Source organism: Oncorhynchus clarkii, chromosome 24, assembly GCF_045791955.1.
Source record: "Oncorhynchus clarkii lewisi isolate Uvic-CL-2024 chromosome 24, UVic_Ocla_1.0, whole genome shotgun sequence".
Taxonomy (NCBI): domain Eukaryota; kingdom Metazoa; phylum Chordata; class Actinopteri; order Salmoniformes; family Salmonidae; genus Oncorhynchus; species Oncorhynchus clarkii.
Window position 1 is genome coordinate 4,166,393 of NC_092170.1, and position 66,583 is coordinate 4,232,975.

Genomic DNA, 66,583 nt, shown 5'->3' on the forward strand with positions numbered 1-66,583 from the left:
ACACCCAAGCTAATTGGCTAAAGTTAGCTAGCTAGTTCCAGACAAACGAGATAACCATTGTACTTGGCCTAGCAGAGCTGGTTATGCTGTTTTCATGTTATCCAGAGAGTTGGTGACTGTAACTGTGCCCCTGGCAACAATTTGAAGTTTTTTTGCAGATGTTTACTGACGCCAGCCATATTCGATGGGTGTTGAGCGTTTGTAAATGCATCAGTTATTCTGCACTCTGGCACACTCAGAAGAGAGCGATCTGAAATCGGCGTAGAAAGCCAGGGTGAATTTACGAACGCGCCCTTAGATTTATGTAAACTATATTAAGTCTCCAAATATACAGTTGAACAATGAGCACTTGTCTCAAATACATCATTACAGTTGTTGGTTAGCCAGCTAGCAAATTTTTTAAACATATCAGTCAAAACACCTCAAAACAAGACATGGTATCAAGAACAAGATAAAACTAGCTGAAATGAGCCATCTACGATACCCCAAATGGCCATCCAGAATGAATCACAACACACAAACTTCTGCCCCAGTGAAGCGTGTGCATCGTTTGTGACTGCCAACTAACCCTTTTTATACATGACCCTAAAGGCGCCAGCGTACTAGGTTCAGTTTGCTCCTAGCAGAACTCTGAATCGCATACTCCCTTTGCTAGAAAAAAATAGAACTGTGATATTGCTCTTTGTCCCACTTGAGATGCCGTAGCAACAACAGCCAGTATAGTATGAATGAATTTAAGATAAATCAATACATTTTTGCCAGGGAGGTCTTAGTTGTGCAATTTTACATCTAAGATGTTTGGTGCAGTATTTCTCAAGTAAAAAATTGTGCATGTAAACTAGTTGTCTCTCGTTGAATGACAACCAACACTTCTAAGGAATCCCCACTTCTTTGAGTAAGTTTTATAAAAATATTTATATTTAGTTTTTATATTACTTATTTTTGTGATGGACAGAAAGTCGTCTGTGGGAGGCTAGGAGATGGAGGCTAGGAGATGTTGTATAGTTAGTTTTTTGGGATGCCACCTCTTGCCACTGTTTTGGTCCCGTAGCTACCACGTAGCGGTGTGAAGCGCTCCCGTGCACATGAACAGATACTCTGTTTGATTGTATAAGAGCCAAGCCTTGCATCACGCTCATCTCAATATCTGCGGTGCTGCTAAAAGAAAATCTACCTTTAAATTATAAAATCAATGTCAATGTGACCCACCAGATTCAGAAGCTTAAAAACTCCATTAGATTTTAGCCAAATGTTTTTTTTTTACTAAATCTGAATATAATTAATGATGGTTTTATATTTTATTTTGGAATCAAAGATAATAGTTTCAGTATAGTTTTTGTTAATTATTTTATTTCATTTGAATAAATAGTTTTTTTTTCATGATTAGTTTCAGTTTTAGTGAGTGACACTCTGAATTTACAAACGCCCAAAGGGCACTCCAGATTGAATGTACGAACACGCTCAAAGTCGTAATTTGTTATGCTAACAAGCTAGCAAGAGGTTGCATAGCAACAGCATCAACTTCCGGTAGACAGGCGAAGCGTTAGTACACTCAACTGAAAGGATACCATTTGTTTACAGTATACTAAAATGAACTAATAGTATATAGTATGTACTCATTAAGTATGTAGTATACAGTATGTTAGTATGGGTATTTGAACACAGCTCAGGTGTAATTGAGTTGTTACTATAGAAACCCAATGACATGATTTCCCTGAACCTCCTTTTGCCATTGGGGCGGCAGGGTAGCCTAGTGGTTAGAGTGTTGGACTAGGTAAGGTTGCAAGTTCAAATCCCCGAGCTGACAAGGTACAAATCTGTCGTTCTGCACCTGAACAGGCAGTTAACCCACTGTTCCTAGGCTGTCATTGAAAATAAGAATTTGTTCTTAACTGACTTGCCTAGTTAAATAAAGGTAAAAAAAATAAATAAATCTCAGTCTATTCAAGTGGGCTTGTTGACACAAATGTAAATATATTTACATACACACCTGATTGGCAGATAGGATTGTCTCTAGACTCTGGAGCAGAGGTGTCAAACTCATTCCATGGAAGGCCAAAGCTGTGTTCGAATACCCATAACATACTGTATACTACATACTTAATGAGTATATACATACTATATACTATTAGTTCATTTTACTATATTGTAAACGAACAGTATGCTTTCAGTTGAGCGTACTAGCTCTTCGCATGTCTACTGGAAGTTGATGCTGTTGCTATGCAAACTCTTGCTAGCTAGTTAGCATAACAAATTACTAGTTAGACATTTTATGACTTCGGGTGTGTTCTTAAATTGGAAGCTCGGGCTGAGGAGTAGGGTTGTTTTGAGCGTTCTGCCCTTATAACGGCAGTCAATCACCCAAGCTAATGTTGGCTAGCTTGCTAGCTACTTCCAGACACCAATGTCACCGTTCCAGTGCAATGAATGTATTGTTTAGTGTTGTGTTGTGTAGTGGCTTTGCTGGCATGCATTCCACTTGTTTATTTTTTTTTGCCCCATCAAGATTTACATGCTTAAGTTGCCACTGCTCACATCACAACTGTAATCGCTGCCAAAGGGAATTCTAACATGTCCTGACTCAAGGGTGTGAATACTTATGTAGGGTAAATTATATATTTCTGTATTTAATCTTCAATACATTTGCAACAAATTCTAAAGGCATGCTTTCACTTCGTCATTATGGGGTGTTGTGTGTAGATGGGTGAGAACATTTACATTTTTCAATTTTGAATTCAGGCTGCAACAAGAAAATGTGGAATAAATCAAGGGGTATGAATACTTTCTGAAGGCACTGTATGCTGGCCTATGCTGGGGTGGGGGTTTCAGCAGGGATCTTTCTCCTTCTGACACCTTCTCATGGTGTGCATGAATGCATGGACATGCAACACCCATCACCATACTGTAACTCCCTCGATCTTTTAACTTCAAAATCCCCTGTTTATATATTATATCTCAACAGGCAGTTCTCAGAAAAGTGGAAGTGGATTAAAAAAATATATATATGAGAAATTTATGTTAATGAAATTTTTTTCCATCAATAAATTGTAAGCTCTCACATTGAATATTCCCTCACACACATTAAACAAAGGCCTGTCTTGGGGAGATTTTAAATTGTGCAAAGTCCGTCCTTTCCCCGACTCGTAACCCAGAAACCATAAGTGGTTGCCATATATAGGAGAGTGTCAATTTGGTAATAGGCAAACAGAGGAGTTTGCTCCTCTCCTCGATTGCCTGCAAATACAAGCACATTCGTTTCAATATTAATCTCTTCGCAGATCCGCAATATACATTTGAGATTCTGCCAAGGAAGTCAGGACCCAAATGAGGTTGCAGATGAGTAACCAAAAGGCTGTTACCAGCTCACTGCAGATATTCATCACACCTGACCCCTTACACCAGAGTTGTGTTTGAATACTCATACTAACCGCACTAACTGTACTATTTGTGATGTAAATTCAGTATGTAGTATTCTTATTGGTCATAGTATGGATATAGTTAGTATGACAAAAGTTCCAGGATGTCGTACTAAATTCACCAAAATATGAAGTATACAATTTTTTCGTGTTTTTAGGGCCCATAATGCAATTCATCAGAAAATGGCCATGGATTCACAACTTTTTCAGATTTCAAGAAAATGGCAGAAAAAATGCAGCCGCATTTCAAATAAATTACACGTTATGTTGGCTGTCAATTTGTTAGCTACGCTATCCTTACGAACCGCAGCACATCATTACAGCTGTATGTATTGGTATGTTAGCTAGCTAGCTAACGTTTGTTGGCTACTAATACATCGCACTTGCCAGTATATTAACTATGTGTCATTCTTAGCTTAGCTAAATGGTATAGTCGTTGTGCGTTCTCAATGGTCATTGTTAATTCACTCTGGATATCTACTCCGATTAATTTACGAACGCTCAACACTCAGAGTTGAATATGGCCGGTGTCAGTAAACATTGGAAAACAAATTATAAATTGTTGCCAGCAGCACAGTTACAGTCACCAATGCTCTAGATAACATGAAAACAACCATCTCTGCTAGGGCGAGTAAAATGGTCAGAGTGAGGGGTTCTCTCATTTGTGTCTGGAAGTAGCTAGCAAGCTAGCCAACATTAGCCAGTTAGCTTGACTGCCGTTGTGAGGTCAGAACGCTCGGATTAACCCTACTCCTTGGCCAGAGCGTCCAGCATGAGCTCTGAATTTACGAACGGACAAAGTGACAACACTCTGAATTTACAAACGCCCAAAGGGCACTCCAGATTGAATGTACGAACACGCTCAAAGTCGTCAAATGTCTAGCTAGTAATTTGTTATGCTAACAAGAGGTTGCATAGCAACAGTATCAACTTCCGGTAGACAGGCGAAGCACTAGTACACTCAACTGAAAGGATACCATTTGTTTACAGTATACTAAAATTAACTAATAGTATATAGTATGTACTCATTAAGTATGTAGTATACAGTATGTTAGTATGGGTATTTGAACACAGCTCAGGTGTAATTAAGTTGTTACTATAGAAACCCAATGACATGATTTCCCTGAACCTCCTTTTGCCATTGAAATTCTCAGTCTAATCAAGTGGGCTTGTTGACACAAATGTAAATATATTTACATACACACCTGATTGGCAGATAGGATTGTCTCTATACTCATTAATAAGTATGTAGTATACAGTATGTTAGCATGGGTATTCGAACACAGCTTTGGCCTTCCATGGAATGAGTTTGACACCCCTGCTCTAGAGTCTACATGCAAACTGAAAGCATATACTAAAATGAACTAATAGTTTAAAGTATGTAGTATATACTCATTAAGTATGTAGTATACAGTATGTTAGTATGGGTATTCAAACACAGCTTTGGCCTTCCATGGAATGAGTTTGACACCCCTGCTCTAGAGTCTAAATGCATTTTTCTGCGCTCTGGTTCACTCAGATGAGAGTTCTCTGAAATCGTAGTAGATAGCCAGAGCGAATTTGCGAAAGCACCCGAATGTTCATCGACAACGCACAACGACTATACTATTTAACTAAGCTAAGAATGACGGGAATAATCAAGTCAATAAACATTGGGTAGTTAGTTAGATAGCCTATAGTTAATATACTGGGAAGTTTGATGTATAAGTAGCCAACTAACGTTAGGTAGCTAGCTAACAACATACCGGTATATACTGCTGCAATGATACGCTATGTGGTTCGTAAAGACAGCGTAGCTAACAAATTGTCAGCCATAATAACGTGTAAGGTAACTTATTTGAAAAGTCATTACTTAATTGCATTGCTCGACATTTTCTTAACATTTGTCAAAATTAATTATGGCAATGAATCTGTACTCCCTCTCGTTGTACTTCGACTGCATATTTTCCGCGATTTTCTTCAAATCTGGAAACGATGTGAAGCCACGCCCCTAAAGTACTGAAATAGTGTCCTCTGCTTGTACATTTAATATTTTGGCGAATTTAGTACAACATCCGGAAACTTTTGGCATACTAACTATATCATACTATGACCAATACGCATACTATATACTCAATTCACATCACAAATAGTACAGTTAGTATGAGTATTCGAACACAGCTCTAGTGTCTGCAGGTTTCTGTTTTTTTTTTTTCATTTCAATTAAGCCCTAGACAAACAGGCGTGGGGAGTTCCTTACTAATTAGTGACCTTGATTCATCAATCAAGTACAAAAGAGGCGCGAAAACCCGCAGATCCTCAGCCCATCGTGGAATGAGTTAGACGCGTGCTATAGAGCCTACCCAGCTAACCCCTTCAATATTGGATGATACATACATATGCAAATAAAAGATGAGAGGTCATTTGTTAGAATAATCCAATCAGATTGTCATGCTGTAGCTCAAAAACCATCCCACCTGAACAGACTGAAATTCCATGGGCCTCATTTATCAATCATATGTAGGCACAAATCTGCATAAACCATGCATGGGATCATTCCCACGCAAAGTGTGAGATTTATGCCACGTGTTCAGGTGATAGTTGGAACTAGGAAACTCTAATATGTCCGACTTGCTAACTGATTACATGTGTAAAACTACTACCAGTTAGCACGTCGGAAATTTCAGAGTTTCCTAAATTCCGACTAAAACGTGAACGTGGCATTATCAACATGGAACGTTTGCTTGAGAGTGTGTGTAAATTTACGCACAGCCACGACCATGCGTATGCATAGTGACAAGGAATAAGGGAACTGCTTGTTAAGCGTAGAATGGGGAACATATATGTTGAACATTTGTGAAATTGTGAGAGTAATCATTTTTCGATTTCATCCTTTACAAAAAAAGATTGCAGTTTTGAAACTAGTAAAAGTGCAGTAACTGCAGTCACTGTGGTATTTTGGACGGCAGTAATTGCAGAATAGTTTAACTGCACTCTAACAGTTACACTGTAAAATACAGCATTAAAAAAAAGTGTTATTTTGGACGCAATATTTGCAGCATACGGCAGTTATACTGCATTTTGACTGCAATTATTTGTCTGAAGGGATTGTATTTCCATTGTGAATTCATGCAACACATTTTGACATGCTCTATAATTTGACGACATCAGTGCGTTTGTTACGATAATCCATGTAAATTACAGGATTTTTTAAAATTAGAGTTAGATGTGAAAGTTAAACGATTGTTGATATAATATAAAAGACTGAGATAATGGGAAATCGAATGAGAGATGGCTGATATTGTTGTAGGGAGATATGGTGGCTGGCACAAGCTGCAATTCGCAGAGAGTGCGTTTTTAGAGACGGGTGGGACTTTTTCTGCAGGAAGTACAGATTGCCCCATCAGATATCGTTTCCCAAAACGTATCTTATTTTATTTTAGTGAGGATTTAAGACCTACTTTAAAAAGGCAAACGCGTGCCATTCCGGTGCACATCCTCGGGTGTTTGGCAACCGGAGCTTTCTGATTGACATCACACAGTCCTTGATGAGCCAATGTTTACCGATGTAAAGACAGCATCAAATTTGATATTCAACGGATATTCGCGCTTTCAAACCACTTGAGCCACAGACTCCAAATAAGTGTCGTGATGTTAGAAAAATTGGGCAAAATATTGCACAGGTCTTATTTTCACCATTTGGACATTAATTCACTTTCCAAAGCTAATAAACACGTGGAAATTTGAGCAGAATTCCTTGTTGAATTAGTTAGGGAGCACACCCTTTAGTTTGTTAATTTTCATCTCACTAGATGTTACATGATTTTTTCCAAATCAAAATTGCTCCTTGGTTATGTGACCTACTGACTTCAAACAAGGTTCAGAATGTACACTCAGTGGGCCTTCAAATTGCACACCCTTTAGTTTGTCCATTATCATCTCACATGTTTTTACATAAATTTTTCTAACTTTCTCATTTCAATAGCTCCTTGGCCATGTGACCTACTGGACTCAAACAAGGTTCGGAAAGTCCACTGGCTACCCTTCTATATTGAACACCATTTAGTTTGTCCATTTTCATCTCATTCGATCGATTTTACAAATTTTAAATGTCAATAACTCCTTGGTCATGTGACCTACAACCCTCAAACTACTTTAAGAATATCCACTGACTAGCATTATAAACTCAGCAAAAAAAGAAACGTCTGTCTTTCAAAGATAATTTGTAAAAATCCAAATAACTTCACAGATCTTCATTGTAAAGGGTTTAATCACAGTTTCCCATGCTTGTTCAATGAACCATAGACAATTAATGAACAACCACCTGTGGAACGGTCGTTAAGACATTAACAGAGTACAGACGGTAGGCAATTAAGGTCACAGTTATGAAAACTTAGGACATTAAAGAGGCCTGACTACTGACTGAAAAACACCAAAAGAAAGATGCCCAGGGTCCCTGCTCATCTGCGTGAACGTGCCTTAGGCATGCTGCTAGGAGGCATGAGGACTGCAGATGTGACCAGGGCAATAAATTGCAATGTTTATGTTTATGTGAGACGCCTAAGACAGCACTACAGGGAGACAGGACGGACGGCTGACCGTCCTCGCAGTGGCAGACCACGTGTAACAACACCTGCACAGGATCGGAACATCCGAACATCACACCTCTGGGACAGGTACAGGATGGCAACAACAACTGCCCAAGTTACACCAGGAACGCACAATCCCTCCATCAGTGCTCAGACTGTCCGCAATAGGCTGAGAGAGGCTGGACTGAGAGCTTGTAGGCCTGTTGTAAGGCAGGTCCTCACCTGACATCACTGGCAACAACGTCGCCTATGGGCACAAACCCACCGTTGCTGGACCAGACAGGACTGGCAAAAGGGCTCTTCACTGATGAGTCGCAGTTTTGTCTCACCAGGGGTGATGGTCAGATTCGCGTTTATCATCGAAGGAATGAGCGTTACACCGAGGCCTGTACTCTGGAGTGGGATCGGAGGTGGAGGGTCCGTCATGGATTTGGAGGTGGAGGGTCTGTCATGGTCTGGGGCGGTGTGTCACAGCATCATCGGACTGAGCTTGTTGTCATTGCAGGCAATCTCAACGCTATGCGTTACAGGGAAGACATCCTCCTCCCTCATGTGGTACCCTTCCTGCAGGCTCATCCTGACATGACCCTTCAGCATGACAATGCCACCAGCCATACTGCTCATTCCATTCCCCCCAGAAATGTCTGGGAACTTGCATGTGCCTTGGTGGAAGAGTGGGGTAACATCTCACAGCATGAACTGGAAAATCTGGTGCAGTCCATGAGGAGGAGATGCACTGCAGTACTTAATGCAGCTGGGGGCCACACCAGATACTGACTGTTACTTTTGATTTTGAGTTTATGTCTCAGTTGTTGAATCTTGTTATGTTCATACCACTATTTACACATGTTAAGTTTGCTGAAAATAAACGCAGTTGACAGTGAGAGGACGTTTATTTTTTTGTTTACATGGCACACCCGTTTGTTTGTTCATTTTCATCTCACATGTTTTTACATTTTTTAAACTTTATAATTTCCATAGCTCTTTGGTGATGTGACCTACTGGACTCAAACAGGGTTCAGAATATCCACTGACTACCCTCTATATTGAACACCCTTTGGTCTGTCCATTTTCATCTCACATGTTTTTACCAAAATGTTTCAAACTTTCTAATTTCAATAGTTCCTTGGTCATGTTGGAATGGGGACTTTTAATACTGGACTCATACCAGCTTCAGAATGTATACTCAGTGGGGCTACACATTCCCCATCCTTTAGTTTGTCCATTTTCATCTCACACGGTTTTACATGAATTTTGTAAACTTTAGAATGTCAGTAGCTCCTTGGTCACGTGACCTACTGACCTCAAACAAGGTTCAGAATGTACACTCGGTGGGCAAGTCAGATCCGTAACTTCGGGATAAGGATTGGCTCTAAGGGCTGGGTCGGCCGGGCTGGGGTACAAAGAGGGGCTCGAGCCACGGCTGGGGGAGCAGTCACTCTGTCGCCCTCCTCTCGCCACCGTAGGATGTTCGTTGTGCTGCCCATCTCGCGGTCTTTCGTGCGTGGTCTCACAAGTGGCTGCTTGCGGGGGTACGTTGGGGTGGCGTCTGTCGGCGGGCCGAAGGCAGACCGGTGGGGGGGTTGGGTCCGGTGGTTGGTGACGGCGACTCTGGATGCGCCGGGGCCTTCTCATGGATCTCCCCAGCTACGGCGCTAGCAGCTGACTTAGAACTGGTGCAGACCAAGGGAATCCGACTGTTTAATTAAAACAAAGCATCGCCGAGGTGGGTGTTGACGTGATTTCTGCCCAGTGCTCTGAATGTCAAAGTGAAGAAATTCAATGAAATGTAAACAAATCCTGACCTTGACAGGACAACAACACTCATAGATTTGAGGCGGAGAGTAAACCCATTGGCCCCGCAGTGATAGGGCATTGCATGAATCTAGAGGTATCTCCAGCTTGTCTGGGGAGGGAGGTTGACATCTGATGTGGGTGGTACCATCCAAGCCCATTGATTTGCTGCGGACCCATAAAACGGACGGATGAAGCCTAGGTTCCCACTGGGCACGGATCACTGAATGTCAACTTGATGAAATTCAAAGGAGCATACCCACCTGTCACGGTCTCACTCAAATAACCCAAGCACATTTGGTATATTTGCGAAGCTACTATCTGTGGGATTTTGACTGAACGCCTCTAAGTCAGAATCCCCCCTAAACGTAACGATACCGTAGCACCACGGATCTTCGGTTGGCCCGGGATAGCCTGCCTCAGGTGAGAAGAGCCATTCGTGACGGAGTTGGGGTGCGGCCGGGTGAGTTGCCGCCCCTCTCCTGATGCGCACCGCATGTTTGTGGGGAACCTGGTGCTAAATCATTCATAGAGAACCTGATTTTGGGTCAGGGTTTCGTACGTAGCAGAGCAGCTCACTCGCTGCGATTTATTGAAAGTCAGCCCTCGATCCAAGCTTTTGTTGGGGATGGAAGGCTTCTTCCTCCACCATCCTCCTTCTTTACTTAAGGGTTAACAGGTGCACGCAGAAGGGCCGGGGGCCAGAGGCCAGACACAGAGTTTGAGAGAGCCCAGGCAGGCGGGTAGAAGGCGTAAGACATTGACATGGGGCTCTGGATAGGTAGGGGGCTAGGTGGTTGCCCATCCGCCCGGCCCGTAGGGGACTTGCTGTGGAAGTCGAAGGGTCACCAGCTACACAAGGAGACCTCCATCAAGGCGGGGATTACCCAGAGTCCGAGCCGGGGCCGACCGGACACGGGGGCCATGGAGGTTGGAATGGGGACTTTTAATTTAACCTTTATTTAACTAGGCAAGTCAGTTAAGAACAAATTCTTATTTACAATGACGGCCTACCCCGGCCAAATCCGGACGTCACTGGGCCAATTGTGCGCTGCCCTATGGGACTCCCAATCACAGCTGGATGTGATGCAGACTGGATTCGAACCAGGTACTCCAGTGACACCTCTTGCATTGAGATGCGGTATCTTATACAGCTGTGCCACTCGGGAGCCCGACTTAGTCTCTGGTGCTTAAGTGTGGGTGCCCCGGTTCGCCTGGTGGGCAAGGTTGTGGAAATGGCTGATTCCCGGCAGGGACGGGTGATGGGTGATGCCCAGTGAGAGGGGTGTTGAGAGCAGGTGTGGAGGCCTGGAGGTCTGTAGTTCCAGGGAGTAAGCTATACACTCTCAGGCCCAGGGAGAGGGCAGGCAGGTGGGCAGGAAGTGTAGGCCTAGAAGCCTGGAGTCAGAGGTCACCAGGTCAATGGGGCCCTGCTTGGAGGTCAGGAAGGCCCCAGGGAGAAGGCCCAAGTGAATAGGTGTGTTTGACACTGTCCTTCAGGGGAACAGAACAGGAAATGAATGTAAAATCGTGTGAGATGAAAATGGACAAACAAAAGGGTGTGCCATGTATAAGGCTAGTCAGTGGATATTCTGAACCTTGTTTGAGGTCAGTAGATCACATGACCAGGGAACTATTGAAATTAAAAACATTTAAAAATGAATGTAAACCCGTGTGAGATGAAAATGGACAAACTAAAGAGTGTGCAATATAGAAGGGTAGTCAGTGGACATTCTGAACCTTGTTTGAGGTCAGTAGATCACATGCCCAAGAGCTATTGAAATTCTAAAGTTAACAAAATTAACCTAAAAATGTGTGAAATGAAAATGGACAAACTACAGGGTGTGCAATGCGTAGGCCCACTGAATGTACATTCTGAACCTGGTTTGAGTCCAGTAGGTCACATGACCAAGGAGCTATTGACATTTCAAAGTTTGAACAATTAATGTAAAATCGTGTGAGATGAAAATGGACAAACAAAAGTTTGTGCTACATATAAGGCTAGTTTGAGGGTTGTAGGTCATAAGACTAAGGAGCTATTGAAATGTTAAAGATCTGATGAGATGCAAATGGCCAAACAATAGTGTGTCCAATGTGTAGGCCCACTGAGTGTACATTATGAACCTTGTTTGAGGTGTGTGGGTCACATTACCAAGGCGCTATTGAATTTCCAAAATGTAAATAAATTATTTCAAATAGTGTGGGATGTAAACCAACCAAAATAAAAGTGTGTGCAATGTGTGTCGATGCCATCGGATTAACTCAAACCAGTTTTGAAAGTTTTAGGAGTAATGGTTAAAGAGCTATTGAAATTTGAAAAATGTGATTTGTCACTATGTTGACGGTCCCTAACTGCTGTTGGTGGACGTAAGGAAATCTACAGGCGAATATCCAACTTGAATCTGTTTTTACCTTGGTCCAATGTTTTGGATGCAATCATCAGCCAAACGAACAGTAACACATACAATATCGCACCACAGGTTGAAGTCAAGAGGGGTTTCTTTGCCATCATGCCATCAATGGGTTCCCAAATACGAACGGAGCAATAGAAGGCACCCACAAACCCATACAATCACCATCTTAAAACGATTTATAAGTAAACAGAAAAGGCTTCCACTCTTTATGTGCATGTGACGCCCAAAAGACGCTGCTGAATAAGGTGGCTAGGTGGAACGCACAACAGTATTGTTGGCCTATACGCCTACAGGTGGGAGCGGTTGAGGATGGATGGCTTATTGGTGAGTGTTGCCTACTCAAGTATATTTGCCATTGCTAAAGCAACTTGAGTTGTCCTAATGGTCCTCTCTTTGTAGATGTTTTCTTTTTTTACTGGTCAAGCCATAACTGAGCGAGCCAAATAAAACCTTTTGGTTGTACTCAATCTCTGACACTAGCCCATTCTATTTCAGTCTGAAATAAAAATACATCTATTAGCTTTTATAGGTTTCGCCTTTGTGTTTCATGGTATGGCGTTGTGTATTCCCCACAGGCTTTAAATGGATGGTTTTGACCATATATGGTTCATTAGGGGCGTTACTAAATGCAAACAGCCAAGGTCGTGCACTAGCACTGAGGCTGAGAACAATTGGTGTTTATCAATGGTTACCTCCTACTGGTGTGCTTATGACGCTTGTAGGGTTGTTTGATAAGTCACACATTTTCTATGGGTATGACCATTCTAAATTCCGTTTAAGTAGTATTTTAGAATAGTTTCTACTCAATGTTGATATGAAGCCCCAGGAGTTCTCTTACAAAAAGCTCTTACTTTAAAATAGCATTATTTTCACAACATCAGTGTGGAAATATCTTTAAACTGGAATATCACAGTTCTTACTGAACTGCACCTTTACAGAAATAACTTATCCGGAGGACAGCTCTACTCGGTGTTAAATGTGTAGGCCTATATGAGACTCAGAATTGCAAAAGAGCAGTTTGTTTTGATAAAGACCAAGTAAACAGAACAGGCATTTGAGTCTGGACAGTCTGTTTCCTCTCACTTCATATCCTTCCTCTTACATAACCCTGAACTGGGATCAGTTTGCATTCCTTAGGAGGACTCCTCAATCCTCTCTGGCATTAGTTTTCAGATCTTACAGTGTGGAGTATGGACTGGACGCTACTTATCCTTCTGGTTGTTCCGACCGTGGTCCATGGGAACCCGACAGTGACTGTCAGAACTGGGTCAGGACCACCAGTGGGGTCTGATCAACACCCAAACAGTGTTCCTCTGAGCGAGGACACACAGACAACTACAGAGGTGAGTGAGCTACAAACCCCTAGAATCCACTACTCAGAGAAGGCACATCAGCATAGGCCTACATAACATGCAGAATGAGTCTCCAGTTTGTTTTGCATGAAAATACTGCTTTGACTTAACCTTGTCCAGCTTCTTGTTGTGATACATATTAGATAGTATTTCACAACCAAGTTGTGCTTTCCTGTCTTCCAGATTATATCAAATTCAGGCAACAAAATTCTAACGTCAACCACACAACCATCTGCTAAGTAAATGAAGGAACAATGACACCCTGGTGAAACGGTTATTAAAAAAATATATATAAAAAAAAAAAAACAGCCCATTTTTTTTCAACGGGTGAGTTCCCCCCCCCTCCCCCTCCCTCGATGAAACCTTCACTCTTGCGCAGACATTTAGAAACAAAACATGCCAATTTGAAAAATAAATCAAAGGAGTTTTTTGAGCGAGAATTTCGGGTATTAAGACATGTATAAAAGCAACAGATACCATTAATAAGAAGGGGCTAGAAGCATCTTATATGGTGAGCTACCGAGTGGCTAGGACAGGCAAGCCCCGTACTATTGTGGAGGTCTTCATTCTTCCTGCTGCTGCGGATATGGCTGGGACAATACTGGGGGAAAGGCCAAGAAAAACTATAAAGACAATGCCTTCATCAAACAACACTGTTTCATGACGCATCAGTGACATGGCAGAAGATGTTTTGAAACAATTACCGCTTCGCATAAAAGCCAGTGAATTTTATGCGTTACAGCTGGATGAGTCAACCGACGTGGCGGGCCTGGCACAGCTCCTGGTATATGTCCATTACATTTATGGGGGTTCAATTAAGGAAGACATCCTCTTCTGGAAACCAGGACAACAGGATAGGATATGTTTTAAGTACTGGACAGCTTTGTGACATCAAATGGACTTTGGTGGTCAAGATGTGTTGGTATCTGTACTGATGGCGCAAAAGCCACAACAGGGAGACATAGTGGAGTGGTAACGTGCGTGCAAGCAGTTGCTCTCAATGCCACTTGGGTACACTGCAGCATCCACCGAGGGGGTCTGGCTGTCAAAGGAATGCCTGACAGCTTGAAAAACGTTCTGGACACTACAGTGAAAACTGTTAACTTTTAAAGCATGGCCCCTGAACTCGTGTATTTTCTGCACTATGCAATGATATGGGCAGCGACCATGTAACGCTTTTACAACATACCGAAGTGCGCTGCTTATCAAGGGGCAAAGAATTGACACTTTTTTTAAATTGAGAGATGAGCTTATAATTTTCTTTACTGACCATAATTTTCACTTGTCTGACCGCTTGCATGATGGCGAGTTTCTCACAGGACTGGCCTATCTGGCTGATGTTTTTCTCACCTGAATGATCTGAATCTAGGATTACAGGGAATCTCCACAACTATATTCAATGTGGGGGACAAAATTGAGGCTATGATTATGAAATTGGAGCCCCTCTCTGTCTGCATTAACAAGGACAACACGTCTTTCCATCATTTTTTTGTGTGCAAATGAACTCAAGCTTACAGACAATGTCAAATGTGATACAGCGAAGCACCTGAGTGAGTTGGGTGCGCAATTACACAGATACTTTCCCCGAAACGGATGACACAAACAACTGGATTCGTTATCCCTTTCATGCCCTGCCTCCAGTCCAGTTACCAATATCTGAACAAGAGATCCTCATCAAAATTGCAACAAGCGGTTCTGGTTCTGTTAAAATGTCATTTAAATCAGAAGCCACTGCCAGATTTCTGGATTGGGCTGCGCTCAAGAGTATCCTGCCTTGACAAATTGACGCACTGTTAAGACACTGATGCCCTTTGCAACCACGTACCTATGTGAGAGTGGATTCTCGGCCCTCACGAGCATGAGAACTAAATACAGGCACAGACTGTGTGGAAAATGATTTAAGATTGAGACTCTCTCCAATACAACCCAACATTGCAGAGTTTTGTGCATCCTTTCAAGCACACCCTTCTCATTAACCTGTGAGTTATTCACAATTTTCAATGAACAAATAAAGTTTTATTTAAGACAGCAGAATTATTGATTATTTGTGCCCTGGTCCTATAAGCGCACTTTCTCACTTCCCACGTGCCGGGTTGTGACACACTCATTCTCATGTTTAATACATGTATCGTATAGTGTGTGCGTGTGGCAGGCTTGCAATGATGGCAAAAAACAAAATTTGAGAGTACCCTGACCCTGGTGCTAGAGGGGGTACGCAGCTGGAGGTTGAATGTTTGAAGGTGTACGGGACTTTAAAAACTTTGGGAACCACTGAATTAGATAAATCTTATTTAATATTCTTCATTATAACAACAACATGCTGTACATAGTACAAAACCAGTTAATATACATGCCCAAGTTGAAGTCCAAACTATGAGCTCGCCTCAAGTCTTCATAATAACTGCTAGGCTGTGGGGACAAGGCTGTTTGCTGGAGAGCCGAGGCCAAATGAAAATAGATACTTTAGGACGAGAGTATGACGGAAAACGAGGGCGAATCAAGGAAATCACTTGGTCATCTGTCTGACCATTTGTAGCATTTTGAATGCACATACGATATAATACACCCACCTTGGTAAGGCAGGGCCCAGTATGTTAACAGCAGGTTGAGCGCGGTTTGTGTTTGTCGAGCATTCCATTGCAGTACTGCAATGTGTTTACAATTCAGTGATTGTGTGTGTGTGTGTGTGTGGGTGGTCCACGCTCAGTTCTTCCACTTCCCCTTCTTGGCAGGCAGCTGTCCTGTTGACTCCAGGTATTTGTTGATGAGCTCCTCCTGAGTGCCAGGCAGACAGGGCTGGTATCTGCTGTACTCCATGGTGTATTCTCCTTTCCCCTGGACACAACACACACCCCCACATCAGTTCTCCAGAAAGGATCATAGACTACTTACTTTAGTCCCAAAAAATTAACTAACAAAAACATTGGAAATACAAACTCAATATCATTGAAAATATATGGCTTCGTATCCTTTATTTTTATGACTAATTGACGTCTTGACATCCGACTAGAGCAGCCAGTGCCTTACCTCTGTACAGGACCGGAGCTCTGTGGCGTAACCAAACATGTCATTCAGTGGAATCTGGGGAGAGGAAATGGAGATTAACCATCAAATACACAGTGACTGGACAGACGTTTAACCTATCCTGTCTTTGCAGAAATAAAAAGGCATAGGAAGTATGAGTAGGGCAGAGCTGCACTCACATCAGCATACAAAGTAAAGTAGCCCTCCGCCCCATCCTGCCCACTGATGACGCCATGGCGACGGTTGACCCCGGCGATGACAGTCCCTTGGAACTCATCGGGCGCCACAATTTCTACTGACATGATTGGCTCCAGCACGGCAACGTTGGCCTTCTCCATGGCTACCGAGAGAGAAGACATTCAGTAGGTTTGTCAAAAAGCTGAGAAGCATGGAAAAAGTATAGAGGGAGAACAACAAGGGTGTATTCTGGTTGGTTGACACCCACCTTGTTTAAGAGCACCCTCCCCTGCACGGATGAAGGAGATCTCATTCGAGTCCACCATGTGATGCGCTCCGTCTTCCAATAGGAACTTGATACCTGAGATCTTGTGACCAGTCAGAGGGCCTTTCTCACAGGCCTCTCTGAATCCCTGCAGGACAGAGTGATGAGTGAGGAGATGGAGAATGACTGACAGCGGTGGGCAAACGATGGCCTGCAGGCCCGTTCAAGCCGACCCACGGGAGGTTTGAGTAAAATAAAGTAAAGTGGACCGACATATTTTCAACTGTGTGCAATTTTTGTAGGCCACATTGATTTTGACAAACTAATATGTGCAGCCCTCAATTTTCGAAATACCAATGTGGCCCTCGAGCCAAAAGGTTTGCCCACCCTTGGGGTATCATAAGAGTTCTACTATAATTTCTACCTGAATAAAGCAACAGGATTTAAAATATATATATGTTTTTTAAATGGGAATTACACTTACTCAAGGGCCTAGGTGATTTTCAGAATACAGCCAGACATGCTTACCTTCTCAACAGCCGGCACAAACTGTTTGGGGATGTTAGTTCCGACAGTCTGGTCTTCAAACTCCACTTTTGTGTAGTTCTCTTGGTCCAGAGGTTCCAGAACTCCTATCACTTTACCGTACTGCCCAGAACCACCAGACTGCTTCTTATGGGTGAAGTCAAACCTGCAGAGACAAGCATATCATCAAAATCAGTCATTCATTCAGAGGATTTTCATTAAAGCATTGCTAGGTAAATAACTGCTATAGTTGCCCAAACAATCAATACTTATAAACAAAGTAGCTGTATGGTCATTTGCCATGCTTTTATGTTACAGTAGAGGGGGGAAATGTGTGGCCTGTCTCTTTAAAAAGGGGCGGTCCTAACTAAATTCCTGGCTTGGGAGGAAGCAGGAAGTTTCTACCCCTGCGTGTGGCTGCTCTTCCAACGGTCTGAGTGTCTGCCAGCAACAGCCTCTCAACAGGCAGGGAGTCTCGGACTTTCCAGGCACAGGCAAGAACAGTTTCCTCCCTCTTCCTCCGACACTTTCTACCCTCCCCTTACTCACTGTGTTTCTCTATATTCTCCCCCTCGGTCGTCTCCTTATCTAGAACTAGGGCAGGACCAGACTTCCTGCACCCACAGAGGTCAAAGTCCCATCAGAGCAGACACTCTCCCAACCCTCCTTGCTCTCTCTTATTCCTCCTGTTCGCTCTCATTCCCCTCTCTTCTCTCCGGTGTGGATTAGGTGAGGGAGGTGGTGGTGGAGGAAGTGATGATGACTGGCGTGCTGAACCCAAGTCACTACCCTGCCCGCCGGGCAGCCACGGTGGTCCAACACTACCTGAACACCCGCTACGGCTCACCCTACAGGTGGATATTTCTCAGCAAAGTACACAGCGGCAGCGCAGAGGTAAGAGTGGAGATGGGAAGATCAGTATGCCATGGGGATTGTGTGTGTGTGTGTGTGTAGGAAGGATTCTTGAAGAGGATGGATATGGGAGGTCAGTGTGGATAAAAAGCCAGTTATCAACAGCCGGCACAAACGGCACATTAACAGACTTGGGTATATCATATTTATGTGCCTTAAGGTTTCCTATTGATTATACGGCTTATTTTGACGACTGTTTTAATTAAGTGGTTCACCTCTCTCTCTCTCAGGATGTGGCAGAGATGAGGAAGTATCAACTGGAGCTTACCATGCAGGAAATTATCAGTAACGTAAGATCCGACACACATTCTCTGAGTGACTCACTATTGCACAGACAACAGCAGTCTGAATAAATACATGGTGTGCTCTGTGACCATGGCTACACTGCCACGGTGATAAATACGCCTGTGTTAGACAACCTATATTCCCCTCTCCTGCATCTTCCCCTAAAATACTGCAACACCATTCCTTTCCCAAACACTCCTTTCTTATTCTCCATTTCTCCTCCCCACCTCAACCCCTCACCCTTTCCTCTCCCTATAAAAGGTTTCGGGGCAGTGCTCTGCAGAGCTCTTCTTTCCAGGAGGAGAGGGGCAGAGTGCTCCCCAGGTCCAGGCCTCCTGTGAGGGACTGCTTCAAAGCAACACCACGGCTCAGGAAGAGGCCTTCTACCAGCAACACAGAGCCAGCAATAACATGGTGTCAGGAAACGATATACCAGGTAGATAGAGACACAAATACACACAACTCCGTCAGCCTTAGCATAATGTCCAAACATGACAACCACTCAAATTACCATTTTTGTTCAGACTGTGGTCCATTTGTGGTCTTTCTGACCGTTATGTGTTTGTGGTCTCTTTGACAGACAGCTACGGTCACATGGAGCCCAACATGAAGCCCTTCTGGCACCTTGGGGGTGTGGCCTCCAGTTTCATCATGCTGAGGGAGTCCAATGAGAGCACGCTTTACAACATGGCCCAGGTGGCCAACTTCACACAGCTGGTGAGCAGCCAAGAGAGAGGTCGAGTTCCCGTCCGACTAGATACGCAGGCATTGCATCAACCAATGGTTACGTGCCACGCCATCGACTGTGCAGTCGGCATCAGATTGCTATACCATGTGGTTAGCTGATATGTTAAATACCTATCCAGGCCTGGTATGCGTCTGCAATGTAGTCGGACAGTAACTCGACTAGTACCTCAGTGTAACCATGGAGACATCTGCCCAATTCCAAATTGACCCATAACTCCCGACCCACACACTTTCTGTCCATCCTTCTCACACTTGGTTCTGTCTGTCCCTTAACAGGAGACCGAGAAGGACCAGCTGAGGTTTAACTACAATGTCCTGCTGCATGAAATGATTTCCCAGGTAACTAAAACATTCTGCCACCCGTCTTAACAGAACATCATGACGTCATGTTTATTATTATATAGGAACATTCTTGCGTGTGTGCAGGAGATCATCCACTGGAAGCTGCTAGTCACCTGGTCCCCAGAACAGGGAGTTCAAGTCCTGCAGACTGAGCTGCAGCCAAAGTGCCACAACTGCGAGGCTCCTCCAAACACCACCAACTGAGATACACAGCAAAAATACTCCTCAGCCTTACTCAAAGTGCTGCAAAGAAAAGTATAGCACATCTTTCTTAGGACTTGAACAAAGGGTAAAAAGCCACTTTCTACCTGCTTTGAAAAGCTGAGCTTTATACACATCACACTCGTCTTAGCTTTAGTAATAATGTTTCCCTTCGCCACTACTGCGTCAGAGGAGAGGATAGGGCACACGCCAATGGCCTTACTGCAGCTATGCGAATGCACTGCTTTTACGGTGTCGGCTTGTAAGACGCTTGGTAAGATATAACACATTTGTAAAAGCGTTTTCTGTTAACATACTCTATTGATGAAGTAAAGGGGTCTAATAAATCCAGGGTCGGCCCTCCGGCGCCCCTGATTGGCTACTACACCACCCGCGGCACCCCGGCCATCAGTTCATAGCGTTGACGCAGTTCTCACCCCCACTCCATTCCCGCTTCTCCCGAAGTTCACTCCCACTATCCTTGGTAGCTATGGTGATGTGTGTGTTTATATGGGATTATCAAATTGTGAAACATTAATAAAAAATAATCTGCCAAATAAATGATTGTATTTTTTTTAAGTTTGTGTGTGACGAAGACGATTAGTGATTAATTAAGGCAGTAGCCTAACCTAGCCTGTTAATGTTAGCTAGCTACTACTAGTGGATATCATTTTAGCGAAACAATTTGCTACCATGTCTAAAAGACAAACTATCAGGAAGCAAATATATATATATATATATAAAAAAATTTTTTAAAGTGGCACTAAACCAAAGAAATTCGCTAGTGAAATTTATCAGTGTGGAGAATGACAAACATACGAGGACAGGCCATTCATTCGCCGAGAACAACGAGCCCCCGTTCGCTGATTCTAGCAGGGAAGAGGGCAAACCGGAGGAGTCCGAGCCATGCACTTCCACCGATGATGACAGCTCTCTGGCTGGACAAGAACAGGTGGTCACACCTCCAAACAATGCCGGCAAAGACCCTACTATCTTGGACCCAGATTCGTCGCTCCCTGTCCCCGACGACAGTGGTGGTGCTGCTGCTAAATCTGACTCCTAGGCAAAAAACATAAAAGATCCCGGTGAGAGGCCAAAATATATGAATGGATCTTTATACGGGATATGTTAGTGCAGGCTGGGCCACATCAGGATAAGGAGGGGAATTTCCCAAGAGACAAGGAGCAACGAAAGTTATCGGTGGCCCACTACAAGGATGGCGAACGGGGAGAGACCAAGGCTTGTCTATTCCAAGCAAAACGATGCAGCCTTCTGTTTTTGATGCAAACTTTTTTCACACGAGTGCAAATCTGCTCTAGTCAGGGAAGGAACCGGGGACTGGAAGAATCAGTGCCACCTTCTCAGCTCGCATGAGAAGTCACATGACCATCTAGATAGTTTCCAGAGGTGGAAGGAGCTGGAGATCAGGCTTGTGTTCAAGCAAACTCAGAAGATTTGATTTCAGGACCATGGACAGCTACCGAGAGAGAACATCGCTGACTGCAATGCAGCACCACAGAGGCCACTATAGGTGGAGACTAAATAAATACATTCTGATGTTGGACAATCAAATTCGATATGTAAATAAACTAAATTCGTTGAGGCTGGGTCATTGACATAAAGCTTATTTTACACTGCCCCAGCGAAACGAGGCCCGCCATGCACTTATGAAAGCACTTGATTCCAAAGCTCAAATGATCTTACTGTTTTTTACAGTTCTACAGGAATATTAAAATACATGTTAAATATGTTCTATAAAAGTGTTATTTTAATTGTAACAATTCTGGGGTCGTGCCATGTGTGATAACAGGTGAGATATTATTAATCAGAAACTTGTTTTCCTACTATAGGTAGTAGGTTGCATAGTGATAGCGACAATGGAACTCTCCGATGCTGGGGTTAAAGTAAAATTCCCTTCTGCCTGGTAAGGGACCTCCTATATGTGCACACGGCCACCAAAAATGTTTATGGGCTTATTTCTTCATCTTCCAAAAAATAAGTGGTAAGCCTAACTGTTTGACAGACACATTTATCCTATCCATAGATGTTGGCCAAATACTCCAATACTGTCGCATGCACTGATTAAATACCTCCGTGTCTGGGAAGGGCTTGGTGTGTTTGACTAAAACCAGGGCTCGAATTGACTGAGGTTATCACATACCCTTTGTTAAAGAAAAGGGCCAAAGGATATCTATCGTTTGCTTTATATTTTGAAATAAATACATAAAACGTATCCAGATTATATCAAGCGTTCTATAACAATGCTTAACTCAGTGATATATTGTTATTTTTATTTTATTTAACCTTTATTTCACTAGTTAAGTCAGTTAATAACAAATTCTTATTTACAATGACGGCCTACCGGGGAACAGTTAACTGCCTTGTTCATGGGCCGAACGACAGATTAATTTTTTTACCTTGTCAGCTCGGGGATTCGATCCAGCAACCTTTCAGTTACTGGCCCAACGCTCTAACCACTAGGCTACCTATGGGGATATATTGATTCTTCTCTATGACAATCTGAAGCTAAACTGCAGGCTATAATATTCGAGGAGATTTTTTAAAAATAATTGATTTAGCTATTCTGTCCCTATTAATTGAGCCTTTCTTTTTCTGAAAAGAGTAGATGTTTGTTTAAACACAGTCAGCTTTTAGGGAAGCACTTCTATTGTTGGGTTACACAACGGACGAGTCGCAAGCAGTTGAAGTTGACAGTTTTCTGAGTCAGTAGAGCCTCTGTCTGGGTAACTTTTGAAAGTGCCATGCTTAGATTCATAAGGATGTCTAAGATGTAATTATGTGTCTCACCTAGGGCGGCAGAACGTGCAGGGCATTGGCGATTTTGTCAATGTAATCAGATTGAAAATATTAGGCTGTTATTGACATTAAACTGTTTATATAGCCTACTAACCAGATGTGTTACATTGTTTAATTTGTAGCATAGGCCTATTAATTGGGATGCTATTATGTTATGTGCCTCCGACTTTTAGCTGAGAAAAGAATTGGCCCAATACCAAACATATTGGGGGCGGGTCAGATTTTTGTCTTGGCGGCAGAACGTCCAGGACCGGCCCTGAATGAAGCCATCACTGTAAACAATTGAATGCTTCTGAGAGTGGTTCAATTGGACATCGTTGGCGCTTGTGTGTCTGTTAGGAGTGGTACTTACGGTACCGCACTGGTCACGCTCTCCCTGAAGGATACCTTTGGTTTTCCCATCGCACAGGGGCAGTTATACTCCCTCTCCATCCTCTACAGAAAGACAGCGAGAAAGTAAAAGGTCAGCTTGATTTACTGCACTGAAATGCCATTAAAGATTCTAGATGTTTGGAAGTCTAATACATTCAAGACAACTTAAGCCACTGTAAAAACAGGATGAAACAAAAACACTGCTGACAGAAGGATCTTCAGATCTCCGGAGAGCTGAGCCCTAGACTTGTACCTGTGAGTAGATCTCCAGGTGCAGTTCTCCCATGCCAGAGATGATAGTCTCCTTGCTTTCTGTGTCAAAGTGGACCCTGAACGTGGGGTCTTCTCTGGTGAAGCGGTTGATGCCTTTAGAGAACTTATCCATGTCATTCTGATCCACAGGAAGAGAGTTTATTACTGATAATACATACTATTTCAGTGGAGTATATGAGCATCGAGCCTTAGTATGGTCATTTAGACTCCTCATACTACATCGAATACAAGAGGGGCCCACCTTGTTGGACGGCTTCATAGACATGGAGATGACAGCCTCTGGAATGTGGATGGACTCCTGTGGGAGAAACACATGTTGAATGATGCCCAAGGTCATAACATTATAACAGATCGATCGCGACTTTAAATACATGTTAGTGAGTGCTGAATGGTTGTTTATCTAGTCTGGACAATGGCCATAGGGATGTACCATGGAGAGGTTGGCGCTGGTCCGGGAGGTGAAGGTGTCTCCGCTGGCACAATCGATCCCAAAAAGGGCACAGATGTCCCCTGCATACACCTCCTCCACATCCTGACCAAACAGTTTGACGACACCAAATTAAGATTGTTTCAGTTATAAAAATGTATAGATAAAGTTGCTTGTAAATCGTGAGATGTTATCACTAGGATAAGTCAGGTAGGGGGATCTGGGTCATTGGTTCTGGGTGGTAGAAACAAACTAAAAAACAAATACGGAACATTACCGTTCTAACCAATCACAGTGCTGTGCCTTTCATAGCACTGAATCTGTTGGTCTACTCTATTTACATTCACTTCCTGGTTCTCACCTCCATCTGGTCAGCATGGAGACGCACTAGCCTCTGCACACGGACCTTCTTGCCAGTGCGTGTATTGATGATATACTCTGTCTTCTTCAGACAGCCCTGGTACACACGCACGTACGTCAGCTGACCAAACCGACCCGCCTAGAACAGAGTAAGGGGAAGAGAGGAGAGAAAGGCCACAATCCCCATATACGGTTTATCACACAAATAAAGTGTATACAGTAAATGTGCCAGATTACTTGCTGAAGATGGTTTGCCACACAGCGTTTGAGCGCTGTGATGTGTTCACCTCCAGTTTGAAGGCCAGGCCAACGAAGGGCTGCGAGGCGTCTCTGGTGGGATCCATCAGGATCTTAGTACTGTCACTGGACTCCCTGCCACAGGGGAAACAGCACAAGGACAGTGGTGAAATCTTCCATTGACATCAATAGATTAATGGCACAAAATGTCAAGTTACGCATGCATTGTTCAAGTTTGTCCCCGAGCCCATACTCTGACCGGATTTTGGCATATCAATTAATCATTCAAAGACGGCCATGTCATATTGAATGGTGCCACTGTCTAGGCACAGAGGTCATACTCACTCATCGTTGAAGAGGGCGTAGTTGTTGACCTCTGTGGGGTTGGGCAGATAATCCAGCACTGCGTTCAATAGAGGCTGGACCCCCTTGTTCTTCAGGGCAGTTCCCACCAGCACGGGGCTGAAGAGCCGCTGCACTGTGGCCCTGCGTATGGCTGTCTGTGGTAGGAGAGACGGGAGAGGTCAGGGCCCAGGGGGCAGAGTTCACAGGTCATAGCAGAAAACATGACAGATCCGGAAGATCAAATTACATCATTTATTGCGATGTCCCAAAACATAATGAACAGACACACACACACACACACCTTGAGTTCTGGCACGGTGGGGATCCTCTCCTCCAGGAACATCTCGCCCAGGGTCTCGTCAGCGTTAGCCACACACTCCACCAGCTCCTGTCTCCTGTCTGCAGCCTCCACACGGAACTCCGCCGGGATCTCATCTAACCGAATATTCTGTCTGCAGGAACCACAGAGGACAGGAGGATTTGTCTTTTTTTCGTACATTTTTTCTTCTTCCAGTTAAGAGGGTTGCCAGCTATGGAAATGTTTCAGGCCTGAGATGTAAGTAATCTCTAAATGCCTGCCGTTGTCACACATCCTCCATTCTCTTACCCGAATGGGCCCTCAAAGTACATGCTGCGCTCCTCTATGAGATCTATGATGCCCTTCATGTTCCCCTCCAGACCGATGGGGATGTTCACAAAGGCTGCGTTGTGGCTCAGCTTGGTCCTGACAGAGGGAACACAGTCGGACTCAGAACAGAGCTTATGGAAAACCAGATTAGTCGATCCGTCTACTCCACCGTATCTGTATATCTGCTGACCTCATGGCCTGCAGGGCGCGGCTGGGGTTGGCTCCCATGCGGTCCAGCTTGTTGATGAAGGTGAGGAAGGGAACATTGTAGCGTTTCATCTGTCTGTTCACGGTCAGGGTCTGGCACTGGACCCCGCCAACTGCACATAGGACCAGGATCGCCCCGTCCAAAACACGCAGGGCTCGCTCCACCTCGATGGTGAAGTCCACATGGCCTGGACAAGGACAGAGAGGAGGAAACTGGGGTTAAAGTCAAAAGCAAAAATACATCCTAAGTTCAACAGCTGTTGGCTACACTAGCATCGATCTGTGACCTATGGTATATCCGTAAAAAAAAAAAAAAGAAAGAACCTGGTCATAAGATCTGTGTTGCCACTAATGCAAATCTTTCTGCCAGGTACAACCATACCTGGGGTGTCGATGATGTTGATGTTGTAATCCTTATAGACGGTGTATGTGGCAGCTGACTGGATGGTGATGCCTCTCTGCCTCTCCAGCTCCATCGAGTCCATGGTGGCCCCGACTCCATCCTTTCCCTTTACCTATAGAGTTAGAGGGAACCACAGTATTAGTCTGTCTGTGTCTCCCTCTAAAACACACACTTCAATTAGCTACTGCAATAAATCAGAGCCGGATTATGATCATGATTAACTCACCTCATGGATCTCTGCTATCCTGCCCGTGTAGAAAAGGACGCGCTCCGTGAGTGTGGTCTTCCCCGAGTCGATGTGCGCCGAGATTCCGATGTTGCGGATTCTTTCATTGGGGACGATACCAGAGGAGCACGACCGACAACTGTTCATCAACACCTATAAAATGAAGAAAAAAATTGACATCTTTCAGAATAGTTTCTATATTATTAGCTAACGTTATACAACGCGAGACAGGACATCCAGTGGTTAGATAGCTAACCTAGCGTGTCCATTTCCATCCCTTCTCACCTGTCCTATTCTCAACGGCTTGGGGTATTTTCTTACCTTTTTTAATGTTAGTGTTCCCGGTTTCCTTAAATGTGTCTGACCTAAGGTTAGTCCTGCTTTTAGAAGTCGCATTTTGATGGTAGACAGGACGGGTTTAGCTCCGTTTACACAACCCCCACTGGATGTCAGTCAACCCGTGAAAGTCACCGTACCGCACGCCGGTTCGTTGTGAAACATTACTTCCTGGACTACGGCATGTCTGAGGAGTCAAACTTGGGGGGGATCGACAAATCCACTTTGCCAAATTTAACAGTGACTCACATTGGCAAGGCGGACAAACGTGTGCTAGTTCACTCCCAAAAATCCAAACGTAGCACCAGACAAAGCCATCTACACTGAACAAAAATATGAATGCAACATGTAAAGTGTTGGTCCCATGTTTCATAATCTGAAATAAAAGATCCCAGACATTTTCCATACACACAAAAAGCATATGTCTCTCAAATTCTGTGCACAAATTTGTTTACATCCCTGTCAGTGAGCATTTCTCCTTTGCCAAGATAATCTGTCCACCTGACAGGTGTGGCATGTCAAGAAGCGGATTAAACAGCATGATCACTACACAGGTGTACCTTGTAATGAAGATAATAAAATGCCACTAAAATGTGCAGTTTTGTCACATAACACAATGCCACAGATGTCTCAAGAGAACGTGCAATTGGCATGCTGACTCCAGGAATGTCCACCAGAGCTGTTGCCAGATAATTCAATGTTAATTTCTCTACCATAAGTCGCCTCCAACATCATTTTAGAGAATTTGGCAGTATGTCTAACCGGCCTTACAACCGACATGTGTAACCTGCCCAGGACCTCCACATCCGGCTTCCTCTCCTGCGGCATTGTCTGAGGGGGTACTGAGGAGTATTTCTGTCTGTAATAAAGCCCTTTTGTGGGGGAAGACAAATTCTGATTAACTGGGCCCTTGGTACCCCAGTGGGTGGGCATAGATTCCAAGTGGGTAGGCCTATGCCCTCCCATGCCCACCCATGGTTGCACCTCTGCCCAGTCATGTGAAATCCATAGATTAGGGCCTAATGAATTTATTTATATTGACTAAATTCCTTATATGAACTGTAACTCAGTAAAATCTTTGAAATTGATGAATGTTCCATTCATATTTTTGATCAGTATAAATCATGTTATGTGCTCCTAACTTTTTAAAGTGGAGAGCACCAGTGCTACCAATTTAAAAAAAAAAGCTTATTTCGAGCCCTGGATGAAATACAGTACTCCAGTACTCCAGTACTCCAGTACTCCAGCCTACACGGGAAAACATGTATGCTTCTGCTTTTAGAAACTTATTCCGTGAGCTGTTGCAGTGTTCAGTTTATAACATGTCATGAATATCACTCACTATAATATGTATTTGGTTGAACTGAATCACACACCGGGCCTATCGTTGGCTATTGTTTGGCTATGACTTGGGCAGAGTTTATTATGAGAGTGGGCTTTATCCGTTGAGGGTGTGTCTTTCTTTCTATGTCATAAAATGTGTGGCGTGGAGTGAGCAACTTAAACGGAAGGACTCGAGCCTTGGGGACCGGAAGAAAGATGGATCCAGCATGGCCGGACAGAATGGAGATGCTCACTAGATACAACTAGAGGACGAGAAGGATGACTGTTTCTGGAGTGGAGGAATATTGAATATGATGGAAGACTGTGATGAAGGAAATGGAACAGAAGGGGGCTAAAGTTGTAAATGAGCATAGGTTTTTGGTTGGAGTACGATTCACTAGCAATAATGCTTTTTTGGGGGGAGATCCATTTTGAAGTATCAAGGATGGTAAAAGATGCATTAGGAAAGGTGGAGTTGGTCAGAGAGACCAGAAGTGGTTTTGTTTTAACTTCTTCTGTGCCCGAAAGACCAGAAGGAAAAGGCATTAAGGCTCTATAAACTATCGACAAATGAAGTGGAGAGTCTCGATTTTTGGAGCAGAGCATCGTTAAAAGGTGTAATCTCTCATGTCGCATTGGATTTTGAGGCCTTGTGGTTTAGGGAGGAACATATCAGGAGTAGTTGGAGCACGCTGTCTGAACCGTGCATTGGATTGAAAAAGATGGGAAAGCCTGTTGGTATTATTGATGTTTGACGAAGAGTATCTCCCTTCACATGTGAAGCGGGGATATGTGAGATATGCAGTGAGTGCTTTCATGTCCAAGCCGTGTTTTGCCGAAATTGCAAAAGGTATGGCCACGTATCAAGTGTGTGTTGAAGGAATGAAGAATCTGAGGATGTACGGCGTTGCAATTGTGCTGGAAATCACATTCCCAATTCCCCGGAGTGCCCGGTTAAGGGTAAAGGAGTTTGAACTGGCAAGGGTCATGGCTGTACCGCACGTCTCCTACAAGGAGGTACGCAAAATAGGAGCTAGTGAAACTGAAGATATGGCAGTGGATGCCCCGCAGCCTGTGGAGATTCAGTGTCGTTCGACAGTTGAGGTAAACTGACATGCTGATCGTGAAGATGGATTTTGTGACATTTATTGCACGTGATTAATTGTACTGCCTAAAACAACAAGAAGTCCACGAAGTTGGCCATAATTGTATTTACGGCTGAAAAGTTATTAGGTCTCCAGGACTTCACAGCCGAAACATCGCAAGGAATACTGTCCAAAGACGCTCTTCCTTTTCAGGCCCCAGAGCCTATAGGGCTCGGAGTTGACCTTTGAATTTGACTGAAGAAGTACATTGATTTTTGCTTTTGTTTCTTTGTCTTTTGTTAGTTATTTGGGAACAATATTAGTATACATTTTTTTTAAATCTCGTATACTACCCTGTACAGTGGGTGACAGCATGCACCTCTAACATATGTTTGCGGACAGCCATAATACCATAGAAGAAGAAGAAGAAGAGCAACTTAAACACTCCATGTTCAGTGAGCAAGTATTTTGACATGTGCTTCCTCTATCACTTTAACCACATGCTCTTACCTCACCATATTGCACATTCACAGCAAACAGATAAGCCGCATTGACATCCCTTCCACACCCAGATACAGATACAGTAGATATCACACTAAGACTCTACGTTCCCAGCCTAACAAGCAAGGAGAAGCATCATTGGTTTGGCATCACACAACCAGGCTAGGCACTTTTATACAACCAACAGGTTATTGGCAGACACTTGACTGATGGTGAGTTTTCGTTTCAGTTTATGGAGAAAGTCTGATGCTTTTTGGAGAAGTAGTTGTTTTTTCATGGTGCTTTGTAGCCTATTCTATCTCTTATTGATCTTTGGCTCTCTGCTCATCAGTATACCAGTTGACCATGGATTTCATGTGTTTCAATTACTGTAACCTATATGTATCTTATAACATTTATTGTGATCATCATAGTGTGTATATCTTAGAGTGACATGCGTCACTTAATTGTAATTTGTTCCAGGTGCTTCCTGTGAGTGTGGGGTGGGGTTTTGAGTATAAATGTCCAGTGATCGAGCTTTTTGTGTTGACGTGACATGGCCGCAATAACTATTTGAACAGTTTGCTACAACAGTGGCTGAAGGATCAGAAGGAGCGTGGAGATTTGGACATTTTTGGAAAGAGAGGAAGAAGGAAAAGGAGTAGAGGGAAGCGGTGTGGTGTGGAAGATTGGCGGTAAGCACCCCCAAAAAAGGGGGTAGCTCAGAAGTTTAACCTGACGAGAGTGAGGATGAATATATACAAATACATTTGTCGATGCGGTGGCAGGTGCGGTGAAGACCGGAGTTCGAGCCTCATCCCGATGATGATAGATGCTTTTTGGCCCAGTGGGAGGGAGATTTTTTGGAGAGAATGGATCCTTTCCTTCTGACTGATCCATATGTGGTGTTAGGTTGGGTGATGAAGAGGGTGGGGACTGTTGACTCGGTGAAAGTAACTCGAAGTGGACTCGTGATGATTCTTTGTTTCTTCCCTCCAGAGGGAGCAGGCGCTCCGCATCACGTGCCAAAATAAACGGACTTGCTTTGCTCTCCCGAGCAGGGCTCAGTTGAAAGGAGTGATAACTGGGGTGGCGTTAAGGAGGATCAACTAATAATGGAGGATTCCCGGTGTCTGTGACACCCGCCTTTTCGTGTGAAGCAGACCTGGTGGAGAGGGTAGTAAAACAGAGAAGACACTGTCTGTCCTGAGTTTTGATGCCGAATCAAGCTGACAAGGTCAAGTTAGGATGTGTCAGCTATCCCATGAGAGCTTTTGTCACAAATCCATTACGTTGTTTTAGGTGTCATGTTGCAGCAGTGTGTAAGAGGGATATTTCTAGATGTGAGAAGTGTGTAAGAGGGCACGAGACAAAGGAAGGTGTAGTATAAATGGAATAAGTGTGTTTTAACCCATGGTGCTGGACATCAGAAATGTCCGGTGAGAGAAAGGCAGTTTGAGGTTTGCCAAGATCAGAGTAGTACAGAAGGTGTCATATGCTGAGGCAGTGAAGAGAGTACTACTGCCCTTCTCCCTCCAGATCCTCTCTCAGTCTTCCTGAGTATTCCTTCCTCAACTATGTACTTTTCAAATCTTTATTGAATCTAACTATTGGAGAGCTTGATGTTCGAGCGATAGCGCTGAAGATCATGTTTGACATGTGCAATATGTCTTATCATTTCCATGCTCCATCCCTGATGTGAAGAACCTGTGTTTTGTTCATGTTTAGTAGTATATACATTTATCTGAGGACCTCACCTTGTTAAACAAGGTGTCGTAGTGGCTACAACCTTCAACCTGTTACATTAGGCTAACTGGTTGTGTTCATCATTAATCTTTATGACCATACTGGGTTATTTTGTGGTGGCTGTTTGGTTGCTAAATTTATCTCACCATCGGTGATGTGTGTTAATCTCTGGAGTTTCCTCCACATGCAGCAATATGGAATGAACAGTTTCCCTAAAAGGACATTGCAACATCCCTATCCGTGAGGGGTGTGTCAACGCAGCGCAGTGTTGTTGTCATCCTTGTGTGATTCACTGCCACTTATTCATTATGCCCAGATCAGTTTGTGTGTGTGTGTGTGTGTGTGGTTTGTGAGTGTGTGTGTGGAGGTTGCATGAGCAAATCTTTCCATTATTTTCCTTCCCATCTCATTTCCTGTGCCTAAGCACTCCTTCCTGACTTGACAGGGTTTCTACTGTCATGCTGCTCTCATTCGGTCTGGACAATCTAGTCAGACCGCATGATTATGAGTCAGTGTATTGTCTTGGCATGATGCATAGGACTATTCAAATCCACATGTGGAAAAACGCAGGTCTCTTTTCTATTGTGGAACCTGGGTCAGCAGGTCACATTGCAACAAACAGTTGATCCATTAATCAAACACCAGCCCGAGAGGCTTGTAGGAAGTCAACAAAAAGGCAGTGACTTTGTCAACTGCTACAGAATCAGCGTTCACAAAATGTTATCAATACAACAGTGAATAATCCGTGTGTTCTTGTACCTCCAGTCTGGCGTCTATCGCTATCAACAGATATGAGTATAATCCATAACTTTTAGCATCAAGTCTAGTGACCATCAATCCGCATCTTGAGTGTCACAAATAGAACACTGGAAATGGTGATTAACAGAAACTCCAAATATGCTAAACATTGTGTTGATCACTACAAACCAAATATGAACTTTAGTCATATTACATTTCCCTATTACAATGTGTGGTAAAAGACACATCAGTGTTACAACGAGTCCCAAACTAGAAACTGAACTGACCTCCTTCCAATGTCCTAGATTCTGTCTATTATGTAGGGCAGGGATGGGCAACGGATGAGTTTGGTTTCTTTGTGGTCCCCCCCCCCCCCCCCCCCATCAAGATTGCCCATCCCTACTGTAGGGGATTCGGTGTGACGCAAACTTAGATTCGGTGTGACGCAAACTACTACTTCACTCTCTCTGCTGATTTGATGCTAGGGGAAATTGACATGTCGTCTTTGCCTGTCGGCATTGTTGTTTCATCTCATTAACTTCCACTTAGAAGCTTTTCATGTTAAAGAAAATACATGGAACAGTGAAAACCCCCTCAGATCTTCCTTATAGACTAATGGTTTACAGCTTTATTATGCTATGTATTGTGACATTGCAACACCGAAGGGCCACAAAAACCGGATGCGTCCGGTTTTCATGTGAAATCGAAAGAGAGCCTGTGACCTGACTTCCACTTTTGGACATCAACAAGGCGACAATCCAACTTAACTCCTGCTCCAAATCTACTGGATTGGTTGAACAGTGCAGAAGAGAACCTGCCTAAAATGTTTAAGTCAGGACCAGAAAGAGAGAAACACCATTTTTTACGCCTGCTCCGTTAGGTTTACTGGAGGGGCAGCAGAAATGTGGGCAGCATTGTAGAAGCAACGATGGTGGATAATTTAAGATAGTTCACTCAGGCCATTTACCACTGTACAAAATGGTAAGTTCTGGTCTACTTAACAGGGTGGCTCTCCCATTAAAAACGAATGCGATTAGTTCTGCTTAGTTCATTGACTTCCATTGAAAAACAGTGGGATGTCTTGCTTCCTTTTCCATCTTTGGTAGAAGGTGATATTAGCTACAGCTGCCTAATTAGGTTCCTGATGCTGCTTACGAAAGTCGTCAGATAGATCAATCTAGATGAAGTGAAGTCACATCAACGTGAGCCTGGGTCCTGTGGCCTTGCTGACGCCAATTAAGCTTGTATTCCAGGAGATCCTCTAGGCAGAGATACTATACTGAACAAAATGTAAACACAACATCAAATCAAATGTATTTATATAGCCCTTCGTACATCAGCTAATATCTCAAAGTGCTGTACAGAAACCCAGCCTAAAACCCCAAACAGCAAGCAATGCAGGTGGAGAAGCACGGTGGCTAGGAAAAACTCCCTAGAAAGGCCAAAACCTAGGAAGAAACCTAGAGAGGAACCAGGCTATGTGGGGTGGCCAGTCCTCTTCTGGCTGTGCCGGGTGGAGATTATAACAGAATATGGCCAAGATGTTCAAATGTTCATAAATGACCAGCATGGTCAAATAATAATAATCACAGGCAGAACAGTTGAAACTGGAGCACCAGCACGGCCAGGTGGACTGGGGACAGCAAGGAGTCATCATGTCAGGTAGTCCTGAAGCATGGTCCTAGGGCTCAGGTCCTCAGAGAGAGAGAAAGAAAGAGAGAATTAGAGAGAGCATACTTAAATTCACACAGGACACCGGATAGGACAGGAGAAGTACTCCAGATATAACAAACTGACCCTAGCCCCCCGACACTAACTACTGCAGCATAAATACTGGAGGCTGAGACAGGAGGGGTCAGGAGACACTGTGGCCCCAACCCGAGGACACCCCCGGACAGGGCCAAACAGGAAGGATATAACCCCACCCACTTTGCCAAAGCACAGCCCCCACACCACTAGAGGGATATCTTCAACCACCAACTTACCATCCTGAGACAAGGCCGAGTATAGCCTCAAAGATCTCCGCCACGGCACAACCCAAGGGGGGGCGCCAACCCAGACAGGAAGATCACATCAGTGACTCAACCCACTCAAGTGGCGCACCCCTCCTAGGGACGGTATCAAGGAGCCCTAGTAAGCCAGTGACTCAGCCCCTTGTAACAGGGTTAGAGGCAGAGAATCCCAGTGGAGAGAGGGGAACCGGCCAGGCAGAGACAGCAAGGGCGGTTCGTTGCTCCAGAGCCTTTCCGTTCACCTTCGCTCCTGGGCCAGACTACACTCAATCATATGACCCGCTGAAGAGATGAGTCTTCAGTAAAGACTTAAAGGTTGAGACCGAGTTTGCGTCTCTCACATGGGTAGGCAGAATATTCCATAAAAATGGAGCTCTATGTGAGAAAGCCCTACCTCCAGCTGTTTGCTTAGAAATTCTTGGTGCTTAGAAACATGCAAAGTGTTGGGTTCATGAGCTGAAATAAAAGATCCCACAAATGTTCTATATGCACAAAAAGCTTATTTCTCAATGTTGTGCACAAATGTGTTTACATCCCACACCTGACAGGCGTGGCATATCAAGAAGCTGATTAAACAGCATGATCATTACACAGGTGCACCTTGTGCTGGGGACAATACATTAACACTCTCTTAAAGTAATGATGTACTTTGAGACATGAAGCTCAATCAATCCAGAACATTTCAAGAACTTTGAAAGTTTCTTCAAGAGCAGTTGCAAAAACCATCAAGCGCTATGATGAAACTGGTTCTCATGAGGACCGCCACAGGAAAGGAAGAACCAGAGTTACCTCTGCTGCAAAGGATAAGTTCATTATAGTTACCAGCCTCAGACTGCAGCCCAAATAAATGCTTCACGGAGTTCAAGTAACAGACACATCTCAACATCAACTGTTCAGAGGAGACTGCATGAATCAGGCCTTCATGGCCACAAACCACTACTAAAGGACACCAATAAGAAGAAGAGACTTGCTTGGGCCAAGAAACACAAACAATGGACATTGAACTGGTGGAAATCTGTCCTTTGGTCTGATGAGTCCAAATTTGAGATTTTCGGTTCCAACCATTGTGTCTTCTTTGAGACGCAGAGTAGGTTGATCTCTGCATGTATGGTTCCCACCATGAAGCATGGAGGAGGAGGTGTGGGAGTGCTTTGTTGGGGACACTGTCAGTGATTTATTTAGAATACAAGGCACACTTAACTAGCATGGCTACCACAGCATTCTGCAGAGATATGCCAGTCCTACTAAGTGCAAACCAGATGGGATATATTTTTTTCCTCCAACAGAACAATGACCCAAAACACCTCCAGACTGTGTAAGGGCTATTTGACCAAGGAGAGTGATGGAGTGCTGCATTGTGTAACTGCCTTAATTTTGCTGGACCCCAGGAAGAGTAGCTAATGCCTTAGCAGCAGCTAATGGGGTAGGTCAGTTAAGAACAAATTCTTATTTACAATGAGGGCCTACCGGGGTACAGTGGGTTAACTGCCTAGTTCAGGAGAAGAACTACAGATTTTCTTTACCTTCTCCCATCTTGGGGATTCGATCCAGCAACCTTAACGGTTACTGGCCCAACGCTCCAACCACTAGGCTACCTGCCGCCCCCATCCATAATAAATACTAAATACAAAAACATGAGCAAAGCAATATAGCTCAAGTTATTGGCCTCAAATGGCACAAAAAAATAAAGTTTTCCTGTTTTTGTACCAACAGGCAGTTAACCCACTGTTCCTAGGCCGTCATTGAAAATAAGAATTTGTTCTTAACTGACTTGCCTGGTTAAATAAAGATAAAAATAAAATATTGACATGTTCACCCTTCACACCGAACATCAATTTCACATCTCTTTTAATGAAAGCAAAAATGTGCACCGTGTACCTTTTTTTTATGAGCTTGTTTTAAAGTTGTTTATTGCAATATGACATAGATAAGACCAAATGGAAAGCAGTACAGTAGCTTATGTGAAGTGTTTTGGCAAAATATTCTAAAACTGTTTGTTTTTTCTTGCAGATATGGAATATTCAAACACTTTCATCAACATTTTCCTATAATTGTCATTTACCATTGGCAACAATGAGTGGAGCACGTGACTCATGTGTTACTTTGTAGCACAGTGAGAATTGTTTCAAATTGAAAACATCTCGGGAAGGTGTGACTTGTGCGCTACTACTACCGTGTACAGAATGGGTCAAACGCGTTCTGGTCTCTCGTACTGGAAACCAACTGAGACAGCCAAACGACTCCCTATCTGCAGATTTACCAGCGTGGAGCGAAGGGGTGACCGGTTTTACAGGAATCTGATGAAAACGAAGCAGTTGCCTTCGCCAGGCACAGGTCAACCGGAGGTAGGGCTTGTAATAGGATCTGGAGATTCGGAAACCCTTCGTGGTCACGGGCGAGGAAAGTTGATTAGAGGCCAGACAGAGTCGGAGGTAGTGGACTACACCACCCCGGTCGCCGAATACCCATCTCGAATTCATTATGAAAATATTCAGGCTCTCGACAGTGACGCTGTGAGCAAGGGAGCGGCCGACTCTTCCTTCGATGCGAAAGGCTTGGATACGCTGGCCAGAGGATTCGAAAGAACCCGCTGCGTGGTTACGCAGCGCAGCAGCCCAAAAACAACTGGGGAGGATCATGTCTGGAGTGCCCCGTCTTGTGCCATGGAAAACAAGCCATTCGGATTTGATAAACAGGATGGGGTTGCCTCCGAGGTCAGGGCGATATCGGGGGCTGTACCACCGGGTGGTTCAGTCCATTGGCGCATATCTGGAGAGGATAATTTAAAACTGACCCTGGCATCACTGAGCTTGCGTTTGGACGAACCTCTGACAAGTGGCGTGTCAGAACCGATCGGGTATGATATACCACACACAGAGTTAGAAATGACCAAATCGAACTTTCTCGCTGCTTCTTGTGAGCCCGAAGCTGTCAGGAAAAATGAACAAGGCGGTTGTCCGGTTGAGTCGGCGATCCAGGAGGACCCCTCGACTAACTCTCCAAAACAGCCACACGGACAGGTCCAAAGTCCACTAGGTAGCCAACGTTTCCCTGGTACTATCCCAAAGCTTATTATAACCAGAGATCCAAGCCCCAGTCGGACTCAGGAAACACTAGACCCAAGGACCATGGAACTCGGAGTCGGTGGATCATCCCTGGATCCAAACGCCGATGATGAGTCCCCCTGCTCGGACAGTGGCTGTGGAGGCTCCCCGGCGCTGATGCGCTTTCGCCGAAAGCTCTCCAACTCGTCCTCCGCCGGCTGCGTATCCTCCGCCTCGTCGTTTGAGGAGTCCGAGGATGACTTCACCGGCAGCGACATCGAGTCCAGCCTGTCCCCAGTCATTTGCAACATGCTGGGCAGTCCAGACGAAGGAATGGGGGTGAGTGTGTCATCCTTAATTTGTTTGTGCATAAAATCTGGTGGTGTGCTGACTAGAGGTTTATCTTCTGTATGAAGTTACATACAAAAACACCCATTAGTATTATGTTAAACTCTTTGGCTATAGTCGGTCCTAAATGTTGGCCAGAAGTGCCATGGATGGGCACATACTTAAACACAGCCCTATTGTTTACTTTCTGCACACGAATAAATCAAGAGCATAGCGCCGATATAAACTCCCAGTAATTGATTGGGTAAACCACCAACATTTCAGCATTGCTGTTCCTCCTTCAGGGTAAAATGTTGTTGGTTTACCCAATCAGTTTTTGGGAGTTTTTATATATAAACTATTTTTTATAGCTTGCAGTTTATACGGTGTTAGTCAGCACCTCTACACAAAATAATTTATCCGGGTGTACTCTGGGTGTTAGACTACTTTCTGTACACACACTTCCATGGTACATTTGTAGCCTACTGTATGCACTCATGCTATTGATATAAGGCAGTCTTTTTCCATTTATGCAGAAGAGATGCACTATGATTTGAAATGATGCCCTAATGAGCAGACATTCACTGATAATGGATGTTCCAGAACCACAACTCCATTGTTGACTTACAGACTGCATGTCAATCACACACACACACACACAATTCTCTATGTCAGATCAACTCCTAGATAACATATCTGAAACTCAAACGTCTCACACACACAAAGCCACCAAGCCCCTGTGCTCCTACCACAGGGTGTGTGGTGAATATTTAGCCTGAAGGAGTTCAGTTGTATTTACACATAGATCAGTTGGTTGTAAACAATATGGTGGAAATCAGCTGAGCTAGGTGAACCTGTGGTGTCGCTTACATAATACACCTAAGCCAATAAATAGGTGGGAAATGATGTAAAATATATCACTAGTCACTTTAAACAATGCTACCTAATATAATGTTTACATACCCTACATTATTCATCTCATATGTATATGTATATACTGTACTCTATATCATCTACTGCATCTTTATGTAATACATGTATCACTAGCCACTTTAACTATGCCACTTTGTTTACATACTCATCTCATATGTATATACTGCACTCAATACCATCTACTGTATCTTGCCTATGCCGCTCTGTACCATCACTCATTCATATATCTTTATGTACATATTCTTTATCCCCTTACACTTGTGTCTATAAGGTAGTAGTTTTGGAATTGTTAGCTAGATTACTTGTTGGTTATTACTACATTGTCGGAACTAGAAGCACAAGCATTTCGCTACACTCGCATTAACATCTGCTAACCATGTGTATGTGACAAATAAATGTTGATTTGAGGTTCACCAATGAAGTCCCTTTCACTCCTAAGTGACCCCTTTACTCATGACTCCCACCACTATGACCCTTAGCTGAGATTGTCACTAATGAGCTCGTCTTGATAAACACGGGGTCATTTGCTGAACCCCAAGATGTTCTTGTTTTGACCCGTGTACGAACCAGCTCTAACCTTTTTACAGTGGTATGTTTCCCTCCCCAGTCAGAGGCCTTTGATGCGCCCTGACCAGAAATGCTTGGAATGACATGAGCTCAAAAACAGGATGTCTTTCCTAGAAATGGACCAATTGAAACGCGGGCAAGCTCTCTCCCTGAACAAGAATGGTGTGAATCCTGGAAGTCACCACTGTGTGGAAATACTAGAATGTATACATGTTACATTTCACCAGCACACATACTTTCTCTCTCCCTGTTACTTTCTCTCTCTCGGAGTGCATAGTTGTTGTAATCAACGTGTTTTATGAGAGAAACTACTTCAGGAGAACATATGTTCAGTCTTCATTTCTTCATGTCTCAGAAAAGGGAGATGGTCTTCCAAATAACACATAATGACTGACCTATTTAGATGACATTGCTGTGAGTGACTCACTCTCACATTGTGTGTGCTCCAGTGGGTTTCTATACTGTGTGTGTGTGAGTCAATGTGTGGAGAGAGTGAGCCTTAAAAATAATGTACCCAAACATCCTGAATTCCGATACTTAGCCATAGCTCTCTTTCTACCTACTTTGTCGCTCTCTTTTCCTCCCTCATTTGCTTTCTCTAATTTGCTTTATCTTCTGTGAGTCCAGATATTTCCATATCTGTGTGTGTGTGTGCCATGTTAATGTTTGAATTTAGTCTGGATGAGAGGGCATGTCAGCAGTTCCCATGTTATAAGTCCCTCCCACACTACTGTTATGACTGAATATCTGGAACATAGTGAGTGTACTGGATGTCCATTTTGGATCTAGCTGGTGTGATACGGCAGCACTGAGGCGAGTGTTGGTTGTGATAGTATTAGGGCTTTGGTTGTTATTGGCTAATTGTACACTTTCAAAGTGTGGCCAAACCAGTTGTTACACTTTGCTCAATGACGTACATTGTAGATACTTGCCTGCTCACACTGCATATTTAGAGTTGAAGGCACACACTCAGACACTACACACTCTGATGCCATCTCAGAGTGTCATGGAAAATTGGGCTGCAGGCAGTTGTTGCTAGGCGACATCATTGCCATATATGGTGCTGTTTCTCTTTTTTTTTTCTTTTTTTTTCTCTCTGGTCTGTATTTTGAATGTATCTTCTTAAATATAACACATTACTTTTGACATCTTTTCATAGTCTCTTTCTGCCTACATCATCCCTTCATTTCTCTGACAATAGCCCCCCCCCCCGTTTAGCCTTGTAGCACAGCACTGGGTTTCCCCCTGATACACAGGCAGTGGAACAGAAGGCAGAGGAAAATATAAATAAGTGGAGGAGGATAAAGTACCCTCCCTACACACACTCTACAATATATCCCACAACACACGTACAGCACATACTGCACATACGCGCACACACACAAGAACAACTCGTTGATAATCTCACATTATGCAAGTCACGATGGCAAAGTTGCCACACTCGAACATGCATACACACACACACAAACACTCTTACACATACTTGTAAGTGTCCACACAAGCATTAAAACACACATTTGTGTCAGACTTTGTTTTGTTGTGTGTGTTAACTGGGCTGTGGTTGAGCTGTGCTGCTCATGCCACCCAGAGCAGAATGAAGGGGATGTGGTTTACATGTAAACGAGGCCTGGAAAAAGAGCAGCATCACACCTAAGAGTAAGATGTCCGTTTACTCAACTTTTTACTGTGGATAAACGATATCCCAAGATTTACTTAACAAAAAGCACATCTCAATAGGTGGTCCAAGTCAGTTATGCCATGGCACAAGTGGAGAGAGAGGCTTTTCTCTTTTGTTCTCTAATGCTTCTCTGTTGTTCCTCAAGCAAGGGGGAAGGCCGCGACATCACAGATTCCCATCAGACCAACTCCTTCAATGCCCTACTCCTTGAAGTTTGCAGCGGTCTACAAAACATATGCTGAAGATATATTATTTGACCCTTTTAGTGTGGGATATTGCTTTTCAACAGTTAAAAAAAATATATATATAAAAAAAAATCGCTGGAGGATATATTTTAAAGACTACAGCAGTGACACGCTGATGTTGTGAGCAGTAAAACAGGGCGTACCCCTTTTTATAAATCAAAAGCTATTTACAATAGCCACCTGCCTGTGTTTTTCTCTCTCTCTTTCTCTCTGGGCTTATGTGTCTGAGGAGTTTCTCTGAGGGACAAAGAGGAACAGGACTGCAGGGAAAGGTTTTAGAGGGAGCTATATAGTACTCTAGTGGATTTAAATAGTCTTTATTTAGTCAGGATAGCCCACTCTGTAACAAATGCTACTGTTTTCCAAGGAGTCCTGGGTTCCATAGAATCCATTTTTTTTTAAAGAAAGCGAGCAAAAGTGAGGTTAGTGCTTAGGGGTATTTAGAAATGTTTTCCTCTGAATATCCAATCTAGTAATTCACTTTGGCTCCAGCATGATGACTCCCATAAAACAGAATTGGCTACGTTAGGTCGATGTCTTTTGCATCATACTCACACTTGAAAGCTGTCTTTGCCCCACAATTTTTTTATTTTTTTCTGCCTGCCTGCCTGTCTGCCTGCCTGCCTGCCTGTCTGTCTAAAATGTTTTGATATATTGAAATCCTTACATTTTCAGTTTAGTTAACAGAGGGGGAAAAAATGCTGTCTGCTGGTTAAGGTATTTATTTTAGGGACATGTGGTGTGGGAGAGCCATTGTCTATACGCTATACTACTGGGGGGGGTCTCTAACAGAGAGATCTTGAATCGCTCTGTCTCTCTCTACACTACAGAAGTACATTTCCTGGGACTAGTGTGTGTCATCAAAGTAGTGCAGAGTGAAGAGGCCCTTTCTCTCTGGGTATTAGAGACGTGCCTGTCACTGGGGACTCTGTCTTTCTGAGGACACAGGCCCAGGATGGGCTGATTGCGGGGATTAGAGAGAGACTGCTACAGCAGATTGTGAGAGGACTCTGATATCAGAAAGACAGTTGGTGTGGTGTGGAAAAAAACATGGAGAGGGTGTGGAAAAAAACATGGAGAGGGGAAAATTGATAAAAGGGGAGACAGAGGTCACCAAACTTGGGGAGAGGGGAAAATGTAGCGCCGAGTGACGGATTAGTGTGAGGGAGAGTGACGAGTTGACGAGCGAGCACGAGACCTGGGAGGGAGAAGTAACACCAGGTAGGGAGACGGTGATACTATAAGAGAGGAGTGACAAAATGCTGCAGAGAGGACAGAGATCAGTTGGTGTTAAAGAGAAGGCAGGGGGGGGAGGACTCAGTAGGAGAGGGATTATAATGTAACCTCACACGAGAGGGGATGTTTACCAGACAACACAAGTTAACAAAGCCAGGCAATTGCATTGGCTGACTGCGAATGCTGCAGGGCTAACTGAGGGACAGATGGCCTCTGTAGCATTGAGCTACAGCCCTTCTAACAGTCATAGGTAGGGCTAAATGCTCACGCTAGGCTAACAGGGACAGACAGAGGGGCAAGGCTAAATGCTAACCCCTCTAGGCTAACTGAGGGACAGTCCGATGGAGCGCCGGATGCTCGTGGCGGTCTCGTTTGGAGAACCTGTACTGATGGCGCGGAGTGTGTGGGACTGGCTACACTCTCACCTCCCCTCTGTGTCTGTGTGTGCCTGTGTCAGCGCCGGTCTGCTGCTCCACTACTGCTCCGTCTGCCAGGTAAGAGATGAGACAAACGGATTAGACATACTAGATTAGATATGCTGTTGGGAAGAGTTGAGATTGGAGCTGGATGCCAACAGGTGAGGACAGGTTTACATACAATATAAACTGTGTGGTGTGAGCCCTGAATGATTGGCTGAAAGCCGTGGTATATCAGCTCGTATACCTCTGGTATGACACAATTGTATTTTTACTCTTCTAATTACATTGGTAACCAGTCTATAATATCAATAAGGCATCTCGGGGGTTTGTGGTATATGCCATCTGCATTACGTCATGCCTATTGGCTGTATACCACACGCCCTCCGTCTTTATTGCTTAAGTATAGTATAGCGAGGAGTTGAAGTCCGATAACAATAGTCTTCTAGTCATAGATATAATAACCTTAGGTGTGGACAGGTGAAGACTGTCCTTGTGGGCTGGGATGTAGGGCCACATTGAACGTTGCAGATAGAAATGCCACAAATAGAGCCGATGTGATTCCTTATTGTACTAGTCAGAGAGGCATGTTTGTTCTACATAGCGCATTGCTAACTGAACGTTCCAAAACGTTGCGTCCTGCTGAACGTGCCCCTGGTGTACATCCAGTATGTAAGGCTGTGTTTCTCTCTAGGATTAGGTACGAGGTGGGCAGGTACACCGTATCTCCTCTCTCTGTGCTGATCCACACAGGTATGTGTGGAAGTGCTGCTACAAACCCTGTCCTCTCCAGTTGAGGCAGGTCTGGGCAGGTGTTGGTTTCTGTCTGTAGAAGGATTATCTAGCTGCTTTGGCATTAGCTAGTATGGACAGGTAGAAGGAGAGTTGTCTTTGTGTGTCTGTAGGCTGGGTCAGGTGTGTATTGGGTCCATTAAAGTTCAACACACAATTTGATGATTGTATATTTATTTGAGCAGGTTTAACACCTAGGATCTGTCTATATTATGAAAAGCTGTTTTTGTCGTAGGTGTTTTAGTAAGGTTCTCTGAGTTGACGTTTGCGTTGTCTCTATCTGGGCTAAGGCGGTGGTAAGCCAGGGAGATTTATGATGACGGCTGCTGTCAGAATAGACACTAGGGCTGTAGGTCAGTAGGGTCACAGCTTCACGACCTTTAGTTCTTGACCTCGTGGTCAGAACAGAGCTTTTGTGTTCCTCTTGCGGCCAACACTGACGTCCAGAATGTCACTACTGATAATGTGTGTGTGTGTGTGTGTGTGTGTTTCATGGCTGCTGTCATTATGACAGGAGTCAAGACACATTCCAAGAACGTAGTGTAGGATGAAGGGAAGAAAAGACTGGGGTAAGGATAGAGGGAGGCGGCAGAGGGACAGAGCAATGCTGTTTTGTAGTGGAGGAGCAGGAGGAAAATAGAGCGGGATTAGGATAACAACAGAGCCCTGCTGTTTTGTAGTGGAGGAGCAGGAGGAAAATAGAGCGGGATTAGGATAACAACAGAGCTCGGCTGTTTTGTAGTGGAGGAGCAGGAGGAAAATAGAGCAGGATTAGGATAACAACAGAGCTCGGCTGTTTTGTAGTGGAGGAGCAGGAGGAAAATGGACCGGGATTAGGATAACAACAGAGCTCTGCTGTTTTGTAGTGGAGGAGCAGGAGGAAAATAGAGCAGGATTAGGATAACAACAGAGCTCGGCTGTTTTGTAGTGGAGGAGCAGGAGGAAAATGGAGCGGGATTAGGATAACAACAGAGCTCTGCTGTTTTGTAGTGGAGGAGCAGGAGGAAAATAGAGCAGGATTAGGATAACAACAGCGGGAAGCAGTGAGTGAAGGCAGGAGAAAGGGAGTAATACTTTGAGGAAGGGAAAAGGAGAAGTAAAAAGAGAACGAAGGGCAGATTATTCTCTCCAGGGTCATTCAGGTCAGGTAATAATGGAGGTGGGAGGAGGCGGTGAAATCGAATAGATTTCCCCCGGGCCATTCATTAAACTGTCTGGCCTGAACCGCTGGAGAGAGAGCGAGTGGGAGATAAACGAGTGGATGAGAGGAGTAAAAGAGCCATTTAGGGGGGGTATAGCCCTGCTTTGATGACCCGTTCCTCTCCGGACACCCTGTAGTGACACCCAGCACCCAATGCTCAGCTCCGAGAGGGACAGAAGGAGAGAATGATAAAGTGGTTGACTTAGCTGGATTCCCCCCTGCAGATTAGTGCTGTGCCACTGTGGAGCTAGCTCATCGTTCACCTGTCACATTGATCTCTGCCTCTTTGCACTTTTCCTTCTGGGCTTTGTCTTCATTTTGCAATGTTTTCAGTATGCAGGTATGTGTGTGGATGACTGTACACTTTTGTGTGTTTCTGCTCTGAGGTCAGGGTTAAGCTGGTAAAGAGCTTTTAGAGCTCGGAAGTCTCTGTTGACATTGACCCGGGACTCAAACTACTAGCCTGCGCTGTCTCTGTTCTTCACCATGTATTCAGCACAACTTCAGGGGCCGTATCCACAAAGCGTCTCCGATTTTAATAATGAATAGGATTATATGGACAGATCCTAGATCAGCACTGCTGCTCAGATATTGAATGAATACGGCCTCTGGCCTGTGTTTCTCCTCTTACCTCGCTCTGTATTCAGCACAACATTTCAGCAGTCCAGTGTAAAGAATGTGTGGGTGCGGAGGAGGCAGACAGACAAACATTGGCTGGGGTTGCTTGGTTGTACTGGGCTGGAGTGTAGTGGGGCATGTGTTCTTTAGCAGTCCGAGGGTTGTAAATGATCATAAAATATGGGTTTATGACGCCCTGTCCTTCCACTCAATTACCTCTATGATGACCTCTGCCTCCCATCTTCTTTCTCCTCTCTTTTTTTTTTTCCTCAAACGTTTTGTCTATGCCCTACCTTTGCTCTCTCCTTGTCTCTCTGTCCCTATCTCTCTCTCTGTCTCCTTCCAGTGATTTCCCACACATAGTATCATTTCCTAATCAGTGGTGTGTGTGTGCAATCGATGCTGTGTGTTCTCCTCTCTGCTTGCTTGCGTCAAACTCTCTTGCATAGTGACCTTGCTATGTTTTCCCAATAAAGATAAACTAACTACACACACACACCCGCAGACTCACACACTTACTCAATCAAACTTGCACATAGTGTTCCTGTGTAGGCCAGGAACGTTATATTTTTGTTACCGCGGAACCAGTGTGACGTTTCTGGTCAATATTTTTGAATGGGGGGGGGGGGGGTACCTGGCCTTGGCTCACACGAGCTGGGACCTCACTCCGTGCCTCCGGTTGTGTGTGTGTGTGTGTGTGTGTCCTTTTAGATCAACCTCAAATGGTCTTACCCACTGCAACATTTCTATCCAGTTTTCTGCTGTGGCCAAGTAAGAATGAGTCGGAATGACCATATGTAAACCACTAGTTTAGCTGACTGGTGGTGTGTAACCCATTTTGTTGCTTCTCTCCTTCCCAGACCAAGCAATGGCAGAAGCTGAAAACTATGGTGCACTGGTCTCCCTTCGTGTCCTTGAACAAGCGTTATCCCTGGGTGCAGCTCGCCGGGCATGCAGGTATACACCACTCCCTTTCACACTCTCTCTCTATTGCTCTAGCTCGCTCTCTCTCTTTCTCTCTAGTGGTCTCTCTCTCTCTCTCTCTCTCTCAGTATTTCTCACTTTCTTTTCCTCTGTCACTCACTTGTCCCCTCCCTCTGTCTCGTAGGTAACTTCCAGGCGGGGGAGTATGGGCGTTTGTTGAAGCGCTACTGTGAGTGTGAGCAGCTGTGCCTGTCGAAGCTGATGGGGGACATTCTGCGGCCCTATGTCCCTGGCTACTACGGCGTGGTTCAGAGGGACGAACAGGACTACAACCTAATGGACGACCTCCTGGCTGACTTTGACTCTCCCTCCATCATGGATTGCAAGATGGGCAGCAGGTGAGGCTCTCCAGGACCAATGCCGGAGAGGAGATTACTATTGTTAGATAACTCCGCTGTTAGATGATGAACTGGCTCACTAACCCGGTTTTTCCCTGTCCAATCAGGACTTACCTGGCGGAGGAGCTACTGAAGGCCAGGGAGCGTCCACGGCTCCGTAGGGACATGTATGAGAAGATGGTGGCCGTGGACCCTGGGGCCCCTACAGATCAGGAGAGGGCCCAACAAGGCATCCTGAAGCCCAGATACATGCAGTGGAGAGAGACCCTCAGCTCCACTGCCACCCTGGGCTTCCGCATCGAGGGCATCAAGGTCAGGGGGCCCACTGGGTTCAACTCGGGGTCTAAATGAGGGGATTGAGAAATTATTTTTAGTGTTTCAAACTTATGGGCAAAATAAATTAACAATAAGACAAGGAAATGGGTGTGATGGGTCAGCACTCAAAAATATGTCACATAAAGCTTACTTCACTAAAAAAACGAATAATAATTTAACTTCATCAATAATTACTTGTGTGTATTTTGTGATCTGCAGAGAGCGGATGGGACGTGCAACACCAACTTTAAGAAGACCAAACACCGGGAGCAGGTCATGCAGGCCCTGGGAGATTTTGTTGATGGGAACATTCAGATCCTGGTACGTGTTTCTAGGGAACTTGAGTTCTAGGGGGACCTACTCAGTCCCTTCAGATTGAATATCTATTTGACTGTTTGTCTCTCGTTCTCTCTCTGGTAGAAAGTCTACCTGCAACGTCTGGAGGAGCTGCGATCTGTGCTGGAGAAGTCACAGTTCTTCAGAACACATGAGGTAACCCACACACTCACTCACATCCTATACTACTTCCCACTTCTCTGTACCCATAGTACTCTGCTTTACTTACTAGTGGTAAATGAAGACAATATTTATAGTAAAGTTTGGCATGAGTACTTTCCCTCAACAAACCTGTTTTCTGGATTATGATTAAATGTGATTGATATGAACATGATTCAAATTCCTTATTAAACCTGCAATATGTAACTTTTTGGGCTGCTGGACCAAATTGAAATAGAAATAGTTATAGATCTGTCATCCTCATTGAAAGCAAGTCTAAGAAGCGGTAGATCTGTTCTATGTGCACTATTTCGATGCGTCCCATTCTTAAATTTCGTTTTTACTTTCAGTTTTGTACACCAGCTTAAAATACAATATTTTTGTTGGTAATAGACAATATATTTCAGTGGTTTAGATGCTACAATGATTCTCTACACTATACATGCTTGTTTTGTCTCACAAACTGAAATGAATTAAGGGAAAGGCAGATACCTAGTTAGTTGTACAACTGAATGCATTCAACTGAAAAGTGTCTTCCAAATTAAGCGAACTATTAGAATTTTAGTAACCAGGACATGGCGGAGCGATTTCTGCGTAGTGCAGCTTTAAATCACAAACGAACACTCTCACTGACAGACTGAACTCAAATGTCCTGTTTTCTCCCAGGTGGTGGGCAGCTCCCTGCTGTTTGTGCACGATGCGTCAGGCCAGGCCCGTGTGTGGATGATAGACTTTGGGAAAACGGTGCCCCTGCCTGCCCCCCTCACCTTGGACCACCGGACCCCCTGGATTGAGGGCAACTGCGAGGATGGCTACCTGTGGGGTCTGGACAACCTCATAGACATTCTCAGTACCATGCTCCCCCCCAGCCGCTGAGAAAGAGCGGGCCGTGTGAGAGAGCACAAAGGGATGGCCTGGAAGAGAGAGAGGAGGAGGAGGAGGATGGAGAGAACACTCTCATCCTAGTCACAGATGGAGAATGAAAGTGGGGAAGAACAAATGGAACGGGTCATTACCCAAACTAGATGTGAGACTGGTGAGATGGAGGGGAAAGGAAAGAAGGATGACATTGAAAGAGGCAAACGGAGGAGCGCACAGAACATGGTGGACGCTCTTTAGCCAGTGAGGAAACCTGTCCACACAACTAGTGTTGTCATCCCTCATCAACCTCTCTCATTATTATAAGAGCTATGACGTCAACTATCACAGCAGCACGCACACATGGACACACACACGGACACACTACTGTTCCTTCATATTATCACGAGTAGGATGATAATGTACTGAACCTTTCCAATGGGATATATCCTCCTCAAGTGACCAATGGAGAACATTTTTATTTTCATTATGGACCACTTGACTTTATGCTTTTTTTTAAACTATTTTATATATTTGTCAACACTAGAAACACTGGAAAAAAAGCGGTATATGTAAACTTTATCTGGTACTTTGCCTTTTAATGTAAATACAGTTTTATTTCATCTGTTTTCCTTCACGAGTAGCCTCTTTACACTTTGTACTTTTTCTGTGCCTAGATTTTGTGATTGGAGGCAGATTATTTTTTTATATATCATTCCAAAGTTTGCTGGAGAGCTGACCCAAAGTCTGTAACAATTTGTTTTTTGTAAATTGGATTGACACCTGGTGAAAACTGGAGGCTGTTGATTGGCTCTGTCTGACCCCGTGTGGTGTCTGATTTGGCAGAGTTGACCCAGCAGATAAACTAACAGTGGTTCCCAACCAGGGTTACTAGGACCCCTGCGGGTACTTGGTCGATCCACAGGGGGGTACTTGAGAATATTTAATGAGACCATAGGCTTACTGGTAAAAAAGTACATAAGGGGGGTACTCTGGGCAGAGCAAAATTCAGCTGTTGCTATAGTAACCGCAAATGATTGGGAACCACTGGACTAATGGATCTTATTCATGTTTTTTTCTTTATTTTCTCTCCTAGTGGGCACATGACTTGGTGGTCATGGCTAACTAGACTGTATTGCACAAATGGGTTCCTCACAAAAGCCATTGAACAAAGCTAGCCCTGCCTCTGTGTCTCTGAATATGGATTCACTCTGGTGTCCAAGGTTCTTATAAGCAAACCATTTTCTGGTGAACGGAAGTTGATCAATCTGCATAGTTGTGACCCTTCAGTTCGGTTCATACATTTTTCTGGAATGGGCAACGATTGGCCTGACAACTGAAATGACTATTTGAACAAGTCACCTGAAACTGGAATGAATGACCTACTGTTTGTTATGACACGTTCATCCACACGTCAGACTTGTCACTGGATTTGTAGATCTGTCAGCCAACATTCCCATCCAAGTCTTCCTACATAGACAACACTGTGTGTCTTTATGGTGTGTGTGTAGATTTCTATGTCTAGAAAATGGAGGCGCTCTGTGTGTGACTGTCAGCATTGACATCATGGAATTATGTTTCTTCTGTTGACATCTCACACCATAAAAACACATTCTGGAACAATATATTGTTTACAAACTATTATCTTACCATGTATCCTCTTCTTCATCTTAACCTGATAGTTACTGGCTTTCTGACTGTTTGGGTTGTTTGTGTGTGGCTGAGCGCTGGACTGTAATAGGGTTGGGAAAGCCTAAGATGTTATATAGTTTGGATAAGCCTTTCCTCTGTGCTGTACTTCAGGAGACAGTGCATTGCAAGAGCACAAATACGAGTGTTCAGAGGATTGAGACTGGTCCCTGCTCTCTGTCTAGAATACCATTGATTGCAATAAACTGGAACTAAGAGCTCAAGTCTTTCTAATCTGAAACCCTGTGTCGTCTCATTCAACACCAAACATCAGAAGTATGAATCGTATTGATAGAAAATGTTTTTACACTCCCATACAAAAGTTGACACCGACTCATTTGAGTGTTTCTTTATTTTTACATTGTAGACTAATAGTGACAACATCAAAACTATGAAATAACACGTGGATTCATGTAGTAGCCAAAAAAGTGTTAAATCAAAATCTATTTTAGATTCTTCAAAGTAGCCACCCTTTGTCTTAATAGCTTTGCACACTCTTGGCATTCTCTCAACCAGCTTCATGAGGTAGTCACCTGGAGTGCATTTCCATTACAGGTGTGTCTTAAGTCAATTTGTGGAATTTCTTTCCTTAATGCGTTGAGCCAATCAGTTGTTGTGACAAGGTAGGGGTGGTATACAGAAGATGGTCTTTTACCAAATAGGGCTAAGTCCATATTATGACAAGAACAGCTCAAATAAGCAAAGAGAAACAGTCCATTACTTTAAGACATGATGCTCAGTCAATCCAGAAAGTTTCTACAAGAGCAGTTGCAAAAACCATCAAGCGCTGTGATGAAACTGGCTCTCACGAGGACCACCACAGGAAAGGTAGACCCAGAGATACCTCTGCTGCAGAGGACAAGTTCATTAGAGTTCACTGCATCTCAAATTGCAGCCCAAATAAATGCTTCAGAGTTCAAGTAACAGACACATCTCAACATCAACTGTTTAGAGGAGACTGCGTGAAACAAGTCTTCATGGTTGGATTGCTGCAAAGAAACCACTACTAAAGAACACTAATAAGAGACTTGCTTCGGCCAAGAAACACAAGCAATGGACATTGGATCGGTGGAAATCTGCCCTTTGGTCTGATGAGTCCAAATTTGAGATTTTTGGTTCCAACTGCCGTGTCTTTGTGAGACGCAGAGTAGGTGCACGGATGATCTCTGCCTGTGTGGTTCCCACCATGAAGCATGGAGCAGGAGGTGTGGGAGTGCTTTGCTGGTGACACTGTCAGTGATTTATTTAGAATTCAAGGCACACTTAGCCAGACTGGCTACCACAGCATTCTGCAGCGATACACCATCCAATCTGGTTTGCGCTTAGTGGGACGAAGGCCTATTTGTGTAAGGCCTATTTGACCAAGAAGGAAAGTGATGGAGTGCTGCATCAGATGACCTAGTCTCTACAATCACCTGACCTCAGAGTGAAGGAAACGCAGCCAACAAGTGCTCAGCATGTTCTTGCGGTCCGCCCACACAATGAACGGATGTTCCGCCCCCTCCAACCAGTGTCTCCACTCCTCCAACACCATCTTCACCGCAAGAAGCTCACAATTCCCCACATCGTAGTTCCTCTCCTGGCATTTAGGCGACGGGAGAAGCCACAGGGATGTAACTTGGGGTCCAGAGCAAAATCCTGGGACAGGACAGCCCCCACTCCCGAAGCATCGGCCTCCACCATGAACTGACGGGACAGATCAGGATGAACCAATATGGGAGCAGTGGTGAAGCGGAGCTTGAGGTCCCAGAATGCCCAGTCAGCAGCTGGGGACCAAGTTAACGGAACCTTTGGAGAGGTGAGTGCAGACAGGGTGGGAAGCCAGGGTGCTTTAACCCCGGATAAAACACACACACTAGCCTCACTAATACAGTACAGCTCTGTGGTTGTTCAGTGTATGCAGCACAGATGGCTAAAGCATTACCTGAGAACATCTCCCCCTGTACTGTGTAGCCCCTGTCCATCGCTGTCTGGACTATGGTCTCCATGGAAACACTGAGGGGGCTGTGGTAGGTGACCTGCCATCCATAGATCCACCAGACCACATCTACACGTAAAAACACACACACCTCAGACAGGGGTATGTATGTACCTTAGGAAGTATAACATCACATTTAATGACAAAACTACCAACAAAAGACATCAAGAAAGATTAATTCACAAGTATTAGATCAGTGATTCCTTCAATGGAGGAATGCTACATTTTGAAAAGCCGAAATCAAGCTTTACGTGACTTAATGTGGGCTGTCTTGGATGAGGGAAGGCACATACTTGTTGAACAGCATCCACTGCAGGGCTTTCCTGAAACTACATCAACCATAAAACAGTCAGCCACACCACAAAACAGACTTTCTTACTGCCAGCTGGTAACAAATGAGTTATTGAACAATGGATATATCACAGTAGTAGCTTGGTCTTGATGGTATAGCTCAGAGCGTCATCTCTTTTCTTGCATTTGTGTTCTATTTGTAGTGGCAACTCCCACATGATCACAACAGTGCTGCTTTCATGGACAGAAACGGTTCTAAACTGAACACCCAGGTGCAGAACACCCCCACCCCAGTCCACTGACTATAAAGGTGGAGAGTGTTACCCATTTTGCAACTGATGACCCCATTCCATTCCATAATCTGTAGGCCCGATTAAACATTTAAAATAAATGACACACTCACCACAAGTGTGAACGGTGTAGATATTTTAGTCATTTAGCAGATGTTCTTATCTAGAGTGAATTACAGGAGCAATTACAGATTAAGTGCCTTGCTCAAGGGCACAGACATATTTTCTCACCTAGTCAGCGTTGGAATTCCAACCAGCAACCTTTCGGTTACTGGCCCAAAGCTCTTAACCGTTAGGCTACCTGCAGAACTCTTCCAGTGATTTTCCAACCGCCATGATGCAGATCTTAAATAGCTTTAATCTGCAACACTTGTCTGATAACTTATTTTTATGTAGACAGTGAGCCTCACCTGCTCTCCCTCTGAGCAGCACTGGGCCTCTGAGTGATCCCCCTCGGCAGAGGTCTTTCCTGCCGCTATGGCCTGGTACAGCTTCTTCTTGCTTGGCCCGAGACAGCTGTAGGTGCTCCATTGAAATACCCTGTCAATGCAGTGCAATTCTGGGTGATAAGAGACTAAAGGGAATTGACAAGGGCTCCACTCCATGACAGGAAGCTATTGAAATGACACATATCACCCACTGATGGAATAAAGTTGCATTAATGATTAAGTGAAATTTGCTTAATTTGTGTACATAAAAAAAATGCTGTTAATTGAGCTCCTTATTGTATAACTTACTGTCAGAGCTTCTACATCTAATGTCTAGATACAGTGCATCCAGAAAGTATTCAGACCCTTTACTCAGTACTTTCTTGAAGCACATTTGGCAGCGATTACAGTGCAGAGTCTTCTTGGGTATGACACTACAAACTTGGCACACCTGTATTTGGAGAGTTTCTCCCATTCTTCTCTGCAGATCCTCTCAAACACAGTCAGGTTGGATGGGGAGCGTTGCTGCACAGCTATTTTCAGGTCTCTCCAGAGATGTTTGATCGGGTTCAAGTCAGGGCTCTAGCTGGGCCACTCAAGGCCACTCACTCCTGCGTTGTCCTGTTGGAAGGTGAACCTTACAAAAAAACAATATTTTCCTCAATCCTGACTAGTCTCCCAGTCTCTGCCGCTGAAAAACATCCCCACAGCATGATGCTGCCACCACCATGCTTCACCCTAGGGATGGTGCCAGGGAGTTCAATCTTGGTTTCACCAGACCAGAGAACCTTGTTTCTCATGGTCTGAGAGTCCTTTAGGTGCCTTTTGCAAACTGCAAGAGTGCTGTCATGAGCCTTTTATTGAGAAGTGGCTTCCGTCTGGCCACTCTACCATAAAAGCCTGATTGGAGGAGTGCTGAAGAGATGGTTATCCTTCTGGAAGGTTCACCCCCCAGAGGAACTCTGGCGCTCTGTCAGAGTGACCATCGGGTTTTTGGTCACCTCCCTGACCAAGGCCATTCTCCCCCGAATGCTCAGTTTGGCCAGGTGGGCAGCTTTAGGAAGAGTCTTGTTGGTTCCAAACTTCTTCCAATTAAAAATGGAAGCCACTGTGTTCTTGGGGACCTTCAATACTGCAGAAATGTTTTTGGTACCCTTTCCAGATCTGTGCCTCAACACAATCCTGTCTCGGCGCTCTACGGAAAATTATTTTGACCTCATGGCTTGGTTTTTGCTCTGACATGCACTATCAACTGTGGGACATTATATAGGCAGGTGTGTGCCTTTCCAAATCATGTCCAATCTATTTAATTTACCACAGGTGAACTCCAATCAAGTTGTAGAAACATCTCAAGAATGATCAATGGAAACAGCATGCACCTGAGCCCATTTTCGAGTCTCATAGCAAAGGGTCTGAATACTTATGTAAATAAGGTGTTTCTGTTTTTAAAAACTTTTTTTTGCTTAGTCACTATGGGTTATTGTGTGTAGATTGATGACGGAAAATAATAATCAACTTTAGAATGAGGAGTAACGTAATGTGTAAAAGGGAAGGGGTCTGAATACTTTCCGAATGCACTGTATGTTACATCATGACTAAAGTTGCAAAAAACGTTTCTGAAATATGTGCATATGACATGCAGTTTGATTAACATTGACTTTATTGCATGTCTGTTTTAGTTGAGTTGAGTAATGAGACAACTTCAAGTGCAGACCTGAGAGCTATTTTCAAGTTGTTACATGTTAGGACTAGTAGCTGCTAGCTAGGTAGCTGAATAAAGCCATGTTTGGTAACAAACACGGCTTTCATTGAAAGCGGCTACAATGTGGCATTTCCTACAGTACAGAACAGAAGAACTACTTAGCTAGCTAGCTATCAATAACAAAATAATTGAAAAGTAGTTCATCTTTTGAACCGAATAATAGCTGTTTGAAACATACGGATTGCTCTCAAACGCAGTAGATTGCACGATGATGATAATATCATAAGAATATGTTAAAGGCTATTTATTTGGATGTGTAAAAGTAAATCAATATGATTTACAGATTTGAGTATCTGCGCAGCATCTTGCTTAGGTTGACTCTCGTGAATGAGCAGCAATGTTACCAATGGGCGGGAGCTTCTGAAATTTAGCACATCATATCCAATGATGTTAACGGGGTGGCTAAAATAATCCAATGAAAAGCTATTCTGGACAGGATCCGGAAATTACAACAGCCAATCAAAAATAGTTGGCATTGTTAGCTATTAAGGCGTTATACGTATACGACGTTAGCTAGTAGCAAGTTTCAGCAGAAATAAAAAGTGGTTTGTCGGGTACTCGTTTCATTCATTTCTTTCGAGGCCGATTATATTGTGCTTCCCAGTACTTAAAGGTAAATACAACGTCTCAATTATTGATTGATTTATTATAATATGCAAGTCACCAGTTTGGGAAAATGAGTGGACATTGATGGCCTGCGTCTGCCAACTAACGTTAACTTATCTGTATTAGCTAACTTAGCCAGCAGCTAACATTAACAAATGGTAACTAGCTAGTTGTCTTTTTTTAGTTAACTGTCTGCTTTTTAATTGCAATACACGTGGTTAATGGTTAAAACTAGCTAACGTTAGCTCCCAACTTATTATACATATAGCTACGTAAGTTAGCTAGCTACTTTAAGGAGGTTATAGGGCGCTAAAAGTATCGTTAGTTGACATGTGTTCTAAATGACCCATTTGTTTCATTGCACAGAAGATGGCTGCTCCGGATATGCGTCTCAACCACACCATATACATCAACAACCTCAACGAGAAGATTAAAAAAGATGGTTAGATCTACCCCCCCATTTGTGTTACTATTTTGCCCTCGTGTATATTTGTTTACCCATCAACCATGCCAACGGCTCCTTGCCTAAACATGTCTTGTTTGTCCCCCAGAACTGAAGAAGTCGTTGTATGCCATTTTCTCTCAGTTTGGTCAAATCCTTGACATTTTGGTGGCCCGCTCCCTGAAGATGAGGGGTCAGGCCTTTGTCATCTTCAAGGAGGTCAACAGCGCCTCCAATGCCCTGCGTTCCATGCAGGGGTTCCCATTCTATGACAAACCTATGGTGAGCTACTGCCAATACACATGGTACAGATCAGCTAGCTTTTGCCTGACACATGTTTTATCTAGAGAATGATGATTCTCCAGTATGCAGCCCTGTCCTTTAAATAGTCCTGTCGTCAACTATACCTCTTTCTCGTCACAGCGTATTGGGTACGCCAAAGGGGATTCTGACATCATCGCTAAAATGAAGGGCACCTATGTGGAGCGCGACCGCAAGAAGGAGAAGAGGGTCAAGGGCCCAGAGGCTGCAGGGGCCAAGAAGGGTGTGCCAGGAACCCCTGTAGTACCCATGGGCCCTGGAGTTCCAACACCCATGCCTGTAAGTGTTCTACTGTGAGACAGAACCACCTTTGTAGCCACTGTTAGCCATTGCACGTAAAATGTTTTCTTAAAGACATGTCTATCTAGAATGGCAGATTGTGTTATTCCACATGTATCGCTAATTGATCATGTGGCTGAGTTCATTGAACATTATTTTTTTTTTTTTCTGAAGGGAATGCCACCCATGAGCGGGGCTCCTCGTATGATGCAAATGCCAGGGCAGCCCCCTTACATGCCCCCGCCAGGGATGATGCCACCTCCTGGGATGGGCCCTGGGGGGATGCCCCCTGGTGCCATGCTTCCGGGTGGGATGATGCCAGGGCAAATGCCCCACGCCCAGGTATGGATCACGTGTGTTTATCAGTGTTAGTTTATATCTTGTCAGCGCCCTTTTTATTAACTAAACAGCGGGTCTGTTTAGTGGAAAGCTGTAATCATGAGTTTGTTTGAAGTTCGTCTTACTGTATAATCTCACTAACTCATTACATTGATAAATGTGATCTTCTTTACCTCCAGGTTGCAGAAAACCCTCCCAACCACATCCTTTTCCTCACCAACCTCCCAGAGGAGACCAACGAGCTCATGCTGTCTATGCTCTTCAACCAGTTAGTACCTCTTCATTGTATCATGTACCTGCTCATGTACTCCTTGGTGCAGTGTGAAAATGTAATGTTTATTTTTCCATGTTCTGTAGTATTGGAACACATCTGTTCTGTTTGCAGTTTCCAATATTGTGGTTATGTTATCTACTAGTGTTTGTGTATTTTGACAAGTATAGACCCTTGATGTGTGTGTCTCTTTAACAAGTCTGCCTGAAGTTTTGTCCTGATGTTGACTGTTTTCCCACTTCAGGTTCCCTGGGTTCAAAGAGGTGCGTCTGGTACCTGGTCGCCACGACATCGCCTTTGTAGAGTTTGATAATGACGTGCAGGCTGGAGCGGCCAGGGAGGCACTACAGGGCTTCAAGATCACCCAGACCAATGCCATGAAGATCTCATTCGCCAAGAAATAACACACCAGAGAGCTCCTAAATGGTTTACAATCTCACACACACACACACCAGAGTGACCTCCTCACCTTACACTATACCAGCACAGAGCTGACTACTAACCTGTCCTTTGCCAAGAAGGCGCAGTGCGTTACTTGTCCACACACACACACACACACACACACACACACAGAATAACTGGAGATGACTTGCCTTGTGTCTGATTGTAGGGTACCGACGGTTTAGAGCACAGGCGTAGACAGGCCAGCATTTTGATGATTGCAATGCTGGCGCTAGGCTCAAACGATAACGTGTAAGGAATATATTGGTATAGTGATTTGATGTTAACATAGGACAGTTAGCTGACATTTGCGTATCCATAGCTCTGGTTGAGAACATTTTTAATTCAGTCAGTTTCTGCACCCATTCTTTGAGGATAATATCTGGTGTTCGTATGTAAGTATATTTACATTTTAACTTTTTGTATGTTGTAAAAGCATTGCACCCGGGGTCTGTTTCACCCAGACATTGTACCTGGAGCGTTTCTGTTTGATTAAAACCTGCCTTTTCTCATGACTAATGCTGTGGGTGTTTTCTGCTTTTAAGTCTGGGGAGACGCCAGGGGCTGTATTGTAAACAAAACTGGAGCAAACCGGGCCGGGTTGGCTTAGATTGACAACTATATATTGTGTCAATGTTTTATTGAAAACAAATACATTTGTTCATTGAGCACTTCTCTCAAATACGTTGTTGGTTAACTAGCAAATGTTGTATATTATAAACGCCCCCAAACCACCTACGATTCCCCACATGGCAGCGTCTCATTGTTGCTAGCTGACTGTTCAAAATTGTAACACATGTCTGCCGGCTCCATCGATGCGCGTATCTTTTTTGTAATGTCGGCCAACTTGTCTTATGATTTAAGCCTTTCCTTCTCGAGCACAATTTAATATTACATGGAGAAGAGGGACCTGGGCTGCTATCCACAAAAGCATCTCGGTAGGAGTGCTGATCTGGGGTGAGGTTTGCCTTCTAGATCATGACTGATTTTATATGGACAGATCCTAGATCAGCACTCCTACTCTAATATGCTTTGTGGATACAGCCCCAGGTCTTAGTTCCGAACACTTATTTTGAGATGTTTGTTACACATGGCCCCAGATATGGGTTCTTGCGCATTAATGTCTCTAGACTAGAGATGTAATTATATCTATAGTGGTTCAAACGGCCTACTGTAACTTCATGAACATCTTTCACTGAACCAGTGTTTCAGTATCAAAACCACCACTATGGCTGCAATGATGATTAACACCCTGATGAGGGCAGTGTTTATCAGTGTTTTCCATGGTGTGTAGTGTAACCACATTGAATGATAGTGGACTCTCGTGCCAAAAGCCAGTTTCAGCATGGGCAGTGCCATTGAGGTCTTTCACCATTTTGAAGTAGTGAACTTGGTGGGCCTTCCTATGGGTTAAGGAAGGATAACCTGGATAAAATTATCAGGAGGGATCAGCCTATAGAGAATGATGAAGGCCTCTAGTGGCCAAAAGACTAACACCGGCAGCGCCATTGAAGGCTTCCACCATTTGAACGTCAACTGGGTGGGACTTTCAACTTCATTGGCTGATCCCTCCTGTTGACCCTGTTGGAGGCATGTCCAACTTGGTCATCAGGAGGGATCAGCCAATTGTGAAGAAGAAAATGGACTAAGGATGTGCAGAGCCTTTCAGGCTGTCAGACACTACAATGGCACAGATATAATAATGAGGCCTCTTTCCATCTCTATGGATCAGCCAATGAATTATACTTGTGAGCAAACCTTCCGTAACTGCAGGTGGCAATAAATTGCCAACCTTGGCTTCATACCTGTTCAAACATCCCACTCCAGCTGGCAATATGTACCCTTTCAGTTTGTTTACCATCTCATAGAAGTAGTAGTAGAAGAAGAAGATAGACTACATCAAAATGTCGATGCCCAGGCTCTCACAGACACTATAATGGGACAGATACAATGTTGTGTCCTCTAACTAATGCAGTGAGAAATATTATGCTTTTCCCAACATGTTGCAGTAGGTGGACTGGTGGGACTGTAGTCCAAACTTTGATTTGGCCTCTTGTCTACACTTTTGCACTCCCCTTGATAATTCTGAAATCAATTAAAACAATTTGGGATAACGTTTCCATTTGATTATTATAACCTATAAAGTAATGCGATTTCTTTCTGGAGCGTTGCGTCATAATCAAATGGCTCTGCGCTACCACGTAAATCATCATTGCTGACTCACTCTCTGCCCTTTCTGGCCTCAGCCACTGCAGTTTCATCTAATTCCTAGCATGAATCGGACAGCAATGCCTGGATAGCCCATTTCATCAATGCTATTTTCCCTTTGTGCTCACTTCGTTTAAAGAAGTTTTGGAGATTTAATTTAAGACGTTTCCTCTTTGAATGTCTTTAGCATTGATTGTGTCTGAGTAGGTGGGCTGTGAGCCGATAAATCAGCACAACCTACTTTTTCATTTTTTCAAGTTGCTGCTGTCTTGGAGCTAGAATTGGGAACATGTACACTGTGCTAATGCTAATATTTTAAAAAAAGAGTAACTGAGAGCATTGTACACTACGGCGAACTTAGCAAATTAGGCATTTGTGGTAAATACATTGGAGCTGCCATCTTTATGCACCTTCGCCATTAAGCCTTTTTTTTCTTTACTTACCCAGAGTCAGATGAACTCATGGATACCATTTTTATGTTTGAAGGTCGCTACTGCTAGCTGTTCTTGTAGACTTCCAGTATTGCGCTAACACTATTAGCCTTGGCTCCAGAAACGACCTTCAACTTTCTACAAACTTGCATTCAGTGACGTAAAAATGATTGATGGAGTTTATTACACAATTAAAAGCAGTAGACTGCCCCAGCCAGAGACAACATTACACACGTTTAAAAAATTATCGAGGATAAAAACACAATGAAGCCCAGAGAATTATTTCCATTGTGGTCCTCATCAAGTTCATTTGACTCTGGGTATGTCGAAAAAAAGGTCTTAGTTGCCAAAACGTCGTATTATGCCTTTAATGACCGCTGATCTGAAAGGTCTTGATAAGAAGGAAGCAATGAGTGGGGTTCACAGGATGACAGAAAGGACAGAAGAACAGTTGGATAACAAAGAAAACACTTTATCACGTACAAACCTTCTTCCTCTACGTGCAACGAGTGAAAGCATGACCGTGTTTATCTCAATTCTACAAGGACAACACATATGCATTTTAGCCCAGTGCTGTATGTTGGTTATCTTTGAACGCGGCAGGTGATCTTCTAAACGCATATACATAAGTTTCACACTCCAAATGTCATGGCCTCATGTCCATCGGTTCACCCCTTATTGCCCTATATGGTGCTACCTTGTGGTGTACCGTGGCCAAATTTGAATGCAACAACTAATCATTCTCAATTGAGGAGTCAATCTGATTTATGGGTCATGAGAATAAAAAATAAAACAGTTATTTTAGCATTAGCATATGTGCTAATGTGCATCTATAGGTATAGTGCAGCCATGTTTGAGTGCAGCAAAAAATATATAAACCATTAAAGACTGATGTAATAAGTCTAAATACAAAATCTGGAGTGGATCTGAAGTATGGTTCATGAGGAGAAGATGATTGCAGATGATTTTGAGCATTAACGTTACATATGCAAAGAATGAGTTGTTAATAGTTTCCCTTTTTTTATATATATATCAATACCTTTATTCAGGGTGGTTCATCATATTAGCGATTGCAAGTTTCAAGTTGATAGGGCCCTTGGAAGTGGATTTACAGTGGTTTCAATGGACATGTGAAATCTGATTTTTGCTATGTCATTAACTCAGCTATCTTTCGACCATTCCCTTAGTTTTTCTCAAACTAAGTTAAGACATGTACTTTGGGCCTACATTTCAATTTGGTGTTATTTGGGTCACGAGAATAAGTATTTTAAAGTATTATTTTTTTTTTGCATTTTAGCATATGTGCTAATATGCATCTACTAAAGTATTCAGACCTCTTGACTTTTTCCACATTTTCTTACATTACAGCCTTATTGTAAAATAGATTAAATAGTTTTTTCCCCCTCATTAATCTACACATCAATCTATACCCCATAATGACAAAGCAAAAACAGGTTTTTAAAAATGCTTGCTAGTTTATAAAAAAATAACATTTACCAAAGTATTCAGACCCTTTACTCAGTACTTTGTTGAAGCACCGTTGGCACCATACAGCCTCGACGCTACAAGCTTGGCACACCTGTATTTGGGGAGTTTCTCCCATTCTTCTCTGCAGATCCTCTCAAGCACTGTCAGGTTGGATGGGGAGCGTTGCTGCACAGCTATTTTCAGGTCTCTCCAGAGATGTTCGATCAGGTTCAGGTCCGGGCTCTGGCTCGACCACTCAAGGACATATACAATACCAGTCAAAAGTTTGGACATCAAAACTGAAATAACACATATGTAATCATGTAGTAACCAAAATAGTGTTAAAGTAGCCACTGTTTTCCTTGATGGCAGCTTTGCACACTCTTGGCATTCTCTCAACCAGCTTCATGAAGTATTCATTCACCTGGAATACATTTGAATTAACAGGTGTGCCTTATTAAAAGTTTATTTGTGGAATTTATTTCCTTCTTAATGTGTTTTAGTCAATCAGTTGTGTTGTGACAAGGTAGGGTTGGGATACAGAAGATAGACCCATTTCGTAAAATACCAACTCCATATTATGTCAAAAACAGCTCAAATAAGCAAAGAGAAACGACAGTCAATCATTACACACACCCCTGAGTGAAGGAAAAGCAGCCAACAAGTGCTCAGCATATGTGGGAACTCCTTCAAGACCTTTGGAAAAGCATTCCTCGTGAAGCTTGTGGCTACTTTGAAGAATCTCAAATATATTTAGATTTGTTAAACACTTGTTTGGTTACTACATGATTCCATATGTGTTATTACATAGTTTTGATGTCTTCACTATTATTCTACAACGCAGAAAATAGTAAAAATAAAGAAAAAACCCTTGAATGAGTAGGTGTGTCCAAACTTTTGACTGGTACTGTAGCTAATTCCACTTTGACATTATGGGCTATTGTGTGTAGATCAGTGACACAACATATAAATGGAATCCATTTTTAATTCAGGCTGTAACACAACAAAATGTGGAAAAAGTCAAGCGGTATGAATATTTTCTGAAGGCACTGTATTAGCCCAAAACATGATAGATTTCTGAAATAGTCAGATGTGTCCATATCACACAAAAGTTAATTGTCATTTGGGTACATTTAGGAATATAATAATGGTGTCCCAGTTTATCAAACCTGCTATCCCAGTCTACCAAATGCGTTCTGAAAATATGGTTTTGACTCAGTGTACACAAATAGGTGTGACATGCCTCATGTGAATATGTTAACATTAGCTTTTTTGTGTGATTAGGAAACATCTTGAGGACTTCAGAAATGTATCTTGTGTCAGGCTTACAGTATATCGATCAAATCAATCAAATGTATCTTTCAGCAGATGTTACAAAGTGCTGATACAGAAACCCAGCCTAAAACCCCAAAGAGCAAGCAATGCAGATGTAGAAGCACGGTGGAAAAACTCCCTAGAAAGGCAGGAACATAGGAAGAAACTGAGAGAGCAACTAGGCTCTGAGGGGTGGCCAGTCCTCTTCTGGCTGTGCCGGGTGGAGATTATAAGAGTACATGGCCATTAAGGCCAGATCGTTCTTCAAGATTTTCAAATGTTCATAGATGACCAGCAGGGTCAAAGAATAATCACAGTGCTTGTAGAGGGTGCAACAGGTCAGCATCTCAGGTGTAAATGTCAGTTGGCTTGTCATAGCCGACCATTTAGAGGTCAGAACAGCAGGTGCGGAACAGAGGGAGAGCGAGGGAGAGAGAGAGAGAGAGAGAGAGAGGGAGAGAGAGATGGGAGAATTAGAGGGAACATACAGGACACCAGATAAGAGTACATAGCCATTAAGGCCAGATCGTTCTTCAAGATGTTCAAACGTTTATAGATGACTTACAGGGTGAAATAATAATCACAGTGGTTGTTGAGGGTGCAACAGGTCAGCACCTTAGGAGTAAATGTCAGTTGACCTTTCATAGCCGAACATTCAGAGGTCGAGACAGTAGGTGTCGTAGAGAGGGAGAGAGAGAGGGAGAGAGAGAGAGAGAGAGGGAGAGAGAGAGAGAGAGAGAGAGAGAGAGAGAGAGAGAGAGAGGAGAATTAGAGGAAGCATACAGTACTTAAGATCACACAGGACACCAGATCAGAAAGGAGAATTACACCAAATAGGACAGACTGACCTTAGCCCCCAGCACGTAGACTATTGCAGCGTAGATACTGGAGATATCAACAACAGACCACCAACTTACTACTTGTGACAAGGCTGAGTATTGCCCACAAAGATTTTCCTTGCCACACAAGCCTGAGGGGGAGCAAAACCAGACAGGAAGATCACGTCAGTGACTCATCCCACTGAAGTCGAGTATAGCGAAAAAATCCTGTCATCACGTGACGCACACCTCCTAGGGACGGCATGGGAGAGCACTAGTAAGCCAGTGACTCAGCGATAATAATAGGGTCAGAGGCAGAGAATCCCAGTGGAGAGAGGGGAGCCCGGCCAGGCAGAGACAGGGTGGTTTGTGATGAGTCTTCAGTAAAGACTTAAAGGTAGAGCCCGAGTCTGCGTCTCTCACGTGGATAGGCAGACCATTCCATAATAATGTAACTCTATAAAAGGAAGCCCTGCCTCCAGCTGTTTGCATAGAAATTCTAGAAGCAATTTGGAGGACTTCGTCTTGTGATCATAGCGTACATATAGGTATGTACGGCAGTGCCAAATCAGAGAGATAGGTAGGAGCAAGGTCATGTAATGCTATGTAGGTTGACAGTAAAATCTTTAAATCAGCCCTAGCTTTATCAGGAAGCCAGTGTAGAGAGGGTAGCTCTGGAGTATAATGATCACATGGTTCTAGTCAAGATTCTAGCAGCCTTATTTAGCACTAACTGAAGTTTATTTAGTGATTTATCCATGTAGCCGGAGAGTAGACCATTGCTGTAGCCTAATCTAGAAGTGACAAAAGCATGCCCTTGAAATGTTTTTGGGATCTTCGTCAAAAGAGAGATCAGGGTCAAGAGTAATGCCAAGGTCCTTCACAGTTTTGTTTGGGATGACTCTACAACCGTCAAGATTAATTGTCAGATCAAACAACACATCTCTTTGTTTCTTGGGCCCTAGAACTAGCATCTCTGTTTTCTCAGAGTTTAAAATGAAAACATTTGTCGCCGTCCGCTTCCTTATGTCTGAAACACAGGCTTTCAAGGTAGACAATTTTGGGACTCCCCCATGTTTCATCGAAATGTACAGCTGTGTGTCGTCTGCATAGCAGTGAAAGTTGACATAGAATATACAGTGAAAACAATAGTGGCCCTAAAACTGAACCTTGACGAATGACAAAACTTACCTTTGATTTGTCAGAGGACAAACCATCCACAGAGACAAACGTATATTTTTCCGACAGGTAAGATCTAAACCAGGCAAGAACTTGTCCGTGTCGACCAATTAGGGTTTCCAATCTCACCAAAATAATGTGGTGATCGATGGTGTCAAAAGCGGCACTAAGGTCGAAGAGAAGTAGGACAGATGCACAGCCTTGGTCTGATGCCAGAAGAAGGTCATTTACTACCTTCCCGAGTGTGGTCTCAGTACTATGATGAGGTCTAAAACCAGACTGGAGTGTCTCGTGTATATTATTCGTCTTCAGGAAGGCAGTGAGTTGTTGTGCAACAGCTTTTTCTCAAATGTTTGAGAGGAATGGGAGATTCAGTGTACTGTAGGACAATAGTTTTTTTTAAATGTTCCAGGTCAAGGTTGGGCTTTTTCAGGATAGGCTTTATTACTGCCACTTTTAGTGAGTTTGGTACACTTCCAGAGGACAGGGAGCCGTTTATAATGTTCAACATAGGAGGGCCAAGCACAGGATGTAGCTCTTTCAGTAGTTTAGCTGGAACAGGTTCCAGTAGGCAGCTGGAAGGTTTAGAGGCCATGATTATTTTCGTGAATGTGTGGAGAGATACAGGATATAAAACACTTGAGTGTTTCCATTGATCCTAGGTCCTGGCAGTTCTGTGCAGACTCAGGACAACTGAGTTTTAGAGAAATATTCAAAGAGGAGTCTGTTATTTGCTTTCTAATGATCATTATCTTTTCGTCAAAGAAGTTCATGAACTCATCTCTGCTGAAGTGAAGGCCATCCACACTTAGGGAATGCTTCTTTTTAGTCAGTTTTGCGACAGTATCAAAACTAAATGTTGGCTGATCGAGCAGCAGTGAGGGCTTTTCGATATTGCACGACACTGTCTTTCCAAGCTTGTCGTAAGACTTCCAGTTTGGTGGAGCGCCATTTCAGTTCCAATTTTCTGGAAGCTTGCTTTAGAGCTCGGGTGTTTTCTGTTTACCAGGGAGTTCGTTTCTTGTGACAAATTATTTTTGTTTTTAGATGTGCGACTGCATCTAGGGTGTTACGCAAGGCAAAGTTTAGATCCTCGGTTAGGTGGTTAACTGATTTGTGTACTCCAATGTCCTTGGGTAGGTGGATGGAGTCTGGAAGGGCATCTAGGAATTTTTAGATTGTCCGAGAATTTATAGCGTGAGTTTTGATAATCCTTATTTGGGGTCTGAGCAGATTATTTGTTGCGATTGCAAACGTAAAAAGATGTTGGTCCGATAGTCCAGGATTATGAGGAAAAACATTTAGATCCACCATATTTTTTTCCTATGGGACAAAACTAGATCTATGTTGGATAGATGTCAAAAGATATAACAGAAGATGGAAATGAACTAAGTGTCCCACTTATTCCAAAATCACGCTATAGTGTGGCCATCTTTGAATGAATCAACATTATTTTTTTCAAACTCTTTAGGGACTATTGTGTCCAAAGACCACATTTGGAGTGAATCTAACTTTCAGTCCATGAGAAGATGATTCTTTATGATTCTTTTAAGCATTAGTGTTACATAGTAAAAAAGTGAATTGATAGTAGTCCGTTTCGGTTCCATTCTTTTTGACGAAGTTGCTCATGGCCTCTAGTTTCTGTGTGCCGAATTAGAAAAAAGGTTACCAATCTATGCTTTGGTTATTTGACCATGTCAAAAAAATTGAGATTTCAGATAATAATAATTGGTGAACCCCTAATTAAACACTATTAATTCATAGCACTGGGAGCTAGCCAGACAAGGCCTTTTATGGGTCTTTTTAGCACACCGGTGGTCACTGGCTTTCTACTGGTGTCCTACTGTCAATAAATAATTTGTTTTCTTTCCAGGACAGCTTTGCTCCCGCAAAACTATAAATGTTTCACTGCTCTCTATCTTTAACGGTAGCTGTTCAAAAGTGT

The 66,583-nt window shown here is 43.6% G+C and overlaps 4 protein-coding genes across 6 annotated transcripts; 3 read left to right on the forward strand and 1 right to left on the reverse strand.

Moving 5' to 3' along the window:
- Positions 1 to 12,919: 12,919 nt before the first annotated feature.
- On the forward strand, positions 12,920 to 20,583 carry LOC139383095 (latexin-like). 2 transcript variants are annotated; one of them, XM_071127405.1, is made up of 7 exons: positions 12,920 to 13,535; positions 18,265 to 18,429; positions 18,678 to 18,737; positions 18,994 to 19,168; positions 19,313 to 19,449; positions 19,756 to 19,818; positions 19,906 to 20,583. In XM_071127405.1, exons 1-7 carry the CDS (start codon positions 13,383 to 13,385, stop codon positions 20,023 to 20,025), a joined length of 873 nt encoding a protein of 290 aa, XP_070983506.1. In that variant the 5' UTR covers positions 12,920 to 13,382; the 3' UTR covers positions 20,026 to 20,583. The 2 variants fall into 2 exon arrangements, with proteins under 2 accessions (XP_070983506.1, XP_070983507.1); XM_071127406.1 differs by lacking the exon at positions 12,920 to 13,535 and adding an exon at positions 17,907 to 18,029.
- Positions 15,539 to 26,811, reverse strand: LOC139383094 (elongation factor G, mitochondrial). The gene is made up of 18 exons (XM_071127404.1): positions 26,639 to 26,811; positions 26,318 to 26,470; positions 26,071 to 26,203; positions 25,672 to 25,876; positions 25,461 to 25,577; positions 25,155 to 25,305; positions 24,854 to 25,008; positions 24,559 to 24,643; positions 24,273 to 24,410; positions 23,915 to 24,016; positions 23,726 to 23,782; positions 23,465 to 23,602; positions 23,192 to 23,274; positions 17,539 to 17,701; positions 17,014 to 17,158; positions 16,748 to 16,908; positions 16,572 to 16,625; positions 15,539 to 16,379 (listed from the first exon to the last, which is right to left on the reverse strand). The coding sequence occupies exons 1-18, from the start codon at positions 26,711 to 26,713 to the stop codon at positions 16,248 to 16,250; spliced, it is 2,247 nt and encodes a 748-aa protein (XP_070983505.1). The 5' UTR covers positions 26,714 to 26,811; the 3' UTR covers positions 15,539 to 16,247.
- A 2,842-nt stretch (positions 26,812 to 29,653) lies between these two features.
- On the forward strand, positions 29,654 to 50,014 carry LOC139382897 (inositol-trisphosphate 3-kinase C-like). 2 transcript variants are annotated; one of them, XM_071127158.1, is made up of 8 exons: positions 29,654 to 29,774; positions 36,048 to 37,420; positions 45,955 to 46,051; positions 46,203 to 46,416; positions 46,524 to 46,728; positions 46,951 to 47,052; positions 47,152 to 47,223; positions 47,893 to 50,014. In XM_071127158.1, exons 2-8 carry the CDS (start codon positions 36,221 to 36,223, stop codon positions 48,100 to 48,102), a joined length of 2,100 nt encoding a protein of 699 aa, XP_070983259.1. In that variant the 5' UTR covers positions 29,654 to 29,774; positions 36,048 to 36,220; the 3' UTR covers positions 48,103 to 50,014. The 2 variants fall into 2 exon arrangements, with proteins under 2 accessions (XP_070983259.1, XP_070983260.1); XM_071127159.1 differs by lacking the exons at positions 29,654 to 29,774; positions 36,048 to 37,420 and adding an exon at positions 42,324 to 42,561.
- A 4,975-nt stretch (positions 50,015 to 54,989) lies between these two features.
- LOC139382441 (U1 small nuclear ribonucleoprotein A-like) lies at positions 54,990 to 57,736 on the forward strand. The gene is made up of 7 exons (XM_071126492.1): positions 54,990 to 55,135; positions 55,495 to 55,570; positions 55,680 to 55,852; positions 55,994 to 56,170; positions 56,345 to 56,512; positions 56,689 to 56,777; positions 57,025 to 57,736. Exons 2-7 carry the CDS (start codon positions 55,498 to 55,500, stop codon positions 57,182 to 57,184), a joined length of 840 nt encoding a protein of 279 aa, XP_070982593.1. The 5' UTR covers positions 54,990 to 55,135; positions 55,495 to 55,497; the 3' UTR covers positions 57,185 to 57,736.
- Positions 57,737 to 66,583: the final 8,847 nt, after the last annotated feature.

Coding starts and splice junctions, on each gene's coding strand:
- LOC139383095 (XM_071127405.1), top strand. CDS start 13,383: ATGGACTGGACGCTACTTATCCTTCTGGTTGTTCCGACCGTGGTCCAT. Junction 18,430..18,677: donor TACACAGCGGCAGCGCAGAG/GTAAGAGTGGAG, acceptor TCTCTCTCTCAG/GATGTGGCAGAGATGAGGAA. Junction 19,819..19,905: donor TGCATGAAATGATTTCCCAG/GTAACTAAAACA, acceptor GCGTGTGTGCAG/GAGATCATCCACTGGAAGCT.
- LOC139383094 (XM_071127404.1), bottom strand. CDS start 26,713: ATGCGACTTCTAAAAGCAGGACTAACCTTAGGTCAGACACATTTAAGG. Junction 25,306..25,460: donor TACTTTGAGGGCCCATTCGG/GTAAGAGAATGG, acceptor TGGTTCCTGCAG/ACAGAATATTCGGTTAGATG. Junction 16,909..17,013: donor GGAGGGTGCTCTTAAACAAG/GTGGGTGTCAAC, acceptor CTCTCTCGGTAG/CCATGGAGAAGGCCAACGTT.
- LOC139382897 (XM_071127158.1), top strand. CDS start 36,221: ATGGGTCAAACGCGTTCTGGTCTCTCGTACTGGAAACCAACTGAGACA. Junction 37,421..45,954: donor GTCCAGACGAAGGAATGGGG/GTGAGTGTGTCA, acceptor TCTCCTTCCCAG/ACCAAGCAATGGCAGAAGCT. Junction 46,729..46,950: donor TCCGCATCGAGGGCATCAAG/GTCAGGGGGCCC, acceptor TGTGATCTGCAG/AGAGCGGATGGGACGTGCAA.
- LOC139382441 (XM_071126492.1), top strand. CDS start 55,498: ATGGCTGCTCCGGATATGCGTCTCAACCACACCATATACATCAACAAC. Junction 55,571..55,679: donor CGAGAAGATTAAAAAAGATG/GTTAGATCTACC, acceptor TTTGTCCCCCAG/AACTGAAGAAGTCGTTGTAT. Junction 55,853..55,993: donor CATTCTATGACAAACCTATG/GTGAGCTACTGC, acceptor TTCTCGTCACAG/CGTATTGGGTACGCCAAAGG.